Genomic DNA, 62574 nt, shown 5'->3' with positions numbered 1-62574 from the left:
GGCATGAAGCTGAGGGAAAATGCAGTTTTCAGATACAAATACAATGTAAGTGGGTTTCTACTGTAAGGGGATATTTCCCTGTAGCTCGGGCCCTGGAATGGGCAGCAGCGGATTTTAAATGGAACAAGCTTCAGGGTGGAGACTGGGACATTCCTCAGTCTGCCAAGTCCTAGTATCTCTGCTGCTGGGAAAATTGAGTTCCCGATGTACAGGTCCAACGTGCGGCTGATAAAAAGCATCTCACAGGCAGAGGGACAAGGACAGTTTGTTTACATTTCACCAAATACAGTTGGAGAGGATTCTGCACATCTCAGCACCAAAGTACTCTGAAGTATCTACACTGACAAATTAAGAAGTTGGCAGCGACGGGCTTTCTACTTAACTACAGCTTTTCTCTTTTTTTTTTTGGAGAAGCAGCTTTTTGGATTTAAGTGGCTTCATCCTTGAAGCAAGTTTGACATATTTGTGTTGCGAGGGACCACAACGCTATGAAAACACAATGTCCCCTTTAATAGTTTGTGGTGTTTTTATGTGTTGTGTCATTTTGTTCTCACAGATCTAGGGATGGAGGACCCTGTGGATCTTCTGTGACATGAGATATAGAAAAAGGATTTCCACAGCCTCATCTTCATTTGAGTTATGAACAAAAACAAACAAATATTTAAAAACAGACGTAGCCCACCAGGGGTGTGGTGCACCTGAGGAATGCAGCCTATTTAAAAACAGAGGATAAATATTAAATATGCTTCCACTAGAGCCGTGTACCAGTGATTCTACAAAGAACTACCACCTGGAATTTGATCTCCAATACAGATGATAAAAGACAGCCCGTGATTGGCTCCTGTCCTAAACCTATGGGCTACTTCTCTAAAAGTCCCAATTAAGAGCTTTTGAATTGACGCAGGATTCACAACATGCAGTAAAGTCAGACCACACACTTGTTTGTGGGAGACTGTGATATAACACACTGCCACGCCTAACACCTGACCGTGATGTCACTCACTTGTGATAGACAGCCCCAGTGTTCAGCCTGTTTTAATAGCTTCCTGTCTGGTGATTCAACAGCACCCCCCCTTGGGAGAAGCGTCGATCCCCAGACACACACACACACACACACACAAACACACAGACACAAAGGCACACACACACACACACACACACACACACACACACACAGAGATAGACACAGACACACACACAGTAACTTAACACTGAGCTGCAAACTTCCTCAGTCTCTCTCAGTGTTTACTCGCTGCAGTGGGGGCAGCAGGTTAGATCTGCTCAGTTCCAAACCGAGTCCTCACCGGGCTCACACTACACTCAGCTGACCCAACAGCACATTTATCCTCCATCATTATGAATAATGCAACTTTATGAGGACCAATAACCAAAGTAAACGGACACTAAAAACCCTACAAACCCCAATTAAGCAATAATTAAAACCCACAACAAACAGTTACATATATTAATGACTAACATGAGACAGAAAACACACAAACTCATTTAAAACCACACAAGAAAACTGGAAATATACCTAAAGGGCACACACACACTCAACAGTCTGAACTGAGCAGTAGTTTTTCTCTCTCTTAAGTTTTAATGATATATAAAATAAGTCCAAACATATAAGCCTGCTCTACATTTACTAACTTCCAATGCAAAAGATGATCCACAAGGCAAAGCAACCTCAAAGCCCAGAGTCAGAACAACTCACCTTCAGTGACTCAAACAATTGGAATTTGGTAAAGAAACTTTTTCTGGAAGTGAGCGCGACCCACTTTGACCCTGTGGAGTCGACTCCTCAGCCCAGTACAACCATCTAACAAAGAGAACCAATCCAAATCCAGAAGGTTGAGGGAGGTTAACGTTTTAAAAAGCCTGATTTAGAGAAAAGAAAGAAGTTAATATCCCATTTACAAATGCCTTTCAGCCGCACACTAATCTGACCCATATGCACTGAAAAGGCAGCAGGCTGTTAACATGGGGCAGACGCACTCAGACATAAAGCCTCAGAAAGGAAAAATCAACAAAGATCCTTTGTTTGCTTCACGTTTGCTCTCCCCGGCTCTGGAATCTTGCTGGATAAGCGCAACACACAAAACAACACATCGCAAACTATACAATCTGTTTGTACAATTTTTCGTCCCAGAATTCCCCGGCCGACTCGACCGTGGTGTCCTGGTGTGTAATCTAAAAACCAGGGTCTCTCTCTCTCTCTCTCTCTGCTCAGCCTGCCGTGGATCGAATGCAGCTCCCTGACGTACTTTCAATGGAAAAGCACCGTTTGCCCTTTTTTAGAGGGAGAAGTAAGAAAGACACATAAAAACGATCCGTGGAGAGAAACATGCAAAGGACAACAGAGCTGAGATAAAAGCTACTTACTCGCCTTCCGACTGGGGAGGAATAGAGAGGAGGAAGTTCCAGCAGATCCTAATAGTTTTCAGCTGTGGGCCAGATGCTGGTTCACTGAGGACTGCAGCGAGCAGAGATGATGGGGTCTGCAAGCTCCACGAGAAGCGTTCGCCTCGACACATGATACTTGACATTCAAACCCAACCTCCTCCGCCCACAGTTTGTCTAAAATGGATTCTTTTGGAGTTCTGCACGAGCAAAAAAAAAAAGAAGAAGAAAAGTAAAGAGAGACCCCCGTTTCTCCAGGAACTGTTTCCCCTGCGATGCACCGCTACATACCAGAGGCGACCTATAAAGCCAACATGCCAGAGGTTGAAGTCTGAAGAGCCGGTTTCCCGCTGCGTGAGATCCGTGATCACAAAAAAAACGTAAATTGGCCCAAAGCCTCAGAACAACAGGCAAAGAAATACAACTCCGCTTCTCAGTGAGATTATATCAATTCAATAATATAAGTATTTTTTTCTTCTGTACTCCAGAATGTGTCCTGAGAGTTGAGAGTAAATTCTTTACAGTACAGTTTCCCATTCACACCCGTTCATACAGAGCATCTGAATCCATCATCCCTAACTCCTTCAGGGGCAATTTGGTACTAAGGGTATTGCCCAAGGGCACTTTGGCACGCAGAATGGAAGAGACCAGGGAAGGAACCGCTGGGGGCTTTGTACAGTGGACAACCCGCTGTACCTCCTGAGCCGCAGCCTCCCCGGTGCGTACCACTTTAAAATCTGTCACTTGATTGTCCTTTCTTTCACACAGGTGAACGGTCAAAGAGAGGATCAGAGGACAAACACCCGAGAGCCTCATGTCCCCCATGGACCACTTCATGCCAAGCTTCTGTCCCTCGGGGGCTGATCAGGAAACTGTCTGTTTGACTCCTTCACAGACGTTTGAGTGTCTCTCAAGGAAGAACAACTGATTCAGGATCTGACCACTTCTCAAGACATTCTTGAAAGTTGAAAGCCACATTGGGAAAAGAGGTCAAAAACAAAATCAAGACCACAAACAGGTTTCCAGCAGGTCACTCAAAGTACAGAGGGGCATTCCTTCTTCTGCTTATTCAGCTTGGACAGGCTGGAGGAGGTGGAGGTGGAGGTGGAGGAGGAGGTGGAGGAGGTGGAGGTATGTTCTTGCTGGCCAGCAGAACTTTGGGTTTGTGCCTCAGAGGCCATTTAAAACAGGGCGGCTCACAGGATCCGGGCTGTTCACACTTTATTTTTCTAGGGTTTTTCTTTGAGCTGCCTCTGTATCATCTCATGTTTGCGTCTTGTATGAACAGATGTGGTGAGGCAGAGGAAGTGGCTGGACCAGACACTTTCCGGGAAAGTGGGGGCCCTTCATGCTACACACACACACACACACACACACACACACACACATACACACAGACGGAAAAATGGGTAAAAGTTGTAATCGATGACATGTGACACATTTGAATGTAAACGTGTAAGTTGCCTCTGCTGCAGCGCACAAAGATAACAACTTGTCCATTCTCCGAGAAGCAACACAACATTCAAAGCTGTGGAAAACACACACAACAACTCCAACGCAACTAGGTCAACATTTGAAAACAATATCAATGAGTCATCTGTTCATACTTTGTTTAATAACAAGGCTACGGCAACTTCACCCCCGTATTTCAGCATTAAAATGTATGGGGAGAGAAATCAAGTTGGACAAACCAAATAACAAATAAGCAGAGGACTGGATGTATCTCCTATTCCACCAGCAACTCATTCTCTCTGTGGTTTACAGATGGACAAGTTCAGAGTCCAATTATCTCTTCTTTCAGTCGGGAAATGTGTGCGTGTGTGTGTGTGTGTGTGTGTGGGAGTGGGGGCGTGGGTGGAGAGGCAGGAATGTGCATCTCAATGAGAAGCATCTCAGAGGATTCTCACTCAGATTTGCAGCCTCGACATGATTTGTGTGTTTCATCCCGGCAGTAATGTGTTGTTCTACCTGCGATGTGATTTCATGCAGACACTGAGCCAACAGTGATGATGACTAGAGCCAAGAGAGCAAGGAATCATTTCCAGTGGCTGCTGCTGCTCTACATTACAACACAACACAACACAGGTTGTGTGAGGTGATTTACACACAGTCTACTTTTAACATGGATCCAGCACTTGTTTGAAATTAATTTGATTCAGGCTCAAAAGCTTCAGAGGAGCCGTCCTCTGACATGAATCAGTGTAAAGGCAGTCGCTCTCTCTTTGTAATAAGAAACAACAACAACACAATGTTACCCGCCCCCCCCCCCCCCCCCCGAACGAACGTTGTCACAAAGCTCTTTTGTTCAATCATTCTGAAAAACCCATGGGGAGTTCAACCTCAAATATTAATAACCGGGTTTGTGACTAACTGCAACACAAACACAGAGTAACGTGCAGGAGAAGATATTAAAACCAGACTGAAGCTATTATACGTTTTATCGGCTCTGAAGCTGTTGCAGTATTAATGGATCATTTAAAAATGATAACATGGCGACACACAAGGGATCACTAAAAGTACAGAAACACAACAACTCATTGCTCTCATGTTTGTCAGTATTTTGAATATGTCTGCCAAATTCAGGATGCATCAACACAACCACTATTTAGTTTTATAACACATCCCTGTTGTTTCGTTTACGTCTCTGCTTTCCAGTTTCTAATCAGAAGAAGTTTTATATCCCTGTTGTAGTTTGAAAACTCCTGGATGTTGTATGAACAGAAAGAAACAGAGACGTCCCCCATGGTCTCTTCCTGATTGGTTCTAATCAGTCACTACTCAACCACCTGCAGTGAAGGTACAGCCTTGTACCCCCCCCCCCCCCCCCCATCGTCAGTCCGAGACAGGAAACCCCTGCTGTTTCTCATCACTGTGTTTTCTGTACACGTAAGCCACTGGTTGCATAGTAGACAATCTGTTTCCTGTTTACACACGTGCCAGCTGTACGTGAGTGGACACATGATTTTTAAAAAGCCAACAAAAACATTGTAACATGGATTTTGCCTCAATCCATTGAATAGCTCCTGATCCATTCCAATAAAAGCCTCGACTTTCAACCTGCTCGTGTTTCTAGAAATAAAGGAGACAAGCACTTCACTCATCACCATGAATGTCCCATTAGATCAAGTCCCACTCTCAATAATTCTAAATCAAATTTTAAGTTTTTAATCTTGCTTTGAATTCAACCTGATTTTGAAGATTATTTCTATTTCATCCATTCTGTTGCTTTTCATTTGCAAATGACTCTAAAGCACTTTGGCTCAACTCCTGATGTTTTCAATGTGCAGTTTGAATAAATCAAGCCTGACTGGACTATTAAAATGTAAACAGAGTTTGCCTATAAAGTCTTACAGAGAAAAAAGAAAGTCCAGGTAGTAAAGGATGAATGTGTAATAGGTTTCCCTCTCATACTCTGTGCAGTCACCCTCAGGCTCCCTGGAAGTATTTGAGTTCACCAACTTTACTGTAGTAAATAACATTCATCATTTCTTATTACACTCATCTCAGCTCAGCCGCCTGCTGCCGACGGCTTTATGGGCAAACGGCAAACGAGCAACGTTACCTCTCTGCAGAACATAACTTCTCACATGAGCAGTTTGATAACTTAATGTGGCTTAATCTCACGGTGCAGCGAGAGAGGCAGGCAATCCTCAGAGCTGCGTTTGGCTTTCAGCCCGAAAGAGGAAAAGAAAATACCTCAAATTAATCAAATTATATTTCAGTAGCTCAGTTTGCTTTACTTTCTGTGTTTGTCATGTTCACACAAGCCCGGGGGGGGGGGGGGGGGGGCAGGAAGTGACAGCTTCTATTCAGTGTTTCCAATTAATTATCTAGACTGTGGTGACCTACCGTATTCTAATTTGTCCTGCCGCTGTTTCGTAATGAGCCTAAGTTATTCAGAGACGCTGTTGTCTCGTTCACATACTTCCCAGAATGCATTGCATTCAGGTTAAAATCCCCCAGAATCTTTCTCTTTATTCTCAAATGAAAGATTTAAACATGACGGAGGCTGTTTTCGTTTGTGTTTATTCAAGATGTCAAAGGATCAAATCTTTGTTTAGAAGTTAACTTGTGCAAACCTTAAAAATAATAATATGTCAATGACCCGTCTAACCAAAAACTTAACGACAGTAAGCCATTTCTAGTGACTTCTACAGTAATGACAAATTAATTTTTTTATTAAATTAAAGACTAAACTTGGGCTATATATATATGGAGCTTATCAAACTGTTCAATCAGTTATTTGATGCTATAAAACCTATTGTACGTTTATACAGTTCATGATTATAGAATATTGTCATGTAAGCTTTGCAGGTGACAATATTTTATAATATTCAGCACCTGAGAAAACTTTACTATTCATTTGATAGAACTCTTCTCCTTGGAATGGTTCAGTCTTCTCAACACACAGCTGCTTATAACATACAGTCCCTCAGGTGTTCATTGGTTAAACCCCAAAAACCCACGAAAACACAACAGCAGACTGTACTGAAGTTAATGGGAGAGAACCCCCCAATTAAATTCAGAAAAACAAAGTCTAAAAAACAACAAATGTTTCTGCATCACATGGAACCCTCAGCTGGTAGCTCACTGAACAGACTCCAGACCATAATTATGAACCAGGCTGGAGCTCAAATGTGCTAAAAAAAGGATTTTATGTGGGTTGCAGACCGACGTGGCCACCAGGGAGCTGTCAGTCCAAACACTAACATGGTATAGTTTTATTCTCAGTGAAATTTGAGTTAAAACTAAACACATGTTAAATATAAATACTCAGCATTCAGTCTTACTTGCTTGAACACAATGTTTTACAGTATGTGTTTGTATAACTCTAAACTCCTGAGCAGTGAGTCGTTAGCACAAACATTCACTTTAGAATAAGTTACACATCACACACTTGATAAATGTACCTCAACGAAACTCAATAGGTCCTGAACCAGTGCTTTTTAGTGGTTCTACATTTGGAAGTTAATTAGAATAGACTGGCCGTGCAGTATCATGAAGAACAAGGTGAAAGCAGAGGAGGTCTCTTCTGTTAATGTTCGAGGTCGATAGGTCACGTTACGTTTGCTGTTATGCTTTAATATAACATAAATTAATAAATTAACTGTATTCCACTGGGTTCTGACTTCACCTGTTTCACCTGCAGCCGGTACAAGATGACCTCCACTGACTCGTGTCACCAGCCCGGACATGTTTAGCATTTCATTTTGATTTAACCGGATTTATTCTGTATCATTAGTGACAGAGATGTGAAACCTTGTAATACATAATGAACACTGGTTCTTTTATGAAGAGTCATGTCCAGCGCAGTGTCCCATATGGAGGATTGTTTCCCCATCATTTGGAATTTCAGACATGACTGGTCAATTGTTAACCGTCCAGTTTGGCTGTGACTCCGGGTTTTTTACGTGTGTCGGTCCGTTGTGTGTTTTCCCCTTGTTCCCTCGTTCTGTGTCGGTCTGTCCCTCTCTCCCATGCGTGTGTCCTGGGCATGACGAGGACTCCTCCCTCCACCTGGATCATCAAGCACCTGATTCATCCTCATCATCCTCCACCTGCCTTCCTCACCTGTTCACTCTTCAGCACTTCACCTAGGACACGATCTCCGTACTCCCCACGTGGTCACAACACAATTTCGTTTTGTGAGGTCATAGTGACCCTTGACCTTTCTAATCACTTCATCCTTTGACAACATTTGCGCCCAATCTGAAGAAACTCCCTCAAGAGATAAAATGTTCACAACAACAGGACAGATGGAGATGCGTAAAATAAATCATAATCCTCCCCAAACATTGCAAAGTGTGAAGCAATAACAATTTCCTGAGAATTCAAAAACCAAAAGTTTGAAAAAAAAACTGCGTCACTGTGCCAGAGAGGCTGCAGGCCCCATAACGAGATATCACCAAATGAAGCCGTTAGAGGTTAATGAGTTGTACCAAATACGCCTTAATTGGATCACTGCTTTCTCTAACTGTGTCATCCCATGATGATAAATGGTTATTGAGGATGGCAAGTAATGGGGGGGAGAAAATAGGGAACACAGTAAAAAGGCTTTTAGTGAGACCAGACCCTCATTTGGCACTGGCAGTGATTCACCTGAATGCAACACACTTAAATAATAATAATAGAACCTGTTGCTCTGACGTCTGTGGTGTTTCACAGGGAAACAAAAAGTTATGACTCAGACTGGAAGCTGTTTCAATTCAGACGTGTGGCAATATCACATCTTTCTCCTTCAAGCGTTTGAAGAAAACATCTTGCTAGTCTGATATTTTCCAAAGAAAGATCAGGAGGAGTAAAAAGTAAAGTTTCTGTCTGTTCTGACTCCAACACACCTCTTTGGAAAGTCTGTGAATAGCAACTGACGGTAGACTCGCTTCTTTGCAGGTTCCCCTGTTTTTACAGAGACTCTTTGAGTACAAGGATTGAATAAAAGTCTCCTGACCCGGTGGTGTTGGGTGTTGGGGGAGGGGGGGGGGGGAGCTCTCCTGCAGGCCACCTTCCAACCAGTGGGCAAATTCCAGTTCACTCACACCGAGCAGCAAATCACAACGGAGAGATGATTAACGTGCTCGAGGGGCCGGGGGTTCTGGGTATTGGCCTCTCAAGGTAAAATCATATTTTATATACATCGATCTCATTAATGGCCTCTCTGGAATCTAATTGACAGAAACTTGTCAAAGTGATAGGACAACTTTAATCTCAGTGTGTGTGTGTGTGTGTGTGTGTGTGTGTGTGTGTGTGTGTGTGTGTGTGTGTGTGACATCTACCAAATGGCAGCAGCTGTCCCACCTGCCTGTCAGAGTGAAGCTCCCGCACAAATCTAGTACAATGTGCCAGAGCTGCATATCTTTATCTTTGAATCTACATTGAATCATGTGAATATTGTTTAGTAGCCCCACCAGTACATTGCAACACATTCATATTTTTCCCATCAAAACTGTTTATACGAAAATGTGCTGTTTGATTTGAAGGTCACAAAGTGAAGTGGTGCTTTAAGAGGTCTCGTTAAGTTAAATGGAGCTTTTTAAAACATTCACATTAAATAAAATTAAATCATAAATGTAAACGTAAGGTTTGCGGTCAGCTCATTACAACAAAACAAGTAAAAGGAACTTCCTCCAGTGGGCCTCGCCTTCCCCTCCCGTTGGAGCACTTCCCCCTGAGGACCACTAGGGCCTGGCTCCTTCCAGCTCTTCTTCCCTGACTGAACCTCATCTGCACAAGCCTGTTCCCTGTGTGGATTTAATGGAGCGCCTCGTTATAAGATGCTCTGACTCCGTCTCCAGAAATAGTCTCAAAATGCGATTAAATGGTTTCAGTCTGAAGCTCAGGGTTGGGAGCTGTAAGTCAGTGTTTATTTATCGGAGCTTTGCTATTAGCAGAAACATTCTAGTTGTGACATCCTTTTAAAAAAGAACATGCTCAGTGAACGAGTGTAAAGTGGTGCAATGCTGTATTCATTCACCCAGGGATCCCCGAGCTGAATGAGTAAAAAACGTCGGTTAATGCATCACCTTCCTGGCTAATGGAAGGCAGAGCAGCCTCCTGAGAGCTGCACAGAGGTCTTCAGTGGATAACTCTCATGTTGTTTATTAGAAAGTTGTTTTAACACACTCCTCCCTCCCCCCCAAAAAAACAAAAGGCCATGAGTTAGCATTTCTGCAGTCAGCTTTAGAGGTATCGGTGAAACTCGTCGTTTCCCTTTGATTCCAGACCTTATTCCACACTAAGCAAACCACATCCTGACCCCATCTCTGGAAACAGCTGATCGAGCAGAGCCTATCTGAAAGGGTCAGCTCCCTCCACAGTGTTTGGATAGAGATGGAACCCATCTGTCGAGGGCCTTCGTCTGAGGCCACGATGAATGGACCCTCATGCTGCTTCCCACCATCCACCAGCTGATTCTCTCCCCTGTCCTCTCGCCTTTAATACACCATATTTGACTTCTCATGACTATTTAAAGAACATTAGATTTCACTTTGTAAACAAGGTCATTTTGAGGAAAAAAATCTCGACAGAATATCTAAGCATGTAGCCTTTACACTTGAAAAAGCCCAAGGATTGTGGTTTTGTTTCATAGAGAATAAAATCAGCACTTTCAAAGGATGTGACACACTCATAAATCTAAAAGACGGATTACACTGGACCATTTATGACCCAAATCTACCTAAATAATTTACTTCTAATCTACACCCCTGCTCCTGCGTGATAAGACATCGCCCAGCCTCCACACAAAGTCATTCACACACGGCCATATTTTACTGTCAGCCACTGTTTTGAATGTGCAGACTGCATTAGGGGAGTCTGGCAAACTCTATTCTCAAAACTATACATGAAAAGACTTTTCAGGCTCACTCAAACTGTCTATGAGGAGAAGACAAGGCACTCAGCATCAGCCCAGAGGTCATCAGAGGTCAACAGAAGCTCAGAGAGGAGGAACACAATAAAAGACCTTCTGCAAACTGTCCTCCTTTAAACGGTTAACAAGGTGCTGCTGCAGAAGAAAACCATATTCACGACGTGGGTGATAAAATCTTTGATCATATTTTCTATAACGCAGCCGTTCTGAATAAGACAAATCTCAAAGGTTCAACTTGATGGCATGAAGCTCTCCTCTCCTCTGTGGAAACTCTCGATCCCGACTGTGCCTCGGAATCAACGCCTCAAACTGAAGTAGACGCAGGAGAAGAAAACTGTTTTCTAGTTGAAGGTATGAAGTGTGTGGCTCATCACTTATTTACTAATCAAGTGCTCATTGCAAATGTACAAAGATTCTGCATCATAACTTTGTCTATGTGCATCAGCTTGTCACTTTTGAATGAATAATATTTTGTGTATGTCCTGTAAATATATTTTCATGAATAAAAAAATTGGGTTAGTTACCTTAAAAATACCAGATTGAAACCTTGTTAATTAATTACCATTAACTACCATGGAGAACTAAAGAACAGTCATCTTTCTGTTCTGGTTCCAGTGGCAGGAGCACTTCCACCAAACAATAGCATGAGAATGATCACAATCATTTCTCAGACAGTTCTTAAGGGAGCAGATAAGGAGACTTACTGTTACTGTGGACTCTTGATGTTCAGGTTTCTTTGTGGAGCCTCACACATCTAAAGGCTGATGGGTGTTCAGTGGTGCTGCATCTTCTGCAGACAGGAGGAGACAAGAGACAACAAATTAAATATCCAGTTTTGAAATAGAGAAACGAGGTCGATGACACATCTGGAGCGATAACGTTAAATCTATGTTGTTATTTCACTGTTAACAAGGTATTTATTAATTAAATTGTGTGTAAAAAGGGGAATTTGTTAAGTAAAACACTATTTTTTTATTTAATTGACAAATAGAGAAAGTTGCAAGAACGATGGAAGCCAATGAACATCTCGCATCAATCATGTAAACTCCATTATAAAGCACCAACGTGTACAGATCAGACAGCACAAGGTACAAATGACAGGGGACACAGAGCAGGTCTGCATGAATAAGAACATAAATTACATTCATAAAAACACAGAGAACACGTTTGACCACAGTTATTATTTTGAGTGTGTGCTTGAAGACGGGGGTGCTGACTCAGCTCTTTTCGCTGGTGGGCACAGAAGAAATAATTTTTTGTTCAGGCACCATAAACTTCACCTTCTGTCCAAGATAATAAAGATATTTTTATTCATTTAGACTAATGAATTTAGAGCACAGTGTCAGCGATGGAGATTTGTGAGCTCTCAGTGTTTATTAATGATTTATACAAAAATAAAACATTGATCAATCAATCTCAAAAATGGCAACTTGAAAGAACAAAATAAAACTCTGAAATGCTTCCCTTGCAAAATCTGAAATCAGAAGCCATGACACCACCGGGACAATTCCCAAGAGAGATATATGTTGTGTCTCCATTCCTCCTACATAACCCTGAGTTTAATGTCTTTGAGTATGTCCAAGTTCAGCTGAGTTATATATCAAAAAGAACACAGTCCTCTTAAGATTAAACTTGGTTATTTATGCACTTCACGAATGAGCAGAAGAAGTTTTGTAACCCTGCAGGTCTGTGGAGTTATGAGGAACGGCCCCCACAGATGTAAAGGGCAGCTGAGTGATTAAGTTTTGTAATATTTGTTCTGGTTTTTGCTGCTGCAGATCCTCCCTGTGCACAGTGCTGCTGAATTCTATTACTGAGATTTTGAGTTCTCGGTATTTATTGCTTTGCTCTGCGAGTTCACGATCCTGTCGCTGTCGAAAGCATCAGACATCGGATCCAGAGGAAGAAAAATAACTTGTTACCACCGACAGTGAAAAGATGCAGTTAAGTCGAAAACCTGCACATATACAGTATATGCAACAAGGGATTTGTATAAACTGTTTAATTAAACTCAGCATACCTTTTATTAAATATATATTCTTTATTTTGTTGCCTGTATTTAGATAGACGAGATAGGAGAGGCAGGGAAATGGGTCAGAGAGAGAAACATGCATTAGACAAACTGAGGATCTGCTGCTGGAAGCATATGTCACTATGTGGTGGAATATACTCCATAATCATTTGGCTATTGCATCGCCCCCAAACTGAACCTACTTTTATACAAAACAAATCTGACAAGATGGAATATCTCCAATAATTTCCAGTTGAGCAAATATGAGAAATGTATTTTTCTACAGCGTTTTCTCTCTGTGTTCAAGCAGATGCATTTTTTCCATCCCACAGTTTTAACTACCAGTGGAATGTATTCCAGAGTCAATCATCTCAAATGGAACAAACGGTCAAAAGTAAAATGTTTAGGTAAATTAAAAACTGAAAATTATGCTCATTACATTGAAAGTGATGAATTGTATTAATAACTGACAGTGTTGGACCATGTGTGTTTTCTACTATAGACTTTAAATACAAATGGATGACGTGTCTCTACTTTCTCACTCTAATCAGAAAGAAACCCAATATATATCTGTATATGAGCTTAGTCATCTTGTGCATTAGGAACCACAGTGTGTGTACATAAAAAAATTGTATAAAATGATAGCTACTTATCAACTGAAATTAATTTACCCTGCTCCTCGTCATTAGAAGCAAATTCCCCAAACATCACATATACAGTAAAATGTACTGGCAGTGAGAAGGTTAAAGTCCAGAGGGCAGTGGGCGGGGGGGAGAGGGGGGGCTTCTTGTTACAAGGCAGGGATGTTTAGTGGATTAATCCTCTTAAGCAAGTTCTGATAGCTACAAAAAATTTGAAAAAAAACAAGCATTGATATAATATTCTAAGAGAAGTTGCATGACTGGGAAACATCAACTGGTCCCAGGGTGTGTCGAAGAGTGACACGACCTGTCAGACTGGAAGTGGAGCAAACTGTCTAATCACCAAATAAGATAGTTGCTGGAGAAAATAGGATTATAATCCTAAAGGAGGGTTATATGTTGTGTCTAATGCCAATATAGCAAATCCAATACAGTGCATGACGTTGAATATTTTCAAGCCAAGAAACGTGTGTATGTATAATAACGTGGAAAATAATTCTCAGTAAGAAGCTTGATAAGTATCTCGTTTTTGTCCCTCTGGGCTCTGAAGAGTGTGTTTGGTGATAACGAGACATCGTGATGAGGGCAGCAGCTCAGATCCAGTTCACATGAGGCTAGAAGGGTTAGATAAGAGACGGGGGGGGGGCATACTGATAGCACCGTACTGGCTCCGGCCCATCTTCCTTCCTGAGGTGCAGAACTCCTCCTGCATCGGGCAGACGTCAGGTTGTGTGTTCAAAAGGCTTCAAGCTGCCGTGGTTATCAGAGAACCTGCAGCGATCTTACCTGAACTCAGACACGAGTCACTGTCAGAACTCTGCTGCTCTGGAACACGTGAGGAAAAGTTGTTGCTCAGAATAATTTATCGTGACTCTTCCAAAAGAACTCATCCTTCATGGCACATTTTAGCTCTCACAGCACTAAAGGACAATGGGGGAAAAAGATTATGACTGTGTGCTTTAAATAAGACCCCCCGTGAAACATAGAGTGTATCAAGTGCCGCTTTAGATGGAATCTCATAATGGAAATGTCAACCTTATTATAACTTTAATTTAAAAACTTTGACTACGAGATCACTGATAATCCGGGTAATGGAAAAGTCCCTTTTTTACAACCTGGATCTTATTCCTGTAAACTGGGCCATGACTCATTTTTGGTTATGATAGGATTTAATTTACAGGTTTTTAAAGCTGATCTGGGAACAAGGTGACGACTGGAGGAACATACTCCCGGGTTTTGCTTTTCAGATTGGTGGCATAAATAATAAAGTAAAAAACTCCATAAATTATGACAAGAGCTGTCTGTGCAATAGGTCAAGTTTTTTTTTTGATGCAACACTCAAAGCTTCTTATCAGTATCTGTTCTGCAGTTTTCAAACATGCCCAAGATCTTAAGTTGCTCTGAGGGAAAAGGTTCATGTCCGAACTGTAACAACCTGTTTGAACTGGGAGACCCAATCCCAGTTTAACCTTGGATGAGAGGCAGGGTACAGCCTGGACCAGTCACCAGTCCATCATAGGCCCAACATACAGAGACAAACAGGCTTTCACTCTCACATCTATGGTTTATTTAGAGCCTGAAGAAAACCCACAAGCAGCACAGGGAGAACATGTAAACTCCACACAGAAAGACCCCCCACAGTGCTTAACACTGAACCATCATGCTTGAACCAGTTCTACACTTGAGATGGCAAAGTAACAAACAAAGGTTGCTCTACAACAACAAACCCACAAGCCCCCTGTTAATTACTGAGCTGTGGCTCAAAACTATCTCCCTCACTCTTATGTCTCCCCACATAAACATCTGAGGAATAAACTTGCAGGCAAAATATTCCCAGAGAAATGGAAAACTTCAGAAATGAGATAAAGGAGGTAGAGAAAAATATCTCACAAAGGAGGAGAACATTGAGGAGGAGTTCCAAAATTAAATGTGCAAGAGGCTCGAACACTATTTACGCTCCCGTCAAACACTGGATCCCGGGAACACCGGAGATACACACACACACACACACACACACACGAGAGAATGTTGAAGTGAGGGAGCTTACAGCGGCTTTAATGTTCAACCTGACCCAGTTAAAAGACTAACTGATATTCCATGTCATCTCCAGTCAAGCCAGGTTGAACTTTAATTCCATCCGAGGGGGAGCAGACTGAATCAGGTTCTCTCCCGGCGAGCACACAGTCAGACGGCTGGCTGACAAGCAGCTGCAACAAGGGGGGGGGGGGGGGGGTTGTATTATTGATGAAACGTTTCTCAGTGCACCGACTGGATTTGAAATAAATATTGAAGAACTCCGCGTCTCTGGTTCCACTGAGCCGAGCAACGTAGTGTGTGAACTTTGTTGTTTCTTCTAAATGTCTAAGTGAATTCCAGTGTTTCCTCTTAAGACCTCAGGGATGTGAAAAGATGATAAATGGTCTCGGCTGAGCAGCTAGAGGAAAGCAGATTCTCTCCCAACCACAGACCATGTAACAAAAATGGTTTCTCACCTGAATATAAAATTAGGTTGCTTGATTTTATCTTTAAATGTAACTTTGGATACATATATTGAACTAAATAAATACTAGAAAATAATATATTTACTGATAGACACAAGGGGAGACATGACCCTCAGCTCAGCTAGATTATCTTTTACTCAACACAATCACAAAAACACAATAACGACCAAACCTCATGCTTGGTGGTCTGATTTTTTATTTGCTTGCTGCTCTTATTCATTCATTATCCTCTTTTCCTTGAGACAGCTTCCTTCTGAGGATATTCATGGGCAGCGGTGGTGAATAGAGAGTCAAAGACCTTCAACACCCAAATATCTGGAGACCATAAATGTTTTTACCAGCCTTGATGGGGCGCAGGCAAAACACGGTCATCTACAGCGAGGACGAGCGATGAACAACAACTTCTCCTGCCAACCTCTCGAGGATATGTGTAATTAAATCTTGAAAGGCGGTTGATCATTTACCAGTTCTTTTAAAAGGCATCACAGCCAGGATCTGCAGCTTTCAAATTCACTGAAATAGGTCTCACTGTGTGCTCATTGACAGCTGCTTACCTTGTTGGCAAAGAAGCATAGTCGACTGGAGTTAGTAGGCGGCATTGAGGATGTGCTCATCGTCTCTCTATGCCAGAGTTAATACCAAACGATAACAGAAAACACAAATGGCCACAAACATGAGCCAAAGCATGGGTGGATACAGGTAAGCTTACAGAAACAACACAACTCTGAAATCAGCATATTTCTTCGATCAACACAGAAAATACTGATTCCTCCCGGACACCACTCCTGCTAACAACAAGTCACTCTCATCATCAGAACAGTCCCAATACTCTGAAGCCTTTCTCAGGCATGAACATAGAAATGTGTCTACACAAAGGGGGTTCAGATCAAAGCACAATGACACTAACAGATTTCCTAATCAACTAAAGCTTTTGAATCTCGTTGTGTTTACAAGTTGACATCTTTCGCGGTTGTCTTCTAGATTTATGGTTCCTCTGAGATATTTGTATTATTGTGAAACATCATAAACACACAAACTTGCTGTAGATGCTTATTCAAACATTATGCTGAGGAACTCTGCAGCAACTGATGGACATTCTCATACAACAGCCCCTCTGGATGGTTAAAGGAAATTATCCGGAGTTTGGAGCATGAGTGAAAGCAGCTTAAAAAAACAAAATGCTCAGGGAATCAATTGAGTCCCAGGGAAAGTCTGAAACCGACAGATAATTCTGAACCTTAAGCAACTCCTGAGGGTGATGAGATGTGTAATACATATATTATAAGTATCGGTAGTCTCCAATGTGAGCAGCACAAACTGTTTTCCTTGAAGAAATGCATTACTTTTTGGTTTGTGGTATGTTTTTGTTGCATTTCATAGTTTAATTGGCCCCAAAAGACGTGAGCACAGTCTTTAAACACAGTATCTACTTCAGTGCAGTTTAGCTTGTTTTCTTTTGGTCACAGTCACATACAAACTGCAGTTAACACTAAACAGACTGAAAGTGGTACACCTGGCCTGCTGTTACACTTTGTCTATCTTTAAGTCAGAGTGTGTGTGCACCCTGGGGGGGGAGTTACCAATCCGGCACCGCAGGGGTTCCTCTCTGCTCATCCGTGCTTCCTGCAGCGAGCGTCTCATCTCAACTCACACACAGTCCTTAGCGGCTCTCTGCAACAACTCCCAGCCTCACAAATGTGTTCTCTTCTTTAGCATAAATCCAAATCGATATATAAATGGACTGGTCCAGATAATAGAAAACACCTGTCAGTAGAAAGGTAGTACAGTTCCTGCAGCACGACAAACTTCTGCCTCCACGATGACCATGAAGCTGAATCAATGCCAAACATCACAACTGTCATGACGGAGGATTTACTGCAGTTTTAGCAATAGGAGTCTATATATATATATATATATATATATACCATATAGAAATAGATTCATTATTTTCCTTTCAATTAAAAGTTTCAAGGACTCAAATCAGAGCTATAAACATGTCAGAGAAGTGAGAAATGCCCTTTGGTGAGTGAATGGGCCCCGTGTCACCGAGAGGGGAAGCTGCAGCTCATCCACCATCATCCTTCAGTCACAAGACTTTCACTTTGAGACTCTTATCGAGGGTTAAACTCAGCTGGGCCTTGTTTCTCCGAAGGTGTCGAACTCTATTCTGGGCAAAGGGTGACCTTTCAATCCGTTGACCTTTGTCAGCATCACAGCGGCCGTGATGTGTTGTCAGCCGACTTCACTTTTGATTTTGAATTTGACAGGGACATGTCAGACGAGGGGTCGGAGCCACTGTGATGGAGAATCATCGGTTTTCATTATGTCTACTGTCGCCTGTGGAAGCGAGCGCGGGACACTGTTAACACTGTGCTACTCTGTAAGGACGCACAACAATGAGACAAAACAATCAATCAATCAATCAATCAAATTTTATTTGTATAGCCCATATTCACAAATTACAATTCATCTCATAGGGCTTTAACAGGGTGTGGCATCCTCTGTCCTTAACCCTCAGCAAGAGTAAGGAAAAACTACTAAAAACCCTTTTAACAGGGTAAAAATATGTAGAAACCTCAGAGAGAGCCACATGAGAGGGATCCCTCTCCCAGGACGGACAGAAGTGCAATAGATGCCACGTGCAGGAAAACATCATCAAGATTAAAGTCTTCAAGATTAAAGATTAAAGTCTCTAGCAGCATTTGATGAGGGTAGACATCCCGAAGGACAACCCCAACATGACATGCCAAGCAGTCCCGCTGCAAGCACAGTCCATGGTCAGCAACCATCCAGACCACGATCCACCATCCAGACCAGACGCCACTCCAGTCCTCAGTCACCGTCCACCGCCGCCCACCAGGACCCATCACAAGCCACCACCACGGTCCTGGTCCACCGCCCGTGCCCAATGCCAACGCGACACAGGGTCCGCCACCAGCACCACGATCAGCCCAGAATCCGCCACAATGGATCCACCACCGCGACCCCCGGTGTACGATCCACAAACCGCAATCCATGGTGCGGCCACAGAGGCCCTGGATCTGCGGGTGATAAAGCAAAGGGATTCCGGGGAAGGGGGATAGGGATGGAGAAGAGGAAGGAGAAGCTGGAAAGAGAAGCTCCGTGTGTCATGTGTCATAAAATAGAACAAGTAATGTTCTGGCGCACTAATTAGCTCTAACTATAAGCTTTATCAAAAAGGAAGGTTTTGAGTCTACTCTTAAATGAAAAGATGGTATCTGCCTCCCGAACTGAAAGTGGTAGATTATTCCACAGCCGAGGGGCTTGATGGCTAAAAGCTCTGGCTCCTACTCTTTTTTTAGAGAATTTAGGGACGACAAGTAGGCTTGAATTCTGGGAGCGGAGTGCTCTAGCGGGTTTATAAGGTACTAACAGCTCTTTAAGGTAAAAAGGCGCCATATTATTAAGGGCCTTGAAGGTGAGGAGGAGAATTTTAAATTCTATTCTAGATTTAACTGGAAGCCAGTGTAGCGACGCTAATACTGGAGAAATGTGCTCTCTTCTCTTGGTTCTCGTCAGGACACGTGCTGCGGCATTTTGGACAAGCTGTAGAGTCTTTAACGACTTACTGCTGGAGCCTGATAATAATGAATTACAATAGTCCAGTCTCGATGTAACAAAGGCGTGGACTAGTTTTTCTGCATCTTTTTGGGAAAGGACATGTCTAATTTTGGAAATATTACGTAAGTGGAAAAAAGCGGTCCTAGAAATTTGTTTTAAGTGAGAATTAAAGGATAAATCAGGATCAAAGATCACTCCCAAGTTCCTGACGGTTTCATTGGAAGCAAGGGCAATGTCGTCTAGCGCAGCTATATCATTAGATAATGCATCTCTAAGGTGTTTGGGGCCAAGTATTATAACCTCTGTTTTGTCTGAGTTTAATAAGAGAAAATTGCGGGTCATCCAGGTTTTTATGTCCTTGAGACATGTTCGAAGTTTAGTTAATTGATTACTTTGTTCAGGTTTTATTGACAAATATAACTGGGTGTCATCCGCATAGCAGTGGAAATTTACCGAGTGTGTCCTGATAATGTTTCCTAGTGGAAGCATATATAATGAGAATAAAATTGGGCCGAGCACAGAGCCCTGTGGAACACCATGGTTAACTTTGGTGCGCACAGATGACTCATCATTAATTTGCACAAATTGGGAGCGATCAGAAAAATACGATTTAAACCAGTTAAGGGCGGTTCCATTAATGTTAATTAACTGTTTGAGTCTTTGTAATAAAATTTGATGGTCAATTGTGTCGAATGCTGCACTGAGATCTAACAGAACGAGGACAGACACAAGTCCCTGATCTGAGGCTATTAAAAGGTCATTAGTGACTTTTGCCAAGGCTGTCTCTGTACTGTGATTGGCTCTAAACCCCGATTGAAAGTCTTCATATATATTATTTTCCCGGAGAAACTCACACAGCTGATTGGCAACAACTTTTTCTAAGATTTTAGAGACGAAGGGGAGATTAGATATTGGTCTGTAATTGGCTAAAACCTCTGGGTCTAGGGTGGGTTTTTTGAGTAGGGGTTTGATGACAGCTATTTTAAAAGACTGTGGTACATAACCTGATGATAATGACAGATTGATGATGTTAAGTAACGAACTATCAAGTAGGGGCAGAATTTCTTTAAGTATTTTGGTAGGAATGGGATCTAAGATACAGGTTGTTGGTTTAGAACCTGAGATTAATTTGGTAAACTGATCACGGGTGATCAGAGAGAAGCTGTCTAAGTAATGGGTAGGATTCTCAGCCGTTTCTGAGATCTCTGTTGTTGGGAGGGTATTAGTGCCAATTGAGGGCAGGAGATGGTTGATTTTATTTCTAATAGTTTGAATTTTATCATTAAAAAAGGTCATAAAGATATTGCTATTTAGGGATCGAGGAATACTGGGTTCGGTGGAGGTGTGACTCTCTGTCAGCCTGGCTACAGTGCTGAAGAGAAACCTGGGGTTGTTTTTATTCTCTTCTATTAGTTTTGAATAGTAGGCGGCTCTTGCTTTGTGGAGAGCCTTTTTATATTCTTTAACACTATTCTTCCAGTCTATTAGATTTTCAACATGGTTGCTGGAGCGCCACTTCCTTTCTAGTTTTCTTGATAATTGTTTTAACTCATTTGTCTGGGAATTATACCACGGAGCTAATTTACTATGTTTGACATTTTTCTTTTTTAGAGGCGCTATTGAGTCTAATGTTAATCGTAATGAGTCTGCAGAGCTATCGACGAGGTGGTCGATCTCAATGGAGCTCAGGGTTTTAAAGAATTTGTTGTTTATATCTACTGCTAATACGGGTTTAAATGTAATTGGGATTATTTCCTTAAATTTAGCTACAGCACTATCAGGTAGACATCTAGAAAATGAATTTTTTATTAGTGGCATATATTCAGTTATTGAAAAATCAAAGGTTATTAAATTATGGTCTGATAGAACTGGATTGCGCGGAAGTACTGTTAAATTTTCAATTCCGACACCGTACGATAATACAAGGTCAAGTGTGTGGTTACCACAATGAGTAGGTTTGTGCACACACAACACATCTCATCCCACTGAACCTTGGCTGAGAAGTTGCTCTAAGTGAAGTTACACTTACATGTGGCACTTTGCAGTTTGGCTCTTTCTAAGCTAATGCACTTTGGTGATTCTTGCCGTTTTGAGTTTCTAGCCTCACGGCTGACTGCACTTATTGGAAGTCAGCTAAATTATTTTTTAATGTAATGTAATGTAAAGATGCATTAAGCTGAGCAATATGGCTTGACCTCATTATCCCCACGTTGAGGACCGAGTTGGAAACTGCTGCAATTACTTTTAATTAAAAGTAGCTAAAGCTTCCTTTACTTGCTTAATGTTACTAGATGCTAGAAGTAATTCACTAAGTAGCAAACTCCTGATGTGAGTGGGTTTCAGCCCTTCGTCTTTTTGCATCTTTCCTCCTCTCTGTGCTCACAGATACATCATATCAACGCAGATGATATCCCAATAAAGCTTTTCTCATGTACATATTGTTTCTCTTTCTGTTGTCAGACAAATAAACACAAAAAGACGACATGTTAACCATTCACTACCATGTCATATTCTATATCTGCTGCTGTGCACTTCCTTAAACTCTGATCTTACAACCACAACCCTGTTCAACAGCGACTTATTCAAGGTGAGGCTATAATGTGCCTTTTGTGGGGGAGAAGAATAATTTCTATATATGTTTTGTTCTGGTAGTGGACCTATTATGCATTGATTACAATAATACACAGAAAATATAGTTGTTTTGGAGTATGATGTGTATATATAAAAAAGGAAACAAAACTCTTCTCAGAGGATTCACAGAACATATTGACATGATTTTAATTGTTTACTGTAGATAAACATACATTTCAATACATTTCCTCTCGGTTCTACATGTTAGACCGATGAACTGAACTTCACTGGAGTGGATTCCACTCACACAAAGAAGGACAGACCTCATGCCAACTTTAAAGTTCATTGCATGTTTGGGCCAGTGGCCAAAGCAATCTCCCCGGGGCCTATCCCTCTCTGTCAGTGGACAGAGTAGCTGTGACAGGAAATGGCCTTGAGGGTAACTAAGCAAGCGGAACACAACTTCAGAATTCTCCCACCTCGTCTGGATTTAGACGCTCAACCCAAAAGTCAGGATTCCTAAATTCTTATAGAGCTCAGACTCTATGTGAGTCATGTAAACTAAGTGAAAAAGATTTTTAAATGTTGAACCATTAAGCCCCAACCTGGAAACAAATAGTCATCTCTTAAATTATCATAATTAATCAATTATAACATAATATTCATCCCACTGCTGATAATCTTGCAACAGTATTACAACAACAACAGTATGAACAGAAATTAACTCTTTAAATAAACATATTTCTTTCCACTAGCACTAAGTCGAACCTCCGGGCTGGGATTTCCAGGTGAGCAACTTTTTGAATGTACATATCGATCACTGTCAGCGCAGCACTGCCGACAGTGTGTAGCTGGCAGCCGGTGGGGGGGGGGCATGTCAGCTGCCAAATGCTGCACACACACACTGTGGAATTTACAAGACAAGAGGTTATAATAAAAGCAGCATTACTCCTTCAGGGCAGACTGCACACTACAGTATTGGAAAGTGATGAGATGGACCACCTGGATTGAGGCTGGTTTATAGGCTAATTCCTGTCGAATCAAAGATATTGTAGAAATGGAGGAGTTGTCACTGTCTCCTTGTTTTCCACAGCTGAAGAATTAAGGAACTACATTTGGTGCTGAGCCACAGACTGTGTAAAGATGTGTGATGTGTCATTTCTGATCCACTTTCTCAACACAATAACTCAACTGCAGGCTCCGGGCCATGTGGCCTTCATTTCCCAAACGTGTAGGACTTAATACCAGGATATTTCACTGCCCCTGATATCCCTTAATCCACTGTGGGTAGGTAACTTGTTTAGGAGAATGATGAGACTTTATGGTTTCTCTAAACAAAATAGCCTCACTACTGTTTTTGATTTGGCATGTTCCTCTGAGTCTTTCCTGTGGAGGAAAAAAGATTTACTGTCCATGTTGTGATGCATTTTAGGCTAAAATATTTTAATTTTAGGAATCCTAACAGTTAATTTAACAGATTAATTAATTGATAACGTTAACCGACAACTACTCTTTGTATATATTCTCAGGGAAAATATACGTAAAATATTACAGTTTCCATTAACAGATAAGACAATAAAAGCAGCAAAAAGCAAAGTGAATAGTTTTGCTTTATAGACTATTGGGTTGAAAAAACAATCTGAAGTTAGAAAAAAAGTTTTTATCATTTCTGGGAAATGTTTTGGGCAAATAATCAGCTAATTTCAAAGAAAATAGAAAATGGTTATCAGATGCATTTTTGTAATTTGGTTCACAATCCAAAACACAAAAAGTTAAAGGGATCTGACCAACACAAAGGAGAATACATTTTGTCTTTGAGAACAAAAGTTCAGCTGCGGTGGATTTATTACTTTTCAACATCCATCCATTATCTATACCTCTTATCCTCCGAGGGTCACAGGGGCCTAGAGCCAATCCCAGCTGACATTGGGCGAGAGGCGGGCTATAACCCTGATGGGTCGGCACTCTATCACAGGACTGACATCCATGCTCACAGTCACCAATACTTCAGAGTCAAAAAGAACCAAATACTCAACATATGTATGTAAAAATAAAGATTACACAAACACAGCTGGGGGTAAGGGTGTGGTGTCCATCTTGTTGTCTGTATAACGGGTTAGCCTTTAGCCTTTAGCCTCTAGCCTTTAGCCTAGTGCTAACCCCGGTTTGCTTCTTCCCCAGTTTCCTCTCCCTTCGCCTAAACATTGTCATTTCCTGCCAATTTCCCCCCCGATTGTCCAATTTGCTGTTGTAAGTCATAAAGAGGCAGCAAAATTAAAACAAGAACATTTCATAACCAGTTAACATCTCCCAGTGGGGTCTTTAATTTAATGTCTGTCTGTGTGCTGTGCAATGAAGCCAGGAAAACGCAGGCGCAGGGAGAACATGCACACCGGGGATCAAACCCAGACAGTTCTTGGTGTGAGATGGCACTGCTACCCGCTGCACCCCCCGTGCCCCCTTTAACACGTGGCTCAATATTTCCTCCAAGTTGCTGGAAGAACCTACCAATCAGTCATCATTCAAAAGCTAATGTTCTCTTTCCAATACAGCCGTGAGTGATTCTCATCAATATTTAATTGCCTGAAATGTTTCTTCTGACAAAGGAAGTCAGCAGCTCATTTACTGGAAATGGATTTTTCAGAGTTCCAATCCAGCCCTGCAGAGAAACTCTCATTAAACCCAGTTCACCGTCTGGGAGTCAGAAAACCAGCCAGCTTCAGATTTCTGATAATAAACAACAAAGCTAATATTCAAATTCATTTCCAAGTTACCGAATATGACTCAGTCAGCAAATATGCGGAGCCAAAATATATTTACGTGATGGATTTCAAATGAAATAACAACCGCATCCGTTCAGAGTCGATTACACTGAGTACAGGTATATTACCAACAGGGACACCGGGGTAAGGAATGAGCCGAGCAGCTCATTTATTCACCGGCTTAAGGAGGGAAGCCGGGGCTGAGATTCTCGGAGAGGCCGCGGGGCTGGACGGGCAAACAGGGAAAGTGATTAGCATCCATCACTGCCTGTTCCTCTCTGACAGCGGGGGGGGCGTGAGAGATGGAGGGGACACCATTAGGGGGCGAAACAGCAAAGTGTGGCAGAAGAAAAGGAGCCGGCGAGGGAAGAGGACGAGCCTGGTCCACTGGAAACGAATGACAAAGTTGGAACATCGGCTTTTAAAGGTCAAGATGAGGTTTGGGAAAATGTTTGCTTTGAGAAAATGACAGTGATGGCTGAATGCCCATTGTTTGTGATGATGCATTAGTAAAACCTGTACACTGCACACTACAGGTAGAATATCAATACATATTTTAATAAACTATCACGCAGATACAGTCTGTGGGGCATTCCCACAACTTAGCACAGGGCACATTGGATTAAAGCTGACAGACGTCCAACAGCAGATTTATCAAAGAATATGCCAAAGCACATGTCGGGTAATTTGACTCAAAAGGCTTCAGAGCAGAACCAAGCCCTCACATTTTGTTCCAGCTCCCTCGCAGTAAAATCACTCCTTTGGTCAAACCACTGTGACCAGAACCCCGCGGTTAAGTGTCTGAAAACGTCCAATTTACCAAACGACAGGGAAAGTTTGAAAGTCGTGTTTGGTTTGTTTAATGAATAAAGAATCGAGAACTTGTCGGCACGACCGTCTGTTGTGAACGGACAAAACAGAAAAAGCTCCATTTGTTATCTCTGCATTTCTGTTCTTCCCTTGAACGCACGACTCTGGCACAAGAACAATTTAAAAGCTTCAAACTTCAACATTTATTTTGGGCTAAAATACAACATTTCTCCTAAAAACTTGAGATTTCTTTATTGAATTCTAGTTCTTTCTTCCCAACTTGATATTTTCTAAAAGTTTTTCAGCAACCATCATAAAACCAACTGCAACAACTATCTTTATGCTTTATGTGGTGTTTTTCTCACATAGTCTGACAAACATTTATATTAATCTGCAGAGAGAATGTTACTGTTTATTTTGTCCAAACAGTGTGGCCTATGATTTACTCTAACGTTATACAGCATTATGTTCTCCCTCAGTAGAGAGCAGACCTCTGCTGAGTCTCCTTGACACGGCAGATTTTATTTTTTCTCAAGATCCATGAATTATTATCTAAAAATTACATATTTTGGAAGGTTTAAGAAAGTGAAAAAAACGTAAACTGTCTGTCACTTTTCTCTCTTTCCATCCATAAATGCAATCTGACTTTATCATAATGATATATATCAGACTAATAGAACAGATTTTATAATTTGTGCTAAAGACTCTTCAGATAGTTAATCATGGAGCCTAGATTTTATTATTATGCCACATGTCAATGTGAATTTCCCGCCCAAAATTTTCTATTGACATCCAGAGTATTAGATTCTGCTGCGGTGTAGCGGCTGCCATGTTTTCCATTTATTAATAAGACGGTGGCATCTAATTTGTCCCGACACAATGATCTCAATTTCTTTACACGTCTAATAGCATAATAGATCATTAAGGCAACGTGTGTGCAGTGCTCTTCTACCAGCTGTCCCTCCCTCCCTCCCTCTTTCTCTCTTTCCCTCCCTCTTTTCCCTATCATTGGATCCTCTCGTTACGATATAACGTTCTGATGGGAAACCAGTAGCTCCTGGCATTCCACTGGATGTTACTCTGACATGTACCACACACTATGTCCACTCCTCGATGATCTCAGCTCCTGTGGCTGAGGGCCAGCGAGACTCCACAGGATCCAGCCCAGCTTGGATCAACAGCCTGAGAGGAGTCTCCCTCCGGGTCTGCAGCTCGGCCCCAGCACAGAGGGCCGACACCGGACGGCTGTCAGCGCTGCAATTACACACTGGATTTCCTCACTGGCCTGTTTTTTTTAGCCTTACTGCCAGACAAGCTTTCTAAAGAACCTCCAACCAAGCTGCTGAGCTGAGATAAAGCAAAGACACTACAAAGCAGGGGAGAGAAAATTATCTACATTTACCACCTCGGGAATTCTGATGGGTTTTTCATTTTTAAGTATTGATTTTTATTGAATATTCCTGCCCGTCATCTTGATTTATATGTTTAAATGCCTTTTGCGATTGAAGATTTAAATACCACTAACAAGGTAATAGGAGGTCATGTTTCCTTTGCTACTCATTTTCATTTTGTTTTACTGATAAATCATTATATAGAATCGTTAAACATAAAGTTCTCAGCTTTAAAATACAATGTGGAAGACAAGTGTTACGACCCTGGATGTCTATATATGTTACTGTTCTGTTCCTCCTCCTAGTGTGTGAGCAGTTTTCTTGAGTGAGTGTGTGTGTGTGGGTGCCTGATTGCTAGCAGGTTGGACCTGCTGATTGGCGTGAGCCGCCTGATTGATGCTCCAGGATTGGCCAGGGTGAAGAGGGTAACCTACTTGAGCCACTGACTGACTGCAGTCTTCCTCTCTCCACCAATTCTCCCAGGTCCAACTGGGACCAGTGTCAGGCTAAATTATTGTTGTGTCTTGTATGTGTAAAAATAGAAAAACTGTGTGTGGTAGCCCTGTAAGAGGGAGAAGCCATTTTCTTTTACCCTTTTTCTCCTGTGTTTTGCTAATAAGGTGTTAATGCTTCTGCGGACACACAGAAGCATTAACACCTTAGGATAGATAGTAATATTGCTGGAGACCAAAACAGGGAATAATATTTATATGCATTGATTTTAGGAATGTTACAGTCAGCAAACATTTAACTATAAATCACGTGCGTCGTTTATTTATATATATCTTTTTTTGTTAAGTTAAAAACTGGCTTTAACACAAGTGGATGGAAACAACACTCGATGTCTGTCATTCTTTACCAAACGGTGCCATCCCCTCTGGGTTTGTTATTCAATTACTGTGATTCCCATTGGCTGGAGGGAAGACGAGCTGGAAAGTGGACAGAACGTCAGACGCATGGGAAGTGGCTCTGGGTGGACGCCAGGTTTAGTGCAGCAAATGAAAACAAGTGGTGTCTGGTTGGATTTCATCTAAAAGTACTGGATTAATGGCAGAACTGAAGAAGCGTGTTCCAGAGACTTGTGTGTGTGTGTGTGACACAAACAATAGTTATAGTAAATGTAGGCACAAGGAGATGGACCTGTAATGAGCCCAAATAAATGTCATTACTTTTAATGTGAATGATTTTTTTTATAGGGGAAGCTTCCCGGCTGATAGTGTGGAAGTAAATAAATAATGCACTTGAGAAGTAGAAGTATTTCCTCCAGACTGCCGCCCGGGCAAAACATCCACGACACATAAACAGCCGTCAGGCCTGTGAGGATGAGATACGCCGTCTACTCAGAGAATGAACAGAGGAACCAGTCTCCCATCTAAAGTACTAAACAATACTGATAAAAAACACATCACTCTGCCAACTCATTACCAGCAGGAGGATAATGGTGGATTCCCAAAGCAATGCCAGCTGCAAAGCACTGAGGCTTGCCCCTTGAAAATAATGGAATCATCAAGAAATAAAAAAAAAAGCCATATTTTTATGTCCTTTTTGCAATGGGATGACTTCTGGAGTTAGCCGGGGAAGCCGTGCAAAGCCTAATTGAAACACCAGTGTTAGTCTGTCTGAGTGTCCAATGTGCTCAGAGCCATCACATCTGAATTATGTTCGTCAGCTGCACGACGCTGAGCAGAGTCTGTGATGTAAGATGAAATGTGGATATCAAAAGCCTTTGCAGTGCACAGTGCGTTTCAGTAATAGACAAAAGGGTAATACGTTGAGGAGCCTAGATGAGGATAATTTCTGATACCCAGACTCTATGTTCTCCTCCATATGTCTCAGTATATTATATATCTTCTTGTCACCTACAGTTCTTTATCTAACCAGCTCACTAGAGGCTGTGTCTTATGTATTAAACTGGTCTTATGATACAATAGACATCAGAAGATCTATGTCAACTACTTAGAAACCTTCAAATCTCATTATATAATATCATACATGCCCATAACATTATATCTGTGACCAGAGAGTGAAACAGAAAACACTGGCGCTGCGGTCTGTTGCATGAAGGAGAGAACACAACCTCAGCAAAGGAAAACAAAAACAAAAACATCTTCATATAAACAAAATGTATATTTGTATGCCTCTGCATCGGCAACAGCCATTGGACAGATGGTATTATCTCTGGAACGCCGTCAAGGATCCTTCCACAAACATTCACTTGGACTAAAGCATAGCCAAAGGTTAAAGGTCACGGTGGCCTCAGAAACATGATTTCTTGAATGTGATGTCAAGCTTGAGGAAATATCTTCAATTTTTCATCAGATGTCACTTGGACTCAGAGAGGAAGTGATAACGTTTCAGTGAGCAAAGGTCACAGTGGCTTTAAATTAATATGGTAAAAGAACTGTGGGAAAAATGAACACGAACACTGTACTGGTTGTCAGAGGGATTCAACCACAGTTCAGTTATTCAAGTTACATAACTTTCATTTGAGTAAGTATATAGAAATCCCACTACCACCACTGGTGCCATCGCCTATATTAAAACTATGCAACTGGTACTGCCCACATGTCCAGGCCAGTCCTGCATATGTTTCTCCCTAATTCCATATTCACATGAGGAACTCAGTAACACAAACAAAACCTTGAATCCCCCCCGCTTCTCAGTGGAGGTCTCACAGTTGGGTCGTTCCATGTCAAACTTAGTAGCCCTCAGTAGAGTGCATAGCCCGGGCAAACAGTTCCCTCTGCCACAGTTAAATCTACTTGACCCAGATCTTTAGTGGGATCTGCACCAAATTGCACACGCTCATAAATATCATTCCTGTAAACATTTTTTTAATCAAGAGCGATTAATCATTCTCTGAGAAATCAAGGGTTTGCAGCCAGAAAGTTAAAGAAACCAAAAAATAAGTGACCCTCAGTTTTCCCCAGTTTTGTACAAATCAACAAACCAACTAACAGGGATGTGAACCCCTTGGCAGAGGTAGACAACTAAACACATTAGATTTGCTTATTGATTATATATTAATATCACAAACCAAACTAAAACCCATCATCTTACCCTAGTAGTAGTGTGCACAAGGTTTGCTTGTATCTTCTTTAGTTTCTTAGACAAGGAGGTTTTTAAAAAGCGGTTGTGAGGCTAACAAACAGTTTTGCTGATGAATCAGAAAGTTCTGCAGGTCATTATGTTTTTAAGTCTTTTCCTGCTGAATGCTTTAAGTCTCCAGGGATTGTTCTTCATTATAATGTACCTTTAATGTCTTTGTCAAATTATACCTCTCTGAAAGATGATTTAAAAACTATTTCATGCTCTGGAGTCCACTATATCTTCACACTGATCCTCAGATCTTAAAGGTGTTTTAATATAATATTCATGTTATAATACTTTCTTCAGAACTTCATCGTTTCAGAGTTATGAGGGGGCAGCATTTTAATAAGAAAATGCACAAAATAATCACATAATAAAACCAAGATGTCAGACACGGTGTACATGGGCTTTGTCCGACTTTGTTTAGCAGTTACTTGTATTAAACTATGAATATTTCTCTGATTAGTTTTCGTTGAGCATTTCATATTTTTTACAGCATTTTATCTGTTGATGTGATACAGAATCACCCAGTTGTCCTTCAGATGCTTTGTGCAGCCGTTTCTGTTTTTTAATTGGATTTCCAAAGACATTCTTGGAAATGCATTTTATATGAGCCACTAGGTTTTTTACCATTGGATGTTTGAGCAGGGGGAGGGGGGGGGGGGGAATTGAGGCTTTCATGTCTGAGTGGATAACTAAATCTGCACGACACTGTGAGGAAGCCACGAGTTCAATGAGCTGCTAAAGGGTCCTGATTGTACACTGAGGAACAGGAATTCAAATGTACCCCCGAACGAACAATATCTATCACTACCTAAGGATAGACACTGGAAGTATTTCAGATTATGAACGGACGGTTAAAGGGAAGTTTAACAGCTTTGATTTGCACTTCAAATTAAAGGTTGTCTCCTTTCAAATGTGTTGGAGCTCACTGGTGTGATAAAGGACAGAGATGCAAAATGTCAGAACGGCCAGCTGATTTAGGATTCGGTCCGTGCCTGCTGACTCCATTCATAGTGACCATCACTATTAAATGTTGAAAGCCAAGAGGGCTAATTGCAAAAAGCCATGTGTCCCATCCCATTGGCTTATCCCCTACACAGGCAGACACGTGTCATCAGGAAATTGCATTGCATAGAGACTTTCATTAATCAAAACGCACAACCCTATATGTCCAATCTATGACAAGCAATGAAGGAATAAAGAAAAATAATAATTAAATGAATAATCTGAAACTGTATAATTTAGCTATAAAAAGTATGACATAGACAGAAACAGCAGCCAGCATGTCGGGCTGCTCAGGAAGCCGTGGACCAGATCAAACCAAATTAGAGGCAGGGATTTGAGTCGAATCAGAAGAAGCCTGAAGTCCCATTTTGAAAGCAATAACGTAATGAGGCTGATGGGAGCTTTCTTCTCAAACGCTCCCCGGCTCATTTCTCTCCATCGCTGCCTTCCCCTGTCTGAGCCGTGATTTACTTACATCCTGGCATATCCTGCAGACAGACCGAGACGTTTCCTCCAAATGTCAATTGGCAACAGATGGTTCTGAATACAGAAACACGTTTTATACTCATGCACCTTCTCTTGTCCACCTTTTCAAAATAAGGTTTAACGGGCTGTGGTTAAAGGTTAAAGACAAATAGGAGCAAATCTTACACGTGGAGCAGAGAGGCAACAAATATAATGCAAGTTTCACACTGACACAGTTCTGGCATCAAACCTGCAACCTTTTGAGCAGGTGTGGTCAGTGACACGTTGCTATCTTGAGAGCTGGTCTGAAGTCAGAATGTCCCAGTTGTGAATAAATTCGCCGTGTAGCCATTGCTACCGACACGGAGGCGAAGATAACGTCTGTGAATAAGAATTAAAAGATTAACATTCAAACTTAATCTAATTAAGCTTTGATTACAGGACCATTCCGGTTTCACACCACATTACACACAGAAGATATTGTTTATGAATCGTGGTTAAGGCTTTGACACATCATCATTATCTTAATATATCATTATCACAATTCTCTTTGTTCCCCAGATTATGTCAACTTTGACCATATGTACAGTTTACGGAGAAAGGACTAATGAGACGGATCATTGGTTCCACAGTCAGGGGCCATGAGGGAACTGAACTGCACAGAAATTTATGAATTCTAATCCTGTTTAGACTGGTCTGCAGTGTGGCATCCAAGAAGCAAAGCCAAAAAAGATGTGTCATTCATCATGCTGAAGTTGTTCATTAGTACTTACTAAAAGTTGTATTTACCCTTGACTGATTTGGCTCTTTATTGACATATCAAGGTCCAGGTAAACCAAACTGTTTTCACGTGTAAATGTTTTCAGAAACAGTTTGCAATAAACCAAGAAGAAGAAGAAGAAACATTGTCAATACCTTTGACTTATGTATGACTCAAGTTTGGATCGGTCGATTCTGAGCTGGCAGATAAAAACACCTCAGAAACCTACGACTAGACAAAACTACACTTTAAACATTTGACCTCATTGGGTCTAAAATGGAAGAAAACTAGTGAAATAAATCACATTTCAGGGTAACAACACCTTCATGTTGCATGTTTTGTCAAATCCATGCCAAGAAACACACATACATCCAGTCTACTATTCAACTGTAGATCCTTGAGCTATTTTGTATTGCTGGATTTCAGTGTTCAGCTCCCATACTAACCTAAAATCTGCATGTTGGGAAATATTATCATTTTGAGTCTCCTCCATAAACAGAGTCAACACCGAGAGAGAGGAGGGAGATGCTGGACTGGCCTGTCTCGTGTGCTGTCATTAATGTGTTGTGATGTGACATTGTAAATTATAAACTTGTTCGTCACTGCATGAAGGATGTTGTAATATCAGCAGCAAGCAAATATTCTGTCTCTGAAGGCATCTTGGATCCATATTAATATGTGAGACTGGTGTGTATATATATATATATATATATATATAAACTCTTCAAAATCCGTCACAGTGTAAAATCATGTCACTGCACAGCCCTAATTTCTGCTGCCGGCATGAACATTATAATTTTCAGCTCAAACATCAAAGCTCTGACAGTAAATTATACCTTTTCAAGTGTCTAGGACTTTAAATATTATAATCTATTTCTTTCCTCTTTGTGGATCTTAATAAACTTACAGAGTGACACATCTTGGGAACCCAACAAAAAATAAAAAGGACGCATTAGCACTTGAAAGGAGCCTCAGGTTAACGAGAGAACACCAGACTCATCCAAGACAAAATGACAAAGAAGAAACAGGACATGATTCTGAACAGGCAGCGGCATGGACGGACCCAGAGCTCCCTCAGCCGTCTCATTTGTCAATGCCCGTGATTAATGGAGATGTATGAAAACGGCTGAGTAGATTAATTCAATCCCAGAGATGGTGACACCGGAGGCTCTGACATTTTTGAGTGTCAACACCTTCACCCAGCGAGACACAAATATCAATTATCCTGACGCAGGCAAGTCTCTGCTGTGGTTTTGCTCTATAAGGAGGATTTTGTTTTGACAAGGACTTGATTAGGTTAAAAACCCTGTGATGTGCAGTGAGGAGCATTGTGATCTTCCTGCTCTGTTGTGAATCCAGAGGTAACAGCTGCAGTGGTCCCAGTGGATGAAAGATGGTTTCTGATGGTGCACGAGGCTGAAGTCACCTCTGCTCTCCTACAGCTACGTGTGGAAAGGACTTTTCATATGAGACAGTGAGGAATCGAGAGCGAGGACCGATAGTAATGATGTAATCAGTCACTGTGGGATCGGGCACTGCTACATGAAGTGTCTGCTGAACCCACTGAGTGCATGCAGGAGTGGTAAAATACGAGAGCTATCACGATACAGTAGCACAGAAAGAGACTTAGAAATACAAACAAATTTAAAATCAAATAACATAAAGCAGTCGATCAACATGTCCTTCAGGGTGGTCCGATCCGTCTGCCTGTCAGGTCACAGTCAGGGTGAAGGAAACCATTGTAAACCATTGCTGACAAGTAACCTGGTGACTGTCAAGACAAGACAAACATATCTGTCCATTTAAAGGAGAATTGGACAATTACTTGTTCAAGTAAAAGATGAACCAGTGTGCCTTGTTTTCTGAGGATGCACTCGCACCGATAGAAAAGGTTAAAGTCGAGTCTCATTATCGTTGGAAGGTTAATTGGATGAATTTCAAAGACAAATGTTCTTAGATGGAATGACCATTCTCCGTTAGGTTGTTTGTTCAACAAGGAGCTTCCACAGGACACAATCCAACTAAGACAATGTTAAACAAGTTTGTTTTGTAGTGAAGCAGCTGATTGATGAGGAACACAACGCCAAAAAACAACAGACAACAAATACTGACCAACAAGTTGTGTTTGTGCATGAACTCACTGCAGATATGGATACGAGGCAGTGGGAACTATCTGTGTAGAGAAGGCCGCTACTAAGGGTGAATATTTATTTGAGAAAGTTGTTTTGGCTAAAATCAGCTGCGATTAGCATCATTATCACAACTACCATTTGACATCAGACGACTCACGAAAGAGAAACAGTTCCAGCCATGAACTCGGAGATGTTATTGTTATGTAATGTATGTGCTCACTCGTTTCTAATGCCCTGTGGAGGATGCTGTGAGAATGTATATTCATATGGATTAGGTTTCCCACCTGTGGAGGAGCTTAAGCTTTGTCAAAGAAAGCTTCCCTGTTGTCATCTTGAAGCTTAAACTGTTATTCCAACAATCAAACACTCATAACAGATACTTCTGGTGGGATATTATAAATATTATATATCTATATTTATATGTGATATACACCATGCAAACCAAACAGTGACAAATAATAATTCAGTAAGAGGTCTTGAGGTCTAATATCTCTTTTGTTTTGATTGATCACCAGTCAATAACCAACATATATTCACTTCACAGAGATGACAGACAAAGACGAGCAGCAAACCCTCGAGTATTTTTTTCATTTCTGTCTCAGAAAATGACTGAAAACAATTAATCAATTATCAAAGCAGGAGCAGATTGTATTTCCACTAATCGTTTCTCCTTCTTCTATTAATGATATTAGGCTTCAGGGAGGAACTACACAGAGGAAAGTCACAGTGTCACACAGTTTGATCCTCTCATAGTAACAACACTGATAACAAGACATGTCAGGAGAAGTCAGCGGGTGACTGATTGCGCCCCCCCCCACACACACACACACACACATGCACACACACTTTCACCCACCCACTTCCTCGCTGATCCTCGGCTGCACGTCTCTTGCTGCCAGTGTCTCTAACCAGGGTTCCACGTACTGATATTGAACCCACTGTTATATTTCACCTTATATCAAAACCACCACATCTCTCTTCTCAGGTTTGAGTATGAAAACAAAAAGCATACCTATTGTATGCCTAATATTCATACCAAGAAATGAACCTTGTGCTGAACTTGAGACAGTTTGCATCAAATAAATCTTGTTTTGTTCTATTAAATAACTCAAAAAACCACTGAAATGTCAAATAATTGCATGTGAATTAAGAGTATTTTGCATTTTTCTTACTGTCTCTTATATGCACTTGAATTGAAACATGTTTGTGTCAAGCCAAAGTTCATCCAGCTCATTAGAAACAAAAGGTGGCATCTGACTGAGCGCCCAGACTTCTCCAGCTGAATAAAGACTATTGTTTAATTTATGTGACCTTTATGTGATGCTTCTTAATTTCAGATCTCCATGACCCCATTGGTTTAGTGCTGTAGAGCAGCGAGAGAAACTGAAAGCTGTCCCCTTGAATTTCAGTTAATAGAAGCCTACAGGCTAATTCATGCAGATTTTTCACAGCATAAACTATATGAGCCACTTGGAGAACAGCTATTCAGCTACTGCCTCTAGTGGCTGGGAACGAAATAATCCACAGATCGACCACTGGACGTGACACCATCAACCAGTTCAGAGGCAGCTACTACTGTAAACTGCAAATGTGTCTAAAAACAGCTGACTTCATCAGGTTGACTCAATCCCTCTGTTTCACAACCTGAGGTCATCTGTGACTCCTACTAACCGAGAAAAGGAGAACTGGGGAAAGACAGAACCTAGAAGTGACAGATGCTTCCCAGTCCTCAAAGCAGTGGCTCGTGCATCCTTTAGAGAAGTTTCCAAAAAACCACACAGCACACAAGTTGCAACGCTGACACCAGGTTGAAGCCTCAGTTTTTGCAATTACACAGAAAATACATCATGACACGTGAAGATGAGAAGCGAAGAAGCACAGAATGAGCACATCGAGCAAAACCGAGTAAATAATACAAGGGATGCTCTCCTGCAGCCTTGCCCTACATGCGCAGGGACACACGCGTGCATGCATGTATGCATGATCCATATGGAAGCTGCACACGGTCACAGCACACATGAGCCAAAGTGCAGAAAAAACAAGAGCCTCGGGAGATGTGTCCTGTTTGGTCTCAGAGCAGAACAGATGTGACTCCGGATCGGACACAGTGGGAGACTTTCTGCAGGAGAGGGTTTAGATTTAATTACTCATCCAAGGACCTTTTCCAAGGTAGAAAAAACAACCCACCTCATGCATTTTCATTATTTACATGTTCTGCTTGAGGGAACAACAACAAACACGTCTCAGAAATAAAGATGTCGTGATATTCTAACGGAACGCATGAGGAAACTTTCCACGCAGCCCCCCGGCAGAGTGAGGGTCCGACACGTGAGGAGCACCGTTATTCCTCCATCATTAGCGACTGCCCAGTGAAAAGGGGGTCAGAACGAGGGGGGTGGGGGGGGGTGACGCACACGGACCCATGTATCCCCTCCATTGTTTTGTTGTGTGTTAACTTTAAAGTGTCGCCTGGTGGAAGATGTGTGTCCCTCCGGGGAAGAGGAGTCGGACTCGTCGCGGTAGCTCGGTCCACCTTGCGCGGACTTGCAACAACTAAAGTTTCCCGTTAGATCCGGAGTGGGAACACAGCAGCAGCGGCAGGAACACAACACAGGATTCGAACTAAAGTCACAAACACGCAAACACGCAAACAGCAGCAGCAGCAGCGGAGGAAGTGCACAGCTAACTCCGTGTAGCAGCAGCGGAGGAATCTCAGGAGTCACAGAAAGACACGGAGGCAGGGAGAGGTTTACTTTACTCACTCTGAGGGAAGAAGATGATGAAGAAGAAGAAGAAGAGGAATAAGAAGAAGAAGAAGAAGTCCGACCAGTCCCGATGAGGAAGAAGAGAAAAAAGCTCCTCAGTCCGAGCTCCACATCCAGCGGCTCGCTCCCTCTCCTCTTCCTCCTCCTCCTCCTCCTCCTCAGACTCTCGGGCTCAGTGGCGGCGGCGGCTCTGTGACTTCTCTGACGTCACCGGGCTCTGTGGTGTCCACTGGAATAATACATGGGAGAGGAGGGGAGGGGGGGCGCGGAGCAAATCATCAACCACCAACAACCACCAACCACCACCACCATGCTCATCACCATCAGAAAAGAAAGATCCATTGCTGCAGCTCATGCCTTGCTCAAGGGCTTTTAGTGTGGAGAAGTTTTTTTTGGCAGGTGCTCACATCTGGGGTATACAATTAAAAAGAAAATGGCACATACAACCAGGTTTTGCAGCTTAAAGGTTCAGGGTGTAGGATCTAGTGACATCTAGTGGTGAAGTGTTGTGCTGCAGCTGAATACCTCTCACCTCACCCTCCCCCTCCAGACATGGAAGAGAACCTGTGGTGAACCTCAGTTGTTATAAAAACTCAAAAGTTTGTTGAGTTTGGGCTTCTACAAGAAACATGGCTGCCACCTTTTTAAATATAATGTTTAATATCTACATTTATGGGTTGATCCACAATAGAGGGAAATTCAAATACAAGGCCATTTATGTGGATTCCAGTTTGTTGCAAACTCCTACAAGGAACTTTTCATTTTCATTGATTTTCGGCACCTCCACTGAAAACCTTCAGTCTTCTAACAACATTACAACTGATTTAACAAAAGTATTAAATACATTTATCCAGGTACAAGAGATCCCCTCCTCTTGTGGCCGAATGGAATATCCCACCTGAGACAATACCAAGTCACTCAGAGTACAGGGGCTTAAAGTTGGCTGGAACATCATACCACACTGTAACACACAGCTGTTTGCAGGATGCATGAGGTAATGCAGAGTGATTCTCATTCTTATCTCATCCATCTTGTTTGTTGGAGTTGGCGTGGACCAGACTAGGGGTCGCTGGTCTGTACGGGGTGACCTTTAGCCTGGCCTGGCTCGCTTCCCCCTCTTCTCTCTCCTCTTCCTCCTCCTGAGCAGAGCCTTCTCCAGCCTGACTGTCGTAGAGCTTTCCTCTGACTTTGTGGGTAATCCGTCCCAGCGACAGACTTTGTGAATAGTTTGAAGATAAAGCAAATGTTCTCCCTCATTGTCTAATTTGCTGTTGTAGGTCATAAAGAGGCAGTGATAGAAGACCATTACATAACCAGTTCAAATCTCCTTGTGGGGGCTTACTGGAGGCTACAGTGACCTTCAATCCTGAAGGTATCAGAGGGCTTGGTTTGTGTATGTCTTTCCTGCCCATGACCACTCAATTGAATTCACCACAAGTGGACACCAGTCAAGGTCTTCAAACATCAGACACCTGAGCTAAATTTGAAGAATATGAATGCTTATGTCAATGTGGTTTTTCAGATTATCCTTTTTAATTCATTTGCAAAAACAATGTGCTGTGGTATTGAGAAAAGCAAAACGTCAGCTTCTTGCAAGGATCAGTAGCACGTTGCATTGTATTGAAACACCATTAAATATAACCATAACTAAAAAATATAAATCCCTAGGATATAAATCCCTTTTCTCCAAAAACAGAATCCAAATAGGTCAGACCCTGCGTCCACGATAACAGAATCCAGCCTCTTGTTTAAAGCATTTAAAAGAGAATTATTTATTTTGTTTGTCATGGAAGCTTTGGATATCTCTCAGGATTATAGACCCTGGTGCTGACAGCCGGGTTTCAAATGCCCCCCCCCCCCCCCCCCCCCCCCCCCCAAAAAAAATGCATCAAGAAAATCCGCCCCTGTCACAGAATTTAAATTCCCTCCAGCTGATCAGCTTCAGAGACACTTTCTTGATGACACTGCACAATCCCTTCCAGATTGGACACTTTCTTTTTCCCCAGTGATGAATGCCCTCTGATGGATTTCAGTGTCAGTGATTATAAATAATATGAATATCTGAATAATACCTCACAACATCTTCAGTGTTACATTTATTTTTGCTTTGTTAGCGTGACATCACCAGACATATTCACTTTTGTAAAATGTGTCAGGAATCGTGTGAGCTCTTTTTCTCTGTGGAAACTTAATTTAAACATTTCCTCAGTATAAATGGTCGAGGTGGGTTTTTGGGCAATAAAAGCTCTGATTGAAAAAAAGTGTTATGATATTTTGAGGCCTATTTTTCCTATTGTCAGAAAAAGAACAGCTAATTTCCTTCCACCACGGGCACTGTAGATAATTTAGAGTCGTCCTATTCAAAAGAGCCAAATTTTATTAATCCAACTATTGCACTGGTTCATCCTGTTTGAGAGATATTGTGCAAAAACTCCTGTGCTCTGTGGGAAATTGCAGACTTCTCCTTCTGGCTCCTCGTATTTCTTTTATACATATTTTCAAAATAAATTGCCTGAAAACAGAACATGGGGCCAAACTAAATCAGGCACAAACAGAAAAAATAGTGACTGCTGAGGGAAACAAACAAATCTTTATAAAGCAGGCAACTAAAAGACTGATAGCAGTGAATTGGAAGGATGAGATTGTGGCTGCAGCTTGAGGCTGTGGCTTGGCTATAGTTTGTCTGATGCCACACACGATCCATGCATTCCCTGTATCTATTCATCTATGGGTTAAATGCCTTAAAATCATATATAACATTATTCATCTTAAGTTCTACACCCACATCTCACAAGCCACACATACTCATATGTTTCCCTTTATTTATTAATCCAGTTTTAATTTGTGCTGTTGCATTCTTTTCTTCTTTTATACTCATCTGTATTTAGGTAAATTATACAGCCCTTTGTCTTTATTTGTTGGTCTATATAAAAAGAAGAGTCTCTGCAGTTTGCTCAGCTGGTGCACGGAGCCTTGCACATTATGCATCCGCCTCCCGAGGAAAGCCTCAGGAGGCGGAGAAGGAAGGAGCAGCACCACCGAGTGCTGCTGCCCCTGTCGCTGTCAGGCCTGCTGGCACAGACCTGCAGGTGTCTCTCTTTCTCTGCCCCCCCCCCCCCTCTCTCTCTCTCTCTCTCTGTTTGGTGCTTGAACTGGCTCTGAGGGAGATTTGGGGAAAGAATCAATATAACGGCTTTAGTGACTTTGCCTCGAACCATCGAGCCCAGTACGACCTCGCCAAGTTTAGAACGAGAGAAATGAAAGTCATGCAAGTGAAAAGCACCAATTCTTCAACTCCATCCATGTCGATGGTTCAGGCCCATTCATTTCATTCTAAACACAAAGTAACAGCAAGGTGTGGAGACTTGACACCCAGGCTGTTGTTGCTCTTTTCGTGGGATTTTGAGCTGTGACAAAGAGGTTGAGTTAGAAAAGGTTACACAAAGTTTATGATAAAGGTCAAGATAATATTTTCACATTCATACAGTGTTTTTCTTCCTGTTACAAAGTGCTTCACGAGGAGGAATTAACACCAGGAAGGGAGATAACACGAGAATGGAACATGAGCAGAGAAAATATAAAAAGATTTAATATGTAAAGTCTTATAAGTAGGATTAAACAATATCATGTAAATAAGCACACATGTCAACCATTTGTAAAAGCTTTAATAACAATAATGTGGGGGCTCTGATTGCAAAAGCTCAGTCCCCCTTTGTTCCAAAGTCGAGAGGGCACAGACCTGGTCCATAAATCTGAAAGATATTTGGGAACAAGGCTATTTTTAGGCCTTAAAAGTGAGCAATAAAGTTTGAGAATCAATATGGAATATCTCAGGGAGCCAGTGGAGGGAGGGAAGCCTCTTTGTCCCAGTGATAAACAGGACAGCAGCATTTTGTATTAGCTCAGAGACATTGGAGGGAGCTCTGTCATGTTTTGCAAATCAGTAACTGATAAGAATGACTTCCATTTTGGAGATTGCTTAGAGGTGGGAGGAGCAAGACTGTCTGAGCAATGTTCTTCTAAACTGAGGAAGTCTCCCTGACGTTGATGATGACAGATCAGGAAGATTCAAATCAACAATCTAATCACCAGCTAATCCTATGAGTTCAAGTCCTTGTTGTTCTATAGGATACATAGTTTCCCACTGATTCTCCGGCCCTATAAGAACTCAGAGTTTAAACATAAGTAATAAAACATTCATTATGATATAGTGGCTTTAAGAAAATGTTATATTGTCCACTTGAAGTAGTATTTCAGACAGGAAATTACCAATTGTTATAATTAGTGGGTGGAGTTTGTTTAGATCATCAGATTGTTGTCAAGGGACGAGTCAGTTGCAGTGAAGTGATTCTATTTGTGTGTCTGTGTGGAAATGTGAAGAAAAGTGAACACAAAACAGATAAATAATATATAAATAATGATTTCAGGATATGTTGCATGTTATGTCTACACATTTTAAGCGTTCTGCATATTATGTTCTGTTCTTTTCGTTAATAAAGTTCTTTCCCTGATAGCTAACCTTCATTTTGTGTCTAACAGTGTGATCCTCTACACAAACCCCTGAGCCAGCTAAATACCCACATATTGCTTATTCTGTATGTACATTTATAATCCAGTTTATTTAGATTGGTAAACGGTGGTTGCGCTTGTGGCCACATGTTTATACTGATGAAGAGAAAACCTTTACTGCATTCGATTTCCCCACTGTTCTTTTTGTGTGGAAGCTTCTGTTTTTCACAGAACAAAACAGCTCCCTGCTTTACAGACACTGTCTCCTCCAACGCCTGCTGATTCTAACTGGGAGCCGAACCCGTCTCCTTTTAGAGATTCGCCCCATCTCCACCCTGATCATTAATTCTTATAAAGACTCAGATATGTGACTGTATCTTTTTATCCATTTGCGCTGAAACTCCTGCTTTGTGCCTCAGCGGCTTGTTTGAGACCTATTTCATACCATTATTTCCAATCCCATTTTCAGTCCATAACACGGGCGCTCCTTGGAAAACACCCATCGCCCGCAGACCAAGTTCATCCCCTTCCATCTGCTGATATGAGGCTGCACATTAAGACACATCTACAAATCCATCATTGTTGCAGCTCATCAGCGCAGCCTCCATCGATAATGTAAATAAAAAAAGGGTCCACAAACGGAGAGTTACCATGCTCTTCCTCACGATGCTCCCCAAGCAGAGACGATAAGGGCATCATTGTCTCTTTCTGGAATTAAACCCAGAAAATGAGGCAGATAATTGGCAATATCCACGTTGTCAGCCACCGCAAGTTCAGTGGCACAACAGTTTGAGATTCCCTTCCTCTAACTAGTCTGCACACAGGTTCTATTTCTGCCTCTTCACTTCTGTCCCTTTGTAGAGGGATCCTGCTTTTATTTACTTTGTTCCTATATTGCTTGGATGCTTAAGCTTAAGTGCTTCCTTTGGAGAGACACTTCCTCCATTATTATATAGTGGAAAGAGAATTGAAATAGATAAGCACAAGAAAAACGGACATATGAGAAATGGAAATATAACGTAAAAACCCCTCTGAATGTATTAACACGGGCAAAATGTATTTGAAGAAAACATTAACACATGTACAGAGTATTTTGGTTCCAAGGTGTATATATCGAGTCAACCTTTCATTTTATGCGCCGGCTTATTGGAGAATTCAGCCGCCCTGTGATCTGCTGCAGCAGTAATTGGATTCGAAATCCATGCAGCAGCTTTGTGAGGCAGGTTTTGTTTCAAAAGTCGAGCATTAGATCCTGTGTATCCAATCTGAGCAGCAGATGAGAGCCCTGGTGTCACGTGGAGGAGCCATTAGGGAGCTGCCTTCACCCGCTTTGTATTGGCAGAAAGAGAAAATTCACCATGACTGCATGCAGTGTCACGCCTAACTCACATCAGTCCTCCTCCCTCACTCGGTGTGCAGGGTGCTGGTAGAGAGGGGGGGAGGGGGGGACAGAAGCAAGCTCCCAATGAGGTCATTTTTTTCAATATGTCTCTAGATGTAAAATGAGCCCCTGCAAGAAATGTAAGTGCACCATTACCGGGATTTATATCACGCTCTCTTGCAAAGACGCCGCTGCTTCACCTTGAGTTTGAAATTTGCTGACCCGGGATATTGAAACCAGATCTGGTGATATCTCTCAAAAAGAGCAGAACAAGTGCCGAGCCCGGTGGTGAGATCCTAAAAGCTTCACGAGGTGAAAGGAACGTCCGCTTGTGAATCATTGAAGGATGTAGAGTTATAGAGCGGGAGCAGAATGAAACACTGAGGAGATCTGGTGGAAGAGAAGACGCCAGAATCCGGCAGCATCTGGACACAACTCATCCTCAGACTCGGCATTTGGGTCACAATCAATCCCACCGACGTGTAGCTTTGTGACATAACGCCTTCATGTCTCATCATCATTACTGGGCTGTTTTCACTTCTGTTTGTGTGACTGACTCTAACCGAAATTGTCTTTTTTTTTTTACCCTTTCCATCAAAAAGACAGAATCGGACAAAAAAGAGGAAGCGAGGGCGCGAGGGCGTCTGCACGAGTCCCGGAAATTAACTGACAGAAGCATAAAATTGGTGACTGGCCTCCGGAAGGAGAAAAGGACTCATTTTCTGATCCATCTCACATCTAAACATGGAGGAGCTGTTTTAAGTCCCTGTGCAGCACTGGGAGCAGCTGCCTGATGATCACAGGAATAACCCGTCCATTGCAATTTTAAAAACCCGGTTGAAAACTTGATTCATTCTGTTTTCATTTTAGCATTTTGCCGTTTTCCCCCTTTAAATTTATTTGTAGATATTGACTATTCCTTTTATTTCTCTTAATGTTTTTACCTCTTTTGTTATACTGTCAATATGATTGTGTTATAATGTAAGTTTATATAAAAAATTTCTCAAAATGTTGTATTTTCGGGAGTTTTCTTTATGTCCCTGTATATATACCTTGAAGTAACCTCTGTGTATGGAAGGTGCTTTATAAACTACATTGCCTTGCCTTGAACAAATCATTATGTGGAATGTTGATGCTTTTCAATAGCTGCTTACCTAAGTCACTCATTGTGGCCATGGTAGGCTAAGTGTTCTGGTGGATGTTCATATTGTAACTGAAACTACACAAGATGAAGTGAGGTTGCTTTTGCAGTTGAATACAAATACTTTTCTTTTATATACTCACTGAATTGAAGTGATTCAGAGTTCCAAGTGTCCCTGGATCCTAACAACAGCATTACAGAGGACATGACTCATTTCCACCACTTAGTTTTCATTTCAGATCATCGTCAGCAGGAACCAATATGAAAGGAGAGCGCCGGTGTATTCTCCGGAGGTCGGTCTGAGGTTTGAATGCACAGTCAATATTACAAACCATTATTATAGTGTGTAAATAGGCCCCATCTCTCTCTCTCTCTCTCTCTCTCTATCTCTCTCTCTCTTTGTCCCTGTTCACTCAGAGAACAAGTGATTGCTGTGGCCTCGTGGGAATCCTCAATATGAATGCTTGTGTTCATAATGTGATAGTTATGCTAAACATTTCTGAGCTCAGGAAGCAGAAGGGAACTCACACAGTGAACTTCTCAGCCACTGTGATTGTCTCTCAGCATCTTTGTTGAATGTGCTGCTGCTGAAGTCCTTTGGTTGTTTTCACACTGAGGACAAAATATATTTTCAAACCTTCATACCTGAGAAGTGATGTCACTGTCTAATTGGCCTAAGCAGCCATTGCTGTATGGAGTCATATGTTTCTGATAGCCTGTTCTGCACCTGCCTGTTTGGACTGGGCTGCTCTCTTGGCTTGAGTTAATGCTCCAGAGCTACTTCAGAATAATTCCTTGTCATCAGAGACAATGCTGCATAGACAATAGATGCACTGTTTGAATGTAAAAACTCTATTGTAAAACACTTTGTAAAAAAAATACTGTTTAGCGTTAGTGAGTCCTCCTGAAACAGTTCTACAATATACTCTCAGTTTTTGTGTTCTTTGTGTGCAGACCTTTTTTTATAAACAAAACAATCTATAATGCAAATCAAGTTTGGTTCATCCTACCTGGTTTATCTGCAATGAAGATTTTATAATCAAATACCAGTCGGCTATATCAGGAGATCTGTTCAGAAAGTGACTCTTCAGACCCGAGTTCACGAGATTTTAAAAACTACAAACATCGTGCTTTTACTTTGACACTCAGGAGGTGAGTCTATGAATGTTGTCCTGACAGAGAACTGCTCAATTTGCCTGATCACCGGTTTATTCAGTTTCTATTATTATTGAAAGAGCCGCGTGTCTGAATCAAACTGGATTTTACATTCCAGATACCAAGTGTGAAACCGATTAGCCGAATGATTTCCACATCCAGACGTTTGTGGACTTACACACTGGCTAATATTCAAAAAATGAACCTTTACTCTTATTGACTCCTAACGATCTCACAGATAATTACTTAATTGCTCTCACTGTACGATCTCATGTTTTATTTAGAGACAGAAACAACCAGCCAATTAAAACGCAGTCAAACACACAAAAAGGAGCCTTTTTGGAACTGGGCATGAAAGCTTTGAGTGTGAATTCAGCCTCAGGCAAGTCGGCCCCAGTGGGCAGATACAACTACATCAAATCTCCATTACTGAGCTGAGCCGTCTGTGTGTTTCAGACATTATTACCCTCATTACCGTGATCCTCGGCAGAACACAAAGGAGAACGGACTGGACCTGAGGTAATAGCCACAGACTATTACCTCGTGAGACGTGGGAAACTCGCCCTGCACCCGAAAAGGGAGAGAGTCTGTAGACTTCAATTTGAAATCACGAGCAGCGATGGCCCACTCCAGTCTCCTGTAGTTAAACCTCACCTGGTTAGCTTTTGTTTCAGAGGATATCAGGCAGGCAGACAAGTTGTGCTTATCTCTCTATTGCACCCACTGTCCCTTGTGTCACTCTAAAGAAAAGACGTGCTCGTGTTTTCCTGCTTTCTTTCATATGGACGTGTTCAGTTTCTCTTTAGACGGCAGATTACATCATTCTCATAGAGGTCATTATGTTTTACATATTTCACAAACCCCATCAATCAAATAACAAGGGACTGAGGCAGAACCCCCTTTAATCTTATGTGACCCTGTTTAAAAACTTTGCCAATTAGTGCTCTTGTTCTAAGAAGCCTGTGGGGGCTGATAACTCCCACAGCAAACTTACACCAGTCTGCATCAGCCAGCAGGACCATCATGGGGATAAAACCATTGAGTGTAATAAGTAAATCTCACATCATGTCAGACATCACAGCAGAGATTGAAAACAGATTAACTTCCTCACGCATGCGAAACAGAAAATACAGAGAAATCAATGTGAAAACACAAATTCAGTAATATAAGAATGAATAAGCAAGTCCCAGTACAATGATATCAACTAGTAAAAGTATGTAAGCTTTGATTTTAAGCGGGCTACTGACTCCGCCTGCAGCCTTTCCTCAGGCACATGGGCACATATGTTCACTGGCTTTGAGACTTAATGTTTATTCCTTCACATAAAAAATGTAAAACACGCGTTGTGTCCTTTTTAATTATTGCATAAATCCCTTATAGTGTTTCATCTTTTCACGTCTAATCTATTCTCCTTCACCACAGAGAGAATTCCATAGAACATATCCCAGATATCATAAATAGTTGAGCGCCAAACAAAGCCGTCGCTGAACACAGTGCACATCTCCAAATTCCTCTCTCTCTCTCTCTCTCTCTCTCTCTCTTTCTCTCTCTCTTATCGCATTATGATAACAGGATGTTCTTCCAATTGTGTGCAGTAGATTTCAGCCGTTTGGCGAGGGCGCCTGCTGAATCAGGTGTTCTGGCGAGCGATGCTCCTCGGCTCAAAGCAGGCGAGTTGCCTTTGGAGGAGGAGCTGGATTAGAGCCGTGGATTAGAGGAGGCTCACTGTCATCTCTGCTTCAGTGCCTGTCCCGGGTTCTGTTCTCGATCCTGACGGCAGCAGATTGGAGTCCTCGCACGTTCTATTGTGGGACTCGACCAATCCGGCTGCGTCGGGAAACCTGAAAAAAGAGAGAATAATGTTTTGAGAAAACCTTTGTCTTTGTGCAGAAACTATTCTTTGGAGAAATATGGTGTAAAAATAAACGAAAAGCAGAAGGGTGGAGATGTGCTCATAACTGAAAAACCTGCAGCATCAAGTGAAAACATTCAAATCCCTGTCGTGAAACAGTTTTTCTCCAGTGTCTTCTACATCAGCCCTGACCTTGAGGTTCCTTCTCTTGACCTTTCAATGTCTGACATGCATTTGCTGAATTCAACATTAATAATTATTCACATTGACTAAGCTTATCTCCTCCTGGCTTTAGCTCCATACTTGCTGCATTCTTAAGATCGAGGGAAACATGAAAACAAGCTCAATCACCTCCTGTTCTCACCTCCTCCGTGTTAGTGGGTGGGACATCGGCCAAACTATAAAAATTCATCTATACGTCAAAGAAATGTTTCTCAAATAACATTTTAGCAAGGCCTTGTTCTTATCACACTAATATACAGTAAGTGTTTATTATTCAATTTAGTTTAATTTACTATGTGATGCTTATAACAGGGTGTTACATCATGATTAACAGTTGAGACTGACTTGTGATTGGTCGAGCACGAGGCTCCATCCTCCAATAGCTGCTGCCTACTCTGGACAACTGGATTTCATCAGTGTCACCAACTGGAAAACCAAAGGTCAGACATGCTTTTACTTCTCTGGTCTTGAAGAGTGTAATGTACTGAACAGTGGCAACAGTCAAAGCTGCTCTGATGTAAGAGATATGAAAGCATAACTCCAACTGGTACTGGCCTGTTACTTTCTATATTGATTTCATTCTGATTTCAAACATTTTATTGAGAAGTTGGATGTTCACTTAGGTCTGTGAATGGAGTTATTTAGATCTTGGTTGGTGACTAACGGCCACCTGTTGGAAATTTGCTGTTAGAAATGAATATGTGAATTTCCAAAGTTGATTTATATCTCAGTCTTGGGTCAGATGCTTGTCACAGCCTGGCCCTTTAACTCAGCAGTGAACTATGTTATGTCCTTTTATTCTCAGTGAGTTGGTGAAACTCATGGTTCATGGCTGCAGGATAAGAACTGCTGTGGCCGCTCTCAGAGGTTTCAAAATAAAAAACGCTGCTCCGGGCCTTTCAGAGGTTCAAGGTAACTTTGAGCACGACAGAGCAGACTCTTAAGAAAGTGAGCAGAACCATTGCGGCCGTGTTCATTTTGGTTTTGTATTATGGAGTTTAATGGATTTAATGTCTTGTAAACACGAGTCTAGACGGCTGCGTGTCAGGGGCCTGTGGCAGCATTTGCCTTTTCTTGTTGTAATATGAAAAACATATAGGATGAAAAAGCTGATCCTTCTCTACCTCTCTCTCTTCTGCTATGTAATGGTCCTTCACTGTGTTATACAGATCGTTTCAGAGGATGAAGAACTCCAGTGTGATGCCCCTGGAGGCCATCATGGTTCATTGCCTCACGACAAGCTCGGAGATACCAGGGCTCTGCTCAGTCGTTCAGTGTCCATCTTTAAGATCACTCGTTATGTAAAGAGATATTTTAACTTTGACATCTCCGGTGAACTGAATCATCTGAACCGTAGTGTATGAACGTGTTTCTGCTCGGCTTGATTCCAGTAACGAGGTTAATGTGGAGTCCAGAGGTTGATTTACAGTCTCACATCCACTGGTCAGACCTCTGCTTTGTTTCAGCTCAGCTGCTGCAGCTCGTTGTTGATGTGACAAGGACGAAGCCGATGCTTTGAAATCAAATGACTGCATCCAAGCAGAGATACATTATTCAGGAGCGTCAACGCTGATTCATTATCCAGCTCTGCAACAACAGGATGTAGAGAAACAGAGGATCAAAGGCCACAGAGAGATGACTTTTCATCTGGGTACCGGTGAGTGGCTGCTACACACTCAGGGTGTGTGTGTGTGTGTGTGTATGTCTGTGTGTGTGTGCTCACTACAGGCTCCTGCATGGTTTATTTCTGCCCTGGAAGGTCCTGAATAAAAAATGAGAGTATGGAGTTTACAGGCAACCACAGAATCAAAGATTTAAGATGCAACATTCAGCAGCTCAGTTCATCACTGAGGAGACGTTAATATACGACACGTGTGAGTGGTTGTCCATCATCCATCATCCTTCATCCATCATCCATCATCCATCATCCATCCAACCATATAGATGTACTGCTTATTCTGTGAGGGCAGGGGCAGGTCACCAGTCCATCACATTCAAACTCCATGTGGGGACATGGACAGTCCCTGGCTCTTTTGAAAGGCCACAGTGCTGCCCGCTGCACCACCGTGCCACAGTGTGTGTCTGTAGACAGTGTGTGAAGGACTTCTCTTGAAGCTTTCACTGAGGTGAGTCTTCTAGAGGGAACTTACACAGTGTCAGCAGTTCATGATACTGTGGAGACGTTTGTATAGAAATGATACACAATCTGACGACCGGTCTAAAATAATGTCGTCTATAGATTTTCATTATTAAATACAATATCAGCAATGTTCCTTTTTGTCTCAGGCAGCTTAAGACATAGTGTAGGACTGAGCGCAGCAGGCAGGCTGCCCAGCACCACTGTTACCCTGTGGGGAACAAGAGACAGTAAACTAACTCAGTGCCGACGTGTCACTGGCGACCCGTTTACTGCTGTTTAGGAGTGAGCAGCACACCAGCACCTCACCACAGCTAAGTGACAGTCACAGATTAGTTCACATCCTCTTCACTGTGCTGCAGCTGAACAGATACTTAGCCGACTCACCTGCACACTGACATCAGCCTCGACTTCTCTTCCCAAATGAGGATCTGTTTCCCCACTTCTCCAACGAGCTGAGGTGCAGGAGGACAAGATCGATTTATGGTTAGATAACGAGGAGACTCTAACAGGAGGGTTGTACAGAATCTGTGTCTCTTGTGGTTCTGTAGCAGATCTCTGTCTGGGACCAGTGGGACCAGTGGGACCAGCCTCTGCCCATGAGGGAGCACCAGGGTTAACACTCTCTGCATGTTTTGAGTGGCTGTAAACAAATTAGGTCTCCAACAGTAAGGTAACAGGAAGTCCAGCCATCCAGGTAAATGGGGCAAAGTCTATAAAAGCTTGACTTTCGAAGTAAAACTGTGGAACATTATGACATCTTCTTCCTGAGAGTCTTCTGTTTGGAGTTTGACTGATTGATTAAATAGATTTTAGTCTCTTTAATTTACTATTCACTTTATAAACATAAATATGATGCATTATTGTGAATTTGCTCTCATTCATCAGTCACACAGGGTCAAAGCTTTCAAGGACAACTTGTGTTTCAGTGTCTTGCCCATGGGCACGTTGGCCCGAGGACTGGGGGGTGACTGGGTTCTAGCTGTCAACCCTGATCAGTGGACCATCTACTGAGCCACAGACGTATGTACTCACACATTTTATCTGAGTTAAAGTACACATAAATAGTAGGATTTACCCAAAGTGCTGGATTAATTTTATATTTAAGTAAAAGTGAGTTCTTGCTTCTCAATAAAATGAATGTATTAAAGGTATAAAAATACTGTAGCCTTTTCCCTAATGGAACAGTCTACTCCAAATCAATGTCAGTTGTTAATTCACTGGTGATGCTGGGGCTGCAGGAGGTGAGTATCAAGTACAGATATTTGCTGATATATGTAGTGAAGTAAAAGTGAGAGGTACCTGAAAATAATCGTCTTCATTTTTCATGTATCTGAACTTTACAGTAATGTACTGCAGTGATGAAGTGAATCTACTTTTAAACATCCTGTGTATGATATTTAAAAGGTCACTCCTCTGGATGAACTCAAACGGATTTATCACCGGACTCTGCAGCTCCTCTCGGTTTCATATGGAGACATTATGGGATGTGTTCGCTCACTGTTTAGGTTCTTTGGTCCATTACTGGTTTCTTCAGTCTCAGGGATAAAGCCTGCAGCCAGAAACGCTCGGATGAACCCAGTGAACAGCAGCCGGTAAACACCAGCCTGTCGATAAACACAGTAAGTGACCAATCAGCGAACACAGTGGAGTGTTGTACATTTCTATTGATCCTATACCAGTGAAAAATAAAACTTCTACTTGATTAAGCAGCTAAAGAGCGAGAGCCAGTTTTCTCTTTGGACAGTATATGCAGTTTAGACATCTTCTCATCAACAGAGCTAAAGAAAGGTGAATGCTAATACTGGAGGTACATTTTGATATATTTCATGAATATTTTATATTGTTGTCCTGTTCTCTCCAGCCTAACATAGGTATTATTTAACCTGTTAAAAAGTAATAACGTTATTGTGTTAAAAATTCACACAACACTGGCAGTCCTGCAGCAGTGACAGGCAGACACACACACCCTGACAACGCCCCAGAGATTCAATTCCTCATTTACACTCTGAGCTGAGAGGACATAACACCGGCCGTGTTCAATGTCGTGACAGTAGGTTGCAGTCACATAACAGGATGTGTTACGATAATAAAAATATGATTGTGTTCCTTTGGATTAGACATGCAACTTGTGTGTGTGTGTGCGTGCGTGCGTGCATGTGCATTTGTGTTACCACCGTCAGACCTTTCTCAGTATAAACACTATGTCAGGTCTGGTATACCTCATGGGGACCAAAGCTCAAACATCATTTCAGAGGTCCTGTAAAGTTTGTGATGAGATGTGTGGTTTAGTTAAAGTCGGAGTTGGGCAATAATTAAGATGGAGGATAAGGTTTTGTCGAAGTCTAATGGAAGTAAATGCAAAGTGTGTGTGTGTGTGTGATTGTAAATGCTGAATTTACTCATGCACATAATGGTGTCAATTTGCTTCAGGCACATTTATTAATTAACTTGTTTTCTGAGTGGGTTAGACGGTGTCAGATGGTGTGACACAGGTATAAGTGTATGTGTGTTTGTGCTGGTGGTGTGTACATGTTTACACTGTAAATGAATGTGTGTGTGTGTGTGTGTGTGTGTGTGAGTGGACGGGAGGCTGACAGGAGCTCTAATTCTCTCTTACTCATGGGCAATGACCAAATGTGTTCACCACTCCAGATTGCGCCCACAAGCGCAGAACAGGCGGAGCTGGAAATCCCATTAAAAGTGGGTCAGCTGATAAGAGAGGAGAACACATGGCGCTCCGAGTGATTCCTAATTTCACACCTCAACATTTCTCCGTGTTGGTTGCGAGCATGGCGGTGCAGTGGTGGAGAGTCAGGAGGACACACACACACAACGCAACACAATCCTACATAGTTAAAAAGCAAAGTGCATGTGTTGAAACTCAAAAACACAATCCACTAAAATGAAATGCTGCAAATATTCCACCTCCTATTCTCCCAGTGATGTTTCAGGCAAAGTGGGAGCTGATTGTTTTGTTCCTCAGTTGTTCTCAACAAACTTCCCAGACTGAACTTTCCACAAATAGCTTCCTGGCGAGCTGATGGCGCCTTTTGGCTCCGGCTCCTGTGGACAAGCTGCAAGTTGGATAATCTATGCTTGGAATTAATTATTTTGTGTTCTTGCTTCCTTGTCACAGTTTATCGATCCAGCAGCTGGAAATTCAACGTGTGTGTTTTCCACATTCTGTTTACTCCTGTTTATGGAAATTTATAGATTCAAAATCGATCACAACTGCAGTAACAGCATGTGGCAGGTAAACAATATGAAGTAGATGTGCAGCGTTGTGACCGTTGAGAAAGAAAAGAGAACCAGGTCATAAAATATCTCTTTTGTGTTTAAATATTGCTAAATTAAGTGATGGGATTGAAAATGTTCTGAGGGTTGGAGGTCTGTCATGTTGAAATATGTGTTTCATCACAACCAGGGACGGTTAAGACTAAATTTCAACGTAGCAGTTTCATCATAGAAATGGTGCAACAGTCTGGAAAACCATCTTTCACAAGGCTTAAAGGGATAGTTCACAGAAAAATGAAAATTCACTCATTATCTATTCTGGACTATGTCGATGGAGATGTGGGTTTCAGGGTTAAACAGCGTAGCAGCCAAATACATTACAATTGGAGTAGATGGTGAACACTTCTTCAAACTAAAGAAATTCATATTTGACTGGAAACGACATAATTTACACCAAGTTCTTAACCTAAATATCATCTGTTGTCATCCTCCTAGCTACTGCTGCAGAAATTGCATCTATCCCGAGTTTTCAGTTTGGTTTGAACTATCCCTTTAAACAACATCTGAGATGACAAACTTCAGGACAACAACCTCTAGTAAGAGTCACACAAAGTAAACAAAGCAGCAGAAAAGAGAAGTCAAGGATCTATCGTGGGAAAAAGAACACGCCCCTCTCGTCGGTTACGTAACTTTCCTCGAGACGGTTCAGGGGGAGATGATGAACTGTGCTAAAACAAAAAAACACACAATATCTTTTCAGACTTCAATCAGGAGGCAGTAGCTGGGGGGGGGGGGGGGGCACTCTGTACTGATAAGGATGTCATGGGGAGAGCCGCCTTTAAAGGGTGAATTATGGCTCATCTGTCAGCAGTGAAATTGTTTCCCAGCACATTATCTGGAGCCGCTCTCTGGACCCTGGCGGTCCAGGGAACCACAGCTGGTGGAGCCGGTGCTCGCCGCCGCCGGCCGGCAGGAACTCATCACTCAGCTCAGACATAGATTTCCCTCCTGCCTTCAAAGACGCGAGAGAGAAAAATCAAAACAAAAACAGAAAACACCGCCAGTCTTAATACGCTGCACGATCAGGCTGCTCCTGTTTGCTTTGAGCTAATGTTTCTTCACCTCGATTGTAAAAGAGTGCAATCGAGTCCTGTTAATAAAAAGCTGGTAGCTCGTAGTGTAGATAAAGAACCGACATAGAGCCAGCTGTCAGAATGTATCCCAGTTTAATCAATCAGAACCTGACCTGAATTCTAAAGGAGCCGTACAGTGACTCCTGGAGGAGCTGTAATATTTGAGTGTGGTCTCTCACCAGGAGAGAGGCAGCGTGGTCTCACATTAGTGAACATTAACACCATCAGCAGCACGATTCTACAGCAGAGCGCCAGCAGATTGGCTCATTAAGAGTAATCACACCGTCTATAAGATTTCATCGGAAAAGAAATTTGCACTTCGACCGTTAAGACTCCCTCTGGGAGGAAGGTGCATTAGAGACACAGAGAGGATTTCAACAGGAAAAGGATCTGTTGCTTATAGACAAAGTGAGTTTTACTGCATTATACTTCTCAGCCACACATTATTGACTGTAATAGTATATATTAGTCTATATATTGTAAAGCTGCCTGTTTGGAATGTGATGTTCTCTTGTTCTTTGTCTATTTTTGCATAAATTGCATTTTGGCTGTGTTTGAGTTGTTAAGCATTTAAAACAATATTCTGGCCCGAAGTTCACAATAAAATTTTAAAATAAAAATTATTGCTCAACTGTCCACTGAATTGATGGTAAGTATTTGATTTTTGAAAAGACTAATGACAGAATAGTGGCCAATCAGATTTCAGCTGAAGGCCAGTGCCCCCCTGGCCCCACCCCTGGATCCACTCCTGTCCTGCCCCTCACCCAGTGTGTAAGGGTTTCAATTCAGTGAGCATGTATAACACATGTGTAGTTTAGCATAATTGTCTGGTTGTGTAATAATGAATGACTCACATGTATAATCACATGTAATTAGCACACGTACCACTCTGAGAACTGAGAAGAAGAGCACAGTGGATAATGTCTTTTATTTCTGTGGTTGAAATATACTGTTAAATGTTTTGTGAAGGACAAAAGAAACCAACTGCTGTGTAGGCTACACAAAGTACTGGACAGTTTATAGCTCTGTTATCGTGACAGCCTCCTGACAGCTCATCAGACTGGTGGAGGACCAGTGTTGGAATCCCTCGCAGCAATATCACCCTGGCTAGCAGAGACTCCTCTTTGGGGAAATGAAATGACAATCCAGCGGGTGAGGAATGTGTCTGCAGATATTTTTCGAAATATATCCTCACTCAGGCTCTTTCCCCCCCACTAGCCCCCCCCCCCCCCCCCCCCCCGATGGCTACTCTCGCTCTAAATGCCAAAAAATGAAAACACAAAAATGGTGAACAAACAAACTCACAGAAGAAGGCCTGGGATTCGTCCTGGTGGGTTTGGCCCTGTGCTTACCCCGAGTCCGAATGCATTTAGATGTTCTTTCATCAGGGGGTAAGGCTGAGATGAGAAGCAGTGGTCGATGTCTGGCCCAGTGTGGTAAAGTGCTAAGTGGAGCCTCTGCGGCGGCTATGGAGGTATATCACCACGGCTATCTAATTTCCCGGCTCCACTTCGGGGACCAACAAGGGCAATTTTCTGCTCTATCAACACTTCCTTTGCTTTTCAATGTGCTGAGACCACATCCTCTGGCCCAGGTGTCACAGAGCGTGTGAGCTGCAGCGACACGCAGACAGAGGGCCTTTGAAAGACGGAGAGAGGCCGAGGACGACAAGAGAGAAATAAAACAATCGTGCAGAACAACCGAGAGCGTTTAATGAATCTTGGCAGCCCACCAGGCAAGCATGTCCCCAGTGGAGCAGGCCCCCTAAACAAACAGAAGAGTTGTGATTTGTTCATTTCCTCCTCTGTAAAGCCAAATGGCCCCGGTGAAGGGCCCGGGCTTTGAGGCCAACATGTGAATGGAGCATTGAGGGGCTCCGGCATGGAGCAGCAATCAGCCCCTCTCCACGCCTCAAGTGAAAAGCACAGTGCTTATTATCAGTGTTCATGGCCGGAAATGATCCACAGGGCAGGCATTCTGAGCCGGGGCCGCGGTGGGAAGCGTCTCATTAGGAGGCCGACGTGGAGGAGGGTTTCATCTCGTGGCCTCGCAGGGCGTGATGACTGTGATTCACGATGCACTCGAGATAATCCTTTTATTATCACACCGCTCGATTAAATCTCAGTTCAGCTCCATCAAACAAGATCTCCACATTCATTATGAATTCTTCCTGCGCAGCTTAAGTCGGACAATCTGTGTAAGTACTAATGTAAGTCTGGTGGCAGCTGCTTATATTTTTCAGTTTAGTTTAAATAAGTATCACCCGTTCTAAATCCTGATACACTTTGTTCCTCAGTGTCACACACATCAATCACCCTTACTGTTACAGTGTCACATGGTCTATATTTTCTCCTGTTTTAAGAACATTTGCTAAAAAACTACGACGGAGGCTTCACGCATTTGAAATATTCAAAATTTGGACTAGAGCAAAACATGTGCATGTTGCAATGTAATAAAAGCCAATCAACATTTAGAATGAATCTCACTGGAGAGAACTCGTGGCACCAACTGGGATAAGAGGTCATCAAACTGGCCACTGGTCAGTTTGATGACCTCTTATCCAGTTGTCGTCTCCTCAATTCCAGAAGAGAACAGTTGAATATTTGCAGATTGTGTTTACTCGCATCTCACACACTTCCTCACACCTGTTGCACAGCATAGAAATCAGCTTTGTGTTTGGTGGGAATGCAGTAACAGAGAGTTTTATGCGTTGTTTTGATTGATATTGATATTGTTATTTAATGGTAAATGTCAAATATGCACATTGATGGTTGAATTTATTCGATTTGATAAATCTAATACTTTGTGCAGGTTTTAAAGGAAAACAATAATCTACCTGTTTCCTCCAACTAATTAGCTAATACCTGTCAGAACAGCTCCTTCTAAAGCCATGGGGAATAGTTCAGTATAAACTACACTACCAGTTCAATGAACCTGACATCATTCTTAATAAATATATATATATACTGCCAGAAACACAGGCTCCCAGCAGCCCACATGCAGAGCCGACTGACACCTCCCCACTGTGCCAGAGCATCTGTTAAGATCTCCATGCCAAGTGCTGTTCACTTCCTCTCCCCCCTGCATCTCTATCTCGCCCTGGGCAGAAGGTCTGCTGGCGTGCGGCACTACACACAGAGAGAGGGAGTGCTGCGACATCTTCCATTGTTTATCTCTTTGACAAGGATGCATTATGTCCGGAGCTGAAGTGTGGGCATGGAAAGCCTCCCCGTGAATCCTCCGGGGGGCAGACCTCTGGTTCCAGACTCTTTCTTTTGAGGGAATGAAGTCGACTTTGTTGTTGCAGACAAGCTTGAGACAGCAAAGATGAGGATTAATGATGAATCAATGGAACAAGTCACACAGACAATAAATGTGTTCCCTGAGGACCTGAGGTTCTACTGCGTGGGCTGTCACTCTGTGGTGTTGGTGCACAGGGCAGTCTGCTGCCATTCACTATCACAACACAAATAAGTGTGTTTGTATGTTTTAATGGATACATCTTGGGAGTGTGGCTTGGATTATGTGTTAATGTACAGATAAGCTAAATGAAACTGAGTGTGTGGTCCTCCTAAACACATCTATATTTAATAATTAAACTATGAGACTCTGGATGCTACACAATTCCTCTTATCATTTCAACACACACACACACACACACACACACACACACACACACACACACACACAGACATACTGCAGATTGCAGATGCAGAACAAAATCCAGCAGGAGTAGAATTGAAAACCTGGCAGGAGGTGAAAGTGTAGGAAACAGACAAAGTGGTTGCAAAGAAAAGCAGATTTAAACTCGTGAGAGTCGTCGGACCGACTTTTCAAACTAAAATTTAAATATGGGGGTTATCATGCAAAAGAAATTAGCTAGCATGCTACATTTGTAGGTCTCTCTCCAAGCTTGCCGGGGATTCGGGGTGATTCTCATAACCTTCTCATAAAGTGTGGTCTGCAAAACTCCTTTCATCCCACAGAGTATCAGGTCAGCCTTCCCCTACATGTGAACATGTCAAACTGAGGGGAGGGGCTAATGGGTGAAATGGGATTGGGCCCAAACACACCTGCTGCAACTCATGCTAATTTGACCTTTTTGTGTGTACTGTAATTTAGCAAATAGAAGCATCCTGTCCTTCATCTTGACCTTAATCTGCTTTCATATCTGTCACTTCTGAAGGTCAAACTGTTGGGAAAGGAGGGAGGGGAGATCGAGAGAGAGAGAGAGAGAGAGAGAGTAAAGGGGGGGATGCTTGTTTCACCAATTAAGCCTCAAATCGTTCATCACGCCTCATGAATTTAAAGGAGCGAGACCCGAGGAAATGAATGAGTCTGATGATCAATCAAACGGGAGCAGTGAACTTTTACACAGAGGCTCCACAGCTTCAGTCTGGTGCCTCATGCACGAGGGGTTGATGGTTCAGATCCAGAGCTTCCAGGTGAGACGGAGCCAGAGGACGTCTGAGTTCAACTGAAAATGCATTCATTCAACTCTGTGTTCTACTTTTGATGTTTCTGAATGTTGCTGGGATGAGATATGTCCTCCAGGATGTGATCATCCTACCATATTTATCTGCAATGAATATTTAGTAGTTATTGTTTTTGATTAAATTAAATTGAATTCGCTTTATTAATTTGGTATGGGATTTACTTGACTGCTGTTATATTTCCGTACAGTACATGTTGGCTATTTCTGACTCTGTTAAACAATTAACACAATCTTCAGACACAAGTTCACAACTTTTCAAAACAAAATATCTGTATTACACTTAGTATGAGGCATTGCAGTAACAAAAATTATGTTGTGCTTTTACTTTGAAGACAAATGGGAAACAAACAGGAAGTGATTCTGTGAATTTAATTACCATGACGGCCATTGTGTGTCAGTCCATCAGTGTCTGATACTGTGAAATAAAAATAATATCAGATTGATCTAGAGTTGATTCTGACCAACAGACAGAGAGACAGACACATTTGGGCAGTTATACTAATAGAAGTGTATATAAGTAAGTAAAAGGCATGTCAGACTAGATTAGTAATACAAAGTAATCCAAGTAATTCCAAACACTCTAAAACACAATAAAACCCACTGCAGCAGTGCCTGAGGCTTGTAGGAGAGAGACGAGTGATTAACTCCTGGAGCGGTGGATGAACTCGTGAGCTTTTAAATCACGCTTGGTTAAAACCATCTGACGTGTGACGTGTGCACATCCTGCACCGCTCAACCAGTCGCACACTGAGTCGACAAATCTCTTCTGGGCGCAGAGTAAAAGTTTCCCAAGGTCGAAGCACTTGACAGGACGCACTGACGAGTGTGGAGGAGCCGGAGACAAGCAATTTGGACTCGAACTGACACCTATCACTTCTCTGCCGATTCTCTAAATTACCTTTGAGAAGGAAGCGGGACGGGAAGTGAGACGCGTCCTTGAGGAGACGGGGGACGGGAGCAGGAGAGGGTTTTCTAACACCGGGGTACATTGAGGCCTGACCTGGGGTTCAACAATCAGCCGACCCTGTAAAGCTCACTGTGGCATGGAAGCATGTGAAGTACATAAAGTCTATAATTGGAAATAAATGTAGCAGCAGGGCCTCGAGCGCTGAGGCTGGAAATCAAAGAGGCTTCTCCAGGGACACTGGCTGCTGTTAATTTATGTCCACATCTATTACCGGCTTACTCAATACAGAAGAATTAGTCTTATGGAGAGCAGAGGGATATATTAAAATCAAAGCTGACTGGTACTCCTCGTTGAATCATGAGGTCGCCACATGATGCCTGGACCAGCAGAAGAAACCACAGACTGGAGACCAGCGAGGGGAAGAAGATCTCATGGATCAGGGATGGTTGACGGCCACAGAAACTGATTTGACTCGTACATTCTGCTGATGTGGTTACTATAGATCAAGATCTGTCCCCAGGAGTCTGCAGCCCAGCTCCATATTTTCACTCTGCTTTAATCATGTTGTTATTGAGCGCACTGTTAAAGGGAAACTCAGCTTGAGAACACAACTCTGCTAAATGTGCTCCTGCATGTGAAAGAAGACCAAACTAAACATGTGACTTCATGTGTCCACGAGTTTTACACAACCTTGGTCATCCTTTGTAGAAAGAGACAACTTACTTAGATACAGTTAATGAAAACTTTCTTTAATAATAATAATAATAATAATCTAATATAATTAACTCTGAAAGGTTCAGTGAGGCTGTGCTTTTCATTTTGTTTTTGTTTGAGTTATCTCCTTTGTTTTTAAAATCTCATTCGTTCTGCTGCCCGGCTGCTGTTTGTCTGGTAAAATGACAATTGAGTCTGATTGGATTAGATATTTTGATTTTGATGTGAAAGTGGTTGTTGAAGCTCTAACAGACCTTGTTCAGAATGAGACATTATTTTCAGACTGGTAATATAATATTCCATTCATATTCATGTTCACATGATGCAGAGCATAGTCTCGTCATGACTCACGATGCTAACATATACCATTAAGTTGTTGTCTTTCTAATTTATCTTTTTTATTTTTCCATATTTGTTTATGACAGTTGCAGCTTTCAGACAAAAACAACAAGGAGAAAAACAAACTCAAATAGAAACTAAGAGGCAAATCTGTGTTTGACCTGATTGTTTACAGCAGCACACAACACTTCATTATCTCTATATTAACATGAGGATAAAACGGCATGGGGGCTCATTTCTGATATGATTTACAAGGTATATGAATATTATAAAGTATAAGTACCTACAGCAGTTAAAGGAGGATTTCACCTGTAACCAATCCTGTTATTAGCCTCATTTCATTCAAATTAAGCCTTTCAAGTTTTAATATGTCGACAGTTCAACCTGTATTTCATAACGTAGACAGATTATAATGAAAATAACAACAACAGCCAAGTTTTCAATATGTTTTTAGTGAAGCATTAGTTCAAATGTAAATGTGGTTTATAGACCAGAACAATATGTGGAGGCAGGCTGGCAGATCAGAAGCCTGTGGTTATTATCTCAGCAGCACGCTGACATTTGAATTTGCCTTCACTCGGTTTTCAATGATTTGCGAGGAAGAGGCAAGAAAAACACAAAAAATCAAAGAGTCGGGGCTCGGCTATGTCAGCAGCAATAACATTGATGTCCCTGCTGGAGCACTGGGGGGGGGGCTTCCTCGGCTCCCAGGTGCTCCTCATCATCCGTGGGCTCTCAGGGAGGATGGAGACAATCCTCCACACGGAGCACGTTGTGGTCTGTTCACTGTCGGCTGTTCAAACCCCTGGAAGCCACGCATCAGGTCAAAGCTGACTCTCAGTTATTTATTTTCCCATCAACACCTATTTAATTTGTTTGCATTCAACCTGGTGTGACGTGCCTGGAGAATAAAAACACAACGTCTGATTGTATAACTGTACAACAACAACAGGAAGAAGGAGGCCGGAGACAGTGAGCTGCTGTTCTCCTGCTCCCATTAACCAAATCACATCAAAGTTCAAGCTGCAAGATGCTGTTTCTTTTTTTAACATCACAGAACAAAAAACTGAAGAAACAAAGGAAACACTAATCAAAAGAGCCCCCCCCCCCCCCCTCTCCCTTCATGGAGCTGCTGCCATGACAATAAACATACAGAGAGAAGTAAGGAAAAGGTCTCACTTTTTTTTTTTAAAGTAAAAAAATCCCACAACAGTCAGAGGCAGTAGTGAGGGTAGCAGTGTTTAATGAGACGAGGACACACAACTAAAAACATGCTTATGATAGTTTACAAAATACATTCTGAGACCAATGAATGCATCTTCCTGTCACATGCATGTTGTGCAATTTCACAAATAAGTGCAGATATGTAACGTACATGTGAATTGGACATGTAATCTTCCAAAGAAGATTTGTATATTTGATGTTTATTGATATACTGTTATATCTGTATGAATTTTGAGAGTCAGAGGCTGAGTCTGCAATACCTCCCTGATCTATTGATTCTGTATTTTCCACTTCATTCTCTTTATTGTGACACTTGATCATCGTGAATGTCGTGCAGCTCCACATCTGTCAGTCATGATGCAGAAATAACAATCTGATATTTCAAAACTGTGGAGTGTCTGGTTTATAGAAACATCCTCTGCTATGTAACACAGATGAAAAAACATGCAGCGTTTCAGTGTGTTTGTGTAACACACTGAAACACACTGTGGCTTAGCTTGAACATTCACCCCCGACCTTGTAAACAGCAGCTTCACAAAAATAAATAAATGACTAATAAAGTAAATATTCACACAAGGTCCACTCGGCTTTCAACCACATCTCATGGCTCTGCTGGATCTGCACTGTTCTGTCTCTGTTGTCATCTTCACTGGCAGGTTCTGATCCACTTAGAGAAACAAAGCACAGGGTTACATAACATCTTAAAAGCTCTGTAATTAATTAATTTCAATGCTGTAAAATATCTTTACCCCAAGTGGACGAGTGCTGTAGAACTCTATCACTGTCTGCAGCTATAACCACAAGTCATCTAACACTATCTCCCTGTTATTCAGGGTCTTTTATATCAAAGCTTTAAGTTTAATTAATATCCTAT

At 42.0% G+C, this 62574-nt stretch overlaps 1 long non-coding RNA gene across 1 annotated transcript; it reads right to left on the bottom strand.

The window, feature by feature from the left end:
* Positions 1–2386: 2386 nt before the first annotated feature.
* Positions 2387–37467, bottom strand: LOC128456446 (uncharacterized). The gene is made up of 3 exons (XR_008341835.1): positions 37252–37467; positions 11470–11555; positions 2387–2600 (listed from the first exon to the last, which is right to left on the bottom strand). It is a non-coding gene; the product is annotated as an uncharacterized LOC128456446 (long non-coding RNA).
* Between the last annotated feature and the right edge of the window lie 25107 nt (positions 37468–62574).

Source organism: Pleuronectes platessa, chromosome 14 (assembly GCF_947347685.1).
Source record: "Pleuronectes platessa chromosome 14, fPlePla1.1, whole genome shotgun sequence".
NCBI classification, from domain to species: Eukaryota; Metazoa; Chordata; class Actinopteri; order Pleuronectiformes; family Pleuronectidae; genus Pleuronectes; species Pleuronectes platessa.
The sequence above is the reverse complement of the archived record's forward strand: the minus strand, read 5'-3'. Positions and strand labels throughout refer to the sequence as shown.